Genomic DNA, 72,089 nt, shown 5'->3' with positions numbered 1-72,089 from the left:
TCGTCTGAATCCTTCTTCTCTCAGCTCGTCAAAGTCATTCTCCATCCAGCTTTGTTCCGTTGCTGGTGAGGAACTGTGTTCCTTTGGAGGAGGAGAGGCGCTCTGCTTTTTAGAGTTTCCAGTTTTTCTGTTCTGTTTTTTCCCCATCTTTGTGGTTTTATCTACTTTTGGTCTTTGATGATGGTGATGTACAGATGGGTTTTTGGTGTGGATGTCCTTTCTGTTTCTTAGTTTTCTTTCTAACGGACAGGACCCTCAGCTGCAGGTCTGTTGGAATACCCTGCCGTGTGAGGTGTCAGTGTGCCCCTGCTGGGGGGTGCCTCCCAGTTAGGCTGCTCAGGGGTCAGGGGTCAGGGACCCACTTGAGGAGGCAGTCTGCCCATTCTCAGATCTCCAGCTGCGTGCTGGGAGAACCACTGCTCTCTTCAAAGCTGTCAGACAGGGACATTTAAGTCTGCAGAGGTTACTGCTGTCTTTTTGTTTGTCTGTGCCCTGCCCCCAGAGGTGGAGCCTACAGAGACAGGCAGGCCTCCTTGAGCTGTGGTGGGCTCCACCCAGTTCCAGCTTCCAGGCTGCTTTGTTTACCTAATCAAGCCTGGGCAATGGCGGGCGCCCCTCCCCCAGCCTCGCTGCCGCCTTGCAGTTTGATCTCAGACTGCTGTGCTAGCAATCAGCGAGACTCCGTGGGTGTAGGACCCTCGGAGCCAGGTGCGAGATATAATCTCGTGGTGCGCCGTTTTTTAAGCCCGTCGGAAAAGCGCCGTATTCGGGTGGGAGTGACCCGATTTTCCAGGTGCGTCCTTCACCCCTTTCTTTGACTCGGAAAGGGAACTCCCTGACCCCTTGCGCTTCCCGAGTGAGGCAATGCCTTGCCCTGCCTCAGCTCGCGCACGGTGCGCGCACCCACTGACCCGTGGTCACTGTCTGGCACTCCCTAGTGAGATGAACCCGGTACCTCAGATGGAAATGCAGAAATCACCGTCTTCTGCGTCGCTCACGCTGGGAGCTGTAGACCGGAGCTGTTCCTATTCGGCCATCTTGGCTCAACATCGACAATTCGACTTTTATGAGGTATCTAGAGTAGTCAAATTCTTAGACACAGAATGTAAAATGGTGGTTGTCCCTGCCTGTAGTACCAGCTACTCCAGAGGCTAAGGCAGGAGAAGCACTTCAACCCAGGAGGCGGAGGTTGCAGTGAGCGGAGATCGCGGAGATCGCGCCACTGCCCTCCAGCCTGGGGGACAGAGCTAGACTCTGTCTCAAAAAAAAAAAAAAAAAAAAAGGTGTGTGTCAGCGGATGGAGCAGAGGGAAAGGGGAGTGTTTGTTTCACGAGTAAAATGTCAGGTTTGAAATATAAAAAGGGTTCTGGAGATTGGTTGTACAACAATGTGAATATACCTAACAGTAGTGAACTATACACTTAGAAATTGTTATGATGATAATTTTATCATGTTTTATGTAATTTATTCCAATCGAAACTTAAAAAATAAGTAAATAAGAATAGTTTGTTAGAAGGTGATGAGTGCCCTGGAGACAAAGTGTAGCTGAGGGGCAGGGAGTGGCTGTGCAGGGTAAGCCACTTTCAGACAGTGAAATTTGAACGAAGACTTGACATTGATGAAGGATTGAGCCATGTAGATGTGGAGTAAGAGCTTTCTAGGAAGAGGGCAAAACTAGGGCAAAGGTCTTAAAGTGACCTGGCGTGTTTGAGGGACAGGAGGCCAGGGAGGATCCAGCCAGGTGAGCCAGGGTTAGAGAAGCAGCAGATCGTGTTAGGCCTTGGATGCCACTGTAAGGATCTGGCTTTTATACTGAGTGAGGGCCAAACCACTGGAGGACTTTGAGTAGAAAAGAGCAATATTTTAACTGACTTATGTTTCTTTGGGATCGCTCCACTTGCTGTGCTGAGAAAGGACTGTAGGGGGCAAGAAAGGAAGTTGGAAGACCAGCGGAGGCTGCTGCTTCAATCCAAATGAAAGAAATTATGATCACTTGGACCCAGGTGAGAAGAGTAGAAGTCTTGAGAATTGGACAGATTCTGGATAAAATTAGAAGAGAAAGTCCATTGGATTTCTTGGTGAATTGGAAGTAAAGTGTGAAAGAAAAAAGCAAGAATGACCCTAAGACTTTTGTCATGAGCAATGGAAAGAATGGAGTTACTGTTAACTGAAATGTGCAGAGCAGCAAGTCCAGAGGTTTTGGGGAGAAGAGCAGGTGTTTGATTTAGGCATATTAAGTCAGAGATGATAATCACGTATTCAAGAGGGACTTCAGTGGATATATGGGTCTAGAATTCATGGGGGAGGTTGGGGAATTATTAGTATACATAAGTCACTTGGGGAATTATTAGTACACAAATGATATAGATTAAAAGCCACGGATCTGAAGACGGTCACCTTCAAAGTGAGTAGAGAGAGAAGGGAGGGGGCTATAAAACGCACCTAGGATGACCTAATATTAATAGGCCCAGAGAAAAGGAGGCATCAGAACAGGAGACTGAGACACACAGAGGCAGGTACCATTCAGAGTCCATAGTGGCTACAGAGAAACTGCAAGATGGAGCAGGAGAGGCTACCTTCTCAAGGTAAGGAAAAACTGAGTCCCAGAAGGAAGATGGGATTTACTAAAGTCACATAGCTAGTCAGTGGCAAACTGAAAGTAAGTACTTCTCATAGGAACGTGCCTATTCAGCAAGCAGAAACAGAATACCTAATTTTAATGGAGGTGGGGACCAAACCTTCAGTAAAGTACAAAAATTCTTTCTTTGAAGTTCATCTAGACTAGCATGTAATTAGACAGTATGTTACAAATGCTGTAAAACTGACAATACAATAAGCAAAGCCAAGGAAAAGAAAAGTTAACTGTACATCCTGGTGACTTCATGAGCTTGAACAGTTAATAGGCTAGCAGTGCTAGCACAATTATGAACTTAACTTTCAAATCTGCTTCTTCATAGAAATTCTCTGTTCAGCCCTATTCAAAGCTTGTCATTTTCTCAAAATTCTTTTTTAATCACCAGACCTATAATAATGCCTAGAAGTGTTTTGAATACTCATGTTGAAGAAATTATCAAAGCCCACCAGACATAAGAAACAGTGTTGTGCAACTCAGTGTTATTTGTAAAATGAAGCCCTAAGAGATGCAAATTGTGTATTTTGAGCCACAAGTTTTTCTTACATTGTCATTTCAGTGGCATTCTTAATGCATGGCATGTTTTACCTTGACCTAGTCTACTTCAAAAATATTTACACATTGATATTTTGAATATTTTCAATAACATCCCAATTGTATTTTTTCCATGTACCTTTATTTTGTTTCCCTTTTTTTCCCTGAAGCTGCTCCATATCTCACCTCTCATAGTTTCAGGCTTTCAGAAAAACTTGGAAGAGGGAAGAAAAAAAAAGTAAAGTCACCCATAAAATCATTATCCAGAAACCATGGCCATTACTAACATTTTAGCAAGTTTATTTGTAGTGGATTTTTCCCTCTATGCTTAACTCCTTTTTAATTATCAGTAATTTTACAGTCCTAGTATCTTAGGTTACTAGTACTTCCCAAACAGCTGGACTATTCTGGGCTCTCTGCTTCTGGAGAAATGTGACTGAGCAGAGAGCAGAGAAAACAAAACCCATTCCTTGGCTTTGGGGTTTGAAAGCCAATGTGTTTAAGCATAGGAAGATTATAGATCAGCATTGTGAGGACAGGATTTCCGAAGTATAGGAACTTGCTCTTACTCACTCCTCAATAAACACTCTCTCTCTCTCTCTCTCTCTCTCTGCTGGGAAAAAGAAAAAGATGACCCAGGGCAAATTTGGAAGGTTCCAGAGGAAGACATTAGGCTCTATTCTTCAGGTTAATCACCAGGAAAATGGCAACAACTGAAGACAGAATATCAGATTTGAGACCAAAGGAGTCTGTTCTCATCTTTCAGGTGGGACCTGGGGAAGTGGTAAGATATTAAAGAAAAAATGGCCCTGGGTTTGTTCAGAAAAGGAAGCCTAAACCAGTCTCACAGAGGGTCTTATACTGTGGTTTAGAAGCAACAAGATGATCCAAGATGGAAGGTTGATCTTGGCTGAAAATGAGGGCTACGGCAGATTGGAGGGTAGACTTTTCCACAGGAGCCCAAGTGCCCTGCTGATACTGAGGAGCACCTAGGAGAAAGGAAAAACTCTGGATTCTGTAGTAAAGTTTCTAGCACTCCAAGGAACATAGCTCAAAAGGGAAATTAACTTGTTCTACAATTTTTTTTTTTTACCCTTGGGTTTGTGAACTGAACTCTTACAGATATGTTTTATATCCTGATTTTTTTGCTATCTTCAAGATTTCCTAATGAAAATCATTTTTAATACTGGCTTAATATGTCGTTGATTTGATGCCGTAATTTTCCTAACCAATCCCTTATTTTTAAACATTTTTATTATTTCTATTTTTTGCCATTATAATTACTGCTATGTATTTCAAAGCATGAGCATCTAGGATGAGTGTTTAAAAAAATTCCTGAAGCGGAGCTATTGGTTAAAAGGCCAGAACAATTTTCTTTCCAATGGTGCATTGTTACCAAATTGCTTTCCAAAAGTTTTGTAGAAATGTAATCATGAGTCATCTATAGGAATTCATTGTTAGACATGATATCAGCATCAAATGACTTTACCATTTTATAGTTGAAGAAGGGATTTCACTGGTCTATAAATCACGTATATTTCCTTTTTCTGTGGTTAAAAGGGCAACATATATTCATTTTAGAAAATTTAAAATGTACAGGAAAGTGTGAAAATCACCAATAATCCCATTACTTGAGGATAGCTACTGTTGACATGCTAATGTACTTTTCCCAGTCTTTCTTTCTCTGAGTGTGCATATCTACTCACATACAGAATCACATGCACCTATATTTTGCTTCTTACAAAATTGGAATCATATAATATATATCATTATGCACATTTTTGATTTAAGAATGATATGAAAGTTTTCCAGTATCATAAAATATTCTCCTAAAACATTAATTTGCACAATTATTAACGTTTGAAACCTGCCTTAGACACAAAACACTCAATAATAGCTTGCTGTTGCTGTGATGTAATGGGGATAGTAAAACCATTAAGTGGAGGCTGAGGCGGAAGAATTGCTTGACGCCAGGAGTTTGAGACAAGCCTGGGCAACATAGCAAGACCCCATGTCTACAAAAAGAAACCAACAGTGGGAGGATGGGCTGGAGCATTAAAACATGACTTTAAATGACTCTATATAATGTATTATAATGTTTTGTTATATACCGCAATTTTTTAAATCATCTCCCCAGTTATTGGAGATTTAGATTATTTCCTATTTTTCACCATTGTAATAATTCCAAGAGGATCATCCCTGTATACATCTTTGTGCACATATCTAGCTCCAATTATTTTCTTCAGATAAATCGTTAAATGTCAAGATGTTTGAATAAAAAATTATGCATGTGTTAAGGCTTCTTGTTGTTACCAAATTGCCTTCTAGGAAGTTTATGCCATTTTCAACACTCATTAGTAGTAATTGTATGAGAATATCTATTTACTTGCACCTATGCCAGAACTGGGCATTATAATATTTAAATATCTCTGCCATTTCATTTGCAAAAAACAACATCTTGTGGTTTAAAAAATTTTGGTTAATAGTGATATTGACCAGTTCCCCAAGTATGCTAATTATTATATCTCACCGTTTGTAAATATTCTTTTTAATGTCTTCTTCAGGTGAATTCCATGACCTTGAGAGCAAATATACTGAGTAGTATCTAATAAACACTCGTTGATTACTTCGAGATGCATATGAATGCCAATTCTTTCAGTTTGACTACTTCTATTCTGAGGTTCTCTGGGGGGGATCCATTAAAACAATAATAGCGTTCTTCGGTTTTCTTTTTTTAGTGTTTCAAAAAGCTTAGTAAAAATTTGTACACATATACAATAAGATTGGACAGCTTACTAAAATATCTTTTTTTTTTGCATTGGCTCGGAATTTTACATCATTGTTACGTTGTACTGATTGAAATCTCAGATTAGTGGTTTGCAATGATAGATTGGTGAAAAAAAGTGTTGCAAAATACTGCTTTGCTTGGCGGTTGCCAGGGAATAATACAAATCCCTGTTATTGAAAAGGGTGAGAACCATTAGATTATGATATATCTAAGTGCTGAGTTTAGGTATTTCCTTTTTTTCCCTTTTCATCATAATTATTCTCATTTATAGATTTTTTGATTGGCTAATTTAAGCATTACATTTTGTTGTGGTGGTTTATATACTTTTATTCTTCCATAAAAATAATTTGTGTTCATTAAAAAACAATCAAGCAGCACAGAGAGCCCAGAGAAGAAATGTTGGGGGTGCAGATGGGGGTATTAACAGAGACCAGGCAAATCAAGGCCAAGCAGATTTCCCAAACAATTTCGATTAAATATGAACACCCCTTACGTTTCATGAGTAGTTGCTTACCTCTACTTCTCTTGGACTGGTTTTGGTAATACACACATAAAGATGCACTTACACAAACATCTATTTCACATAGATATTGGCACATGATTCTGGCCTTCAAAATGTATGATAAGGCTGGGTGCGGTGGCTCATACCTGTAATCCCAGTACTTTGGGAGGCAAAGGCAGGAGGATCGCTTGAACCCAGGAGTTTGAGACCAGCCTGGGCAACATAGGAAGACCCTACCTATAGAAAAAATAAACAAATTAGCTGGATGTAGTGGCACGCACCTGTGGTCCCAGCTACTTGGGAGGCTGAGGTTAGTGGATCATTGAGCCTGACAGGTTGAGGCTGCAGTGAGCTGTGATTGCACCACTGCCCTCCAGCCTGGGTGACAGGGAAAGACTCTGTCTCAAAAAAAAAAAGTATGGCAATTTGCAGTGTACAGTAAGCCCTCACTTAATGTCACCAATAGGTTCTTGGAAACCTTGATTTTAAGCGAAATGATTTACTGCATGATGTAGGAGCTTAAAGTTGTAATTTCCAAGAACCTATTGACAACCTCGAGGACTTACTGTAGTTTAGTGTAAAGGGTATTGACTTTGAAGTTGGAAAATAAGGGGTTTGAGTTTGATTCCATTATTTGGCAGTCATGAGGCTTTGGGTAAACTAATGAGTATCACTCTCCTTTGCATATCTTTATTTTAGGGGTTTATTGTGAGCGTGAATGGGAAAGAATTGGAAAATGTCATGTCTGACATCTTTGGTCCATGTATTGTATCTCCACTGGACTTTAGTATTCAATCACACCAAATCCAATGAATTAGTTGAGACCTGGAGCCCAAAGAATCATTTCTGGTTTGGCATCTCAGAACCTCTTTCTCCCTATCTAGCAACCGTAACAAAGTGCTTGTGAGTTGTAAGACTACTAGTATAGGGGGACTCTAGTTATCAATCTTTTATTTTTTTAAGAACTGGACCAGAATCACATTTTTAGCTTATCAGGTTATCTATGCTCAGTAATGAGTTGGCTGTCCACTGGCTTTCTTCAATTGACCCTACCTATAGGCAATTGCTAAATACCCAGTTCTTGGGAGTAATTGTTCTTCCCCTCACTTTTATATAGGGGTGGCCTGTTTAAAAAGCCATCCCATTAAGTGGAACAGCTAACTAGGCTGCCTTATATTCCGCAAAGCAATTATGACCAAACCTGCCTGGGATTTGCCTTGCAGTGTGCGGGCACTTTCAGCTGTGAGGCTGCACCATGTAATGTGTTCTGTCGGACCCAACTTGACACAACTTGCATGGTGCATTTACTTTCTTCATTCAAAGAGATTCTCTCTTTTAAGGCACTGGCTACTGAAAAATATGCAAGTGACCTGAGGGAAGAGACCCAGGGCCTCATCTTTATTCAGACATATCTCAGGTTAACCCCGAGACGGTTAACCCATCATGTTTATTGGTGGTATTTTAGCAGCAAGATGTTGATTTTACAAGTATGTTATTATTGGGTTTTATTATTAAGCTACCTATAAAATACCTGATTCATGTGGATATTTAACAGCAAGATTGAATTGTTTTTTAGTGTTTCTTTTTAATTACTTAGAAATATTTAGAAAATGTTATGATTTTACCTCCCAATCTTTCTATAGATGAATCAGAAAGACTCTCTGCAGCCAATTTCCTTAGTACCCTTGAGAAAATCAGTTTAGCTATGCTTAACTCTAGTTTCCTGGATGTAAAAACAAATGTTTGGGACTTGAGAATTTCCTGAAACCTTTAGAGAGAAGGGGCCTTTGAGAATATTCAGAGGAGGAGGGGTGAAGGGCAGGGAAGGAGGAAGTGATAAAAGTCATTTTGCTCCCTGAGGCTTGGGATATGTTCCCTAAATAAATTTCTTCTCTCCTTGGTTGTTGAAATATTTTGTCTCAATGAGAAAATTGTGGTTTCCTTTCTTGCTCAGGGGAATATTATTGTGGACATATCCCTGACTGCATGTGTGTGTAAACACACACACTCACATGTGCACACACAGACACACACACAAACAATTATGCAGGGGTGTTGGAGTAGAACAGATATGGCCAGGTGCAGTGGCTTACACCTGTAATCCCAACACTTTGAGGGGCCAAGACAGGAGGACTGCTTGGGCCCAGGAGTTCGAGACCAGCCTGGGTAGCACAGGGAGACCCTGTCCCTCCAAAAATAATTTAAAAATACAAAATTAGCTGGGCATGGTGGTGTGCGCCTGCAGTCCTAGCTACTTGAGAGGCTGAGGCAAGAGGATTGCTTGAGCCTAAGAGGTTGAGGCTGCAGTGAACTGTGATCACACCACTGCACTCCAGCCTGGGTGACAGAGTAAGACCCTTTAAAAAGAAAAAAAGAGCAGATATGATTAGAAAGACTCTTCAGCCAACAGTTAGAAGTAGCATTTATTGGATGCTTACTATGATCTGGGCACAGTGCAAGCACCCCATTTGTGTTATTTTATAGTCACTAAAAAAACTCTCACATGAGGGCAGTGCTCTTATCACCCCCTTTTACCTGAGAACACTAAGGCTCAAAGAGTTTAAATTGCTTGTTCAAGCCCACATAGCTGTTCTGAGAGGGAGCCAAAATCACATCCAGGCCTGGTCGACTCCAAAGTCAGATGCACGTGAGAATGGCGGAGGCCGTGAAGCTGTGGGCTGGAGGCTTCATGGAGCCCTGACTTGGAAGGGTTGCAGAATTGCCTTGGGACCCTCAGTCTCTAACCTAGTGTGGGTTCTGTGAGGACAAGAAGCGGGCGCTCTAGGCCCTGGAAATGCTGAGTGGGTCCATGCCCCTGACATGGACCATCTGTTCTCATTTCCTCGTGTGAACTTGTTATGGTTAATTTTATGTGTCTGCTTGACTGGGCCACGATGCCCAGATAGTTTGTCAAATGTTATGCTGGGTGTTTCTGTGAGGGTGTTTTTTCAGATGAGATTAGGATGTAAATTGGTAGCCATCAAGTTAAGCAAATGGTAAAGTAGTGGGCCTCATCCAATCAGTTGAAGGCCTTAATAGCACAAAGGTTGACCTCCTCTTACCCTGCCCCCAACCAGCAAGAAAGAACTGTGCCAGCAGGCAGCCTTCAAACTCTGAACTGCAACACCAGCTCTTCCCTGGGTCTCCAGTCTGCCCACCTGCCCCATTAAATGTGGGACCCACACGGCCACTATAATCTCATGAGCCAATCCCTTAAATCTCTCTCTCTCTCTCTGTCTCTGCATACAACTTCTTGATTCTGTCTCTCTGGAGATTGCTGATTCCTACAGAACCTGTTCAAACTGTTAGTGATCGTCTCACTTTTCCTCTAGGATCCCCCATAGCTTGCTATGTCCCGCCACACAACCACCACTGAGCATCTTAAAGGTGTTTGTTTTTTCTTTTTTCCAATTTTAAAAATTACAGTTACTCCCGTTCTTCATTTTTTCTCACCAATTTTTTTTCTAAGAGTGAACTTGACAGTGCTGGAAGTTCCTGGCCCCCTGGGGGGAGTCTCACCCCGCTCTCTCCCTCACTCCAGGCAGCCAGACCTTCTTCTTCCTTCAAGTCTCCTCCCGCGCTTAGCATTTGAGGTTCGCGGTGCTTGTAACAATTTCTCCCCAAAAAGGTTCCCGTCTGTTTCCTTCTCCACACTCAGGCCTTGGCTTACACATCTGCTTCTGATAGACCTTCTAACACCCACTTCAGAGTAGGCTCTCCAGTCTCATTCTAGCACATCCCTTTGTTTTATTTTCTTCAATGCATGTATCACTTCTGATGCATCTTCTTTCTTTACTTCCATAGTGTTTGCTTTCCCCGCCAGAATGTCAACTCTGTGGAGTTCTGTCTGTCCTTCTCTTGCCTGTCCTTTTCACAGTTATACTCCCATGCCTTGAACATTGCCTAGCACAGAGCTGGAGCTCAAGAAACAGTAGTTGAGTGAATGAATGAATGAATGAATGAATGGACAAATATATTTTATCAGCTGGGTAGGCAAGGGTGTGCAGGTGCATGATATCCTACTGGTGAGAAGAGAGTAAATTGCTCATTTTTGAAGGTGCATTAACTCTTTCAGGCCCCTAGGGTATCATTTAGTTCACTGGAATAGTAATTTACTAAACTGTACCTTAGGGGCCTGAAAATGTTAATGCACCTCCAAAAGTTTCTAATTTACACCAGGGAGCAGTTTATTTACCCAGCAGGGTTTGACCTAATAGGTCTCAACTCCATTTAAGAGAGTCATAAGGACTTTATCACTTTTCCACCTTCACATTTCCTACTTCTAGCATTTATCTGCTTGTGGAATACTGTTGCCAGTAGCTACTGTGTTTATGCACACCCATCATATTCATACCAATACCAAGACCTGAAACGTTGCTTTCTTATGGCACTGGCACACATCTTTCATGTATATTTTAATTTGTATAATTTAAAAAAACCTGTATATTGCAATCCATTCACATAATGTTATTTTAGTGGCTTCTTGATATATATTTTAAATAATTCCTTAAATAGCTCACATTTTGTTTTTAATCCAATAATTAAATCACAGTTTTAGAAAATATAAAAAATTCTACGCATTTGGGTTACCAACCCTTATCTACAATATGCAGGCCATTATTTTATTTCTTTTTGTTGTTTCAAATAGCAAAGCTGCTTCCACTCCTAATCTTGGACACTTTTGTCCTGAGGTTTTCCAGATTTAGTCTAATCTTTCCTCTTTTGCTAATTAGTGTCAATTCTGTACTGTTGTAGCATGTCAAAAAAATCTCCTCCCCTTCTGAGTTTATTTTTTTGAAGAATAATTCTTACAGATTCAACTGTGGAGATATCTTTTCTTTAATTCTTGTCACACTGATGTTACAGGACTTGGTAAAACGTTTCTCTTGACTTTGGGGTAAAATCAGGTATGATTGTTACCAGCAATAAGTAGCAGAGTTTTTCATAAAACTGATTGTGGAGTTTTCCAAATATGTGGGGTTTTCCAAATATGGCATAATCCCATTAATGAAGCATTCCCTCATTTAGTCTTTGTGATGATTCATCCTGGACTGGGTTTAAATATGCCCTTGCTGTAGAATGAGGGTTTGCTAAGTAAATAATAGTGTAAATCAGATTAGAGAGAACAATTGCTTTTGAGAATGTTAGTACTGTATGGTAAAATCTTGACAGGGTTACTTAATTTTTTGGTACCATGAAGTTTTTTGTTGTTTTTGTTTTTGGTTAAACACCTTAGAAACATGTTCTTTTTTTCTGTTTCAGCTAATAAGGTAATTAAATTTGATTTCTGAATATTTTAATTCCTCAGGGATATCATTCTGGACAACAATGACCGCTCAACATAGGTCAGTAGATGTGAATTAATTGGAGTATCAAGTCTCTGGAAGTTTTAGATGATATTTGTTGATGCAGAGTTATGGTCTTGTGAGTTGATTCATCCTTCTAAAGGTAGATTGCAGCAAAAACATGAGCAGGATCCAGGGTAATGGAGGTTTTGATTATGGTTCTTTACATTTACAGAGATCCTCCAATTTCAAATAATTTATTTAATCAGCAGTTTGTGTATTTGAAATAAGAAGATATCTTTTATTTCAAAAATTTTATCATTCAGACTTTTTGTTAATTCAGAATTTCTTCTGCCTTCTAACCTTCTAGGCCTTCAGGATTAAAGGGCAATCCTGAATTATTACTCTACTAGAAAAACATTTTTAGCAAGTAGATTTCAAAAGTGGGCTTTTTCTGCCTCACTTCTTTTGTGGGTTGTAAAAAAATTACAAAAGCTAGACTTTATACTGGAAACACAGTAGTGTTAGGAGAGGGTTTGGGTGAGCGCTGTTGCTATGGAGACCTTTGTTGGTATCCTCCTGCATAGACTGTCCCACCTCTGTGTTATCTACAGGTGGTAGCAATATTGGAAAGATCAAGGGTCTTACTTTACTGACTTGACCCAGGCATTCTGAAGAGCTACCCCTTAAATTCCTAGCTCCTTAATGGCCTTGTAGCAATAGCTGCTGCCCAGATTGCTTTCTAATTCTTGTTCATATTCTCAAGTTTGAAGCCTCTACCTAACTTCACATTTTTTTTTCTTGAGTCATACAATATATGACTGAACTTTCATCTGACAGCTGGGGATGAAAAACTATATCCTGAAAATGGTCTTGTCTTGCAAATGGAGAAGTCTGAGCCAGTTCATCACTGACTCTCAATCTGTGTTGCTTTTAACAGGATAATTGAGGTCTTGCCATTTTTAAAAAAACATTTATTTTGGTTCCCCATGGATGAAAGACATCCAGAAGGTATAGAAGTTACACAAGAGTCATGTCAGAAGATGGGAAGTGATTGTTAGGGGGAAATATCAAGCTGTGGATTCTTTAGTTAAATGTGATTGTTTTAGTCAAAATGACTTGTTTGGGGCTATCTTCATGTGTCTTAAAGTATTTGAATGGCACTTAATTTTGTATAACTCCCATAGATCTCCTTAACTGATTCTTCAGTTAGATAGTTTTACGTACTAGTGAAAGTTAATGCTGATTTAAGCATAATCAGATTGAAAATTCTTCCCTGTGGTCTACATGAAGGCAGATAAACTTCACATGAAGAATCCTAAATGTTATGGGACACACACAAAATCCTGAGTTTTAGAAGTAGTGAGGCACTGTGCTGCTGCTTTATTATTGGATACTATATGCTTTCAAGGAATTTGTTATATATTTATTGGTAATTTTCACAAGATTTTATTACACTGAAGAAATATGTAAATACATGTGAGAAAGCTGTATTTAGCCTCAAGAAAAAAATAGTAATCGTTATTTCAATCTCATATTTCAATTAACCTTAATCTTTTGTTTGTATAGCCTTGAAAAGCTGTAAAAATCAGTCATTATAGTTTAATTACTAACCACTATCCCAGGTGGTTAACTGCACTTCCTTCTAAACAAGTTCCTTCTTTCATTTAGTTTTTAAATGCTACGATTGGCATTCTCTAACAATGGTATTATGCCTTATAGCCAGGTGCTGTAAGTTACGCTGTAGAATATTTTAAGTCTTGTTGGTTCCTACTGGTACCAGAGATCTGCTGCTTCTTCTTTTCTTTCTTTTTGAACTGGCCTGTTTGCTGTTCCACTTCAGCATAGAATCACACTTGAGTTTTACATAATGACAGAAGTTGAATGTTTCCTGCACTAGTGTTTATTTAGTAAAACATTTTACATTCCTGGATAGATACCAGTCTGTCATTAATGGATTCTTGGCTTTGGGCCAATAGCTAATAGTTTTATTGGTCCTCATAACATAGCTATGTGATTTTTGTAACCACAAGGGGCTCTTTTTGGTGTTTGTATTTCTTTCTTTCTTTCTTTCTTTCTTTCTTTCTTTCTTTCTTTCTTTCTTTCTTTCTTTCTCTGCTTCCTTCCTTCCTTTTCTTCCTTCTTTCCTCCTTTTTTTTTCCTTTCTTCTTCATATTCTTTTTTTTTTTTTTTTAGAAAAATAACCTAACAACCCAGAGGTGCACCAAATTTAAGGACAGAGTATTTTCTTTAAACTGTTATCTTTTCCACCTCATTCATTCTCTTTGCTCTTAGGAAATTCTCACATATCCTGGAGTATTTTGAACAAGGCTTGGGACTCAGTTGCACCATTCCCAGCTCTCTTGTTGCCGTAAGGAGGCCGAGCAAAGCTCATATTCTCTGCCAGGTGCTATTTGCCTATCTCAATAGGGAAAGGACAAGAAGGGTTATTTACTGTAGGTGAACTTGTTAAGCTTTATTTGATTGCTATAAGCATTGAGTAAGGAGGGCCAGCTTTGGAAATCTTGGAGTCAGGTGCCCTAAAAGAGGAAGAAAATGTCTTTACAATTGGGTAAGTGTGAGCCAAGTCTGTGCAATTTATGTAGTTTTTTCTCAGACGTATAGGTGTTAATCTTGAATTCAAAACCTGCCATTTCAATCATTAAAAAGTCAGGAAACAACAGGTGCTGGAGAGGATGTGGAGAAATAGGAACACTTTTACACTGTTGGTGGGACTGTAAACTAGTTCAACCATTGTGGAAGACAGTGTGGCAATTCCTCGAGGATCTAGAACTAGAAATACCATTTGACCCAGCCATCCCATTACCGGGTATATATCCAAAGGATTATAAATCATGCTGCTATAAAGACACATGCACACGTATGTTTACTGTGGCACTATTCACAATAGCAAAGACTTGGAACCAACCCAGATGCCCATCAATGATAGACTGGATTAAGAAAATGTGGCACATATTCACCATGGAGTACTATGCAGCCATAAAAAAGGATGAGTTCATGTCCTTTGTAGGGACATGGATGAAGCTGGAAACCATCATTCTCAGCAAACTATCTCAAGGACAAAAAACCAAACACTGCCTGTTCTCACTCATAGGTGGGAATTGAACAATGAGAAAACTTGGACACAGGAAGGGGAACATCACACACCGGGGCCTGTCGTGGGGTGGGGGGACGGGGGAGGGATAGCATTAGGAGATATACCTAATGTAAATGACGAGTTAATGGGTGCAGCACATCAACATGGCACATGTATACGTATGTAACAAACCTGCACGTTGTGCACATGTACCCTAGAACTTACAGTATAATAAAAAAAAGTGGAAAAAAAACACCCGGATCATGAGACCCCTAAAACAACAAAAACAACAACAACAACAAACAAACCTGCCATTTTTGTCCTGACCTCACACAAGGCTATGCTGTGGGGTCATTAAACTTCCCTGCCTGTTTCCACTCTGTGACATTGCCTGTTTAGATCTTTCTTTCCCCATCCCCCCATGTATTTTAAAACAGAGGCTTAAAAGAAGTTAAAGTGCTTTGTGTCTCTAAATTCCCTACAAATTCAATCTTCTCCCTAGTGCATAAGTTACTATGCAATCTCACGATCACAAAACCATCTAAAAATAAACTATGAAATTGGGCTGAGTTCCAGGATGGCAGATTCTGCTTTTTGCTTCGCCTTAAAATCTACTAAACAATAACAAAAACATCAACAACAAAATATGAAGATCGTGCCTGCCAACTGTGGAAAATTCAGAAAATACAAAGAGGATAAAAACAGGATAATTATTCCCAATTCCCAGTCTCCATTTCCACCTCTGTCCCATCACAACGATACATAATTTAGCCTATTACCTTAAGGTAGTTGTTTTTCTCTATTTTTCACATAGTGGAGAGCATTCTTTACATAAGATTTTTGCATTCTTATTTTTTATTTGTTATATAATGCTTATTTCCACATGCCATTTAAATTCTCTATTAACACAATTAAAAAAAAAACATAACATGCCATGATAGTTGTACTATAATTTACTCAACCATCTCCCAGTATTGAGTATCTTGTTTTTCTTTTCTTTTCCTTTGCAGTTATGAAAAATATGGTCATTAACATACTTGTGCATAAATCTGTGTCTCATTGTCAAAATTCTTGGAGATTTTGCCTGATTTTAAACACAACCCCACAAGACATTAGGGAAGTCTAGTTCTATTGATGGACACTCACTTCCAGAGTGAGTGTCCATCACTCACTGGCTAATTCCAGAGAAAATACGTTGCCCAGGGACTAGTAAATAAAAATGCTCCATTTTTGTGTAAGAGATTTGCCTTCAAAAAGAGGTAAGATTCTGAAGGTTTGGCGGGTGAGGGGAGGGTCCTGATTGTTTTTCAGAAGGAGGTTTACTCTTGGAGCTCAGCTGGAGAAGTTATGGTATGACATATGTACAGATGCATTCTGTTGGCACGGCTCGCTGGAGAAGATTGAGCACTTTGGTGACGTAGGTCAAGTTTCCTTAACGCTGTGATGTTTTAAAACAGGATGGTGCCAGTTCAGCTAAATGTCCCAAAACAACAGCGTGCAAGGCCATTCTTTGAAAAACAAAACAAAATAAATGTTTCCTACTTTTGAAAACAGTGCCTACAAATAAATCAGATTCTACATAGAACAAACCAGCCACAAAATAAAATGTATTAGAAAAACTAAGAGAGAGGGCTCTACCTGAGGGCACCAATGATCACCCATCAATCCATCAGTCAGCTGTAACTGCCTACTGTAAAACTAATGTATTTTACTGTTATGGTAAAAATTACATCTGGATTTACTGAACTCATGAAAACAATAATAGCTAAAATAAAAGTCAATGTTCTTTTATGTAATAAGCCAGTATTTTTATTTGCTTGGCTGATGCCTTTAAAGAGCAGCATGTTCCTACTACTGAATCCAACCTCACGCCTCCTGTTACTATGACAGCCAGGTGTATTTGGAAGCTGAGAGGAGAAAAAGAAATAAATTATTGCTCCTGCTGTTTCTGATTATGAAATTAAGCCTGTCAGCGATCAGAGTTTAAGAGGAATGCTTTCTTCACACCAGTTGTCAGAGAGCTCCTTTTGTGTAAATTCTGTTCAGGTCACCAAGTCTGGTTATGAATTTTATTAACCAACTTGGTTGGTGGTTGAATAAAACCCCACTTAGTAGCTAGCAAGGGAAGAACTCCTTCTCTTTTGTGTCAGTTTTGTGTGAAAATCTGGAGTGACCAGATGAATTTAGCAGCCCAGTGAGCCAGTCTGATCTTCAGAGCAGTCTCTGGGTCTCTTGAAGGTCCCACATTAGCACCCTAAGTCTGACTGGAAGAAGAGAGAGTGGTAAGTTTAACCAGCACCAAAACTTCAGTGTGGTTTTTGACCAGGAAATAGCTAGTTGAGAGGCATAGTTCCAAAATCAGAGGATGTAGTTTAATTTCCTGCAGCACCAGTGAAAACTCTGATTTACCTGAACAACTATCTGAAGCAAGTCCTAGGCCCAGCCACAAAGTTAGTAGAAGAGAAAAGCCTGGCCTCTTAGAAGATAAGATCTACATCTTCATCTTCATGTCTCCCTTGGCACTTAGCACTATGTTATTTATTTTATTATATTTCATTTTATTTTTGAGACAGGGTTTGTCTCCTGTCTGTCACCCAGGCTGGAGTGCAGTGGTGAGATCACAGCTCACTGCAGCCTTGACCTCCCAGGGTCAAGCGATCCTCCCACCTCAGCCTCCTGAGTATCTGAGACCAAAGGTGTGCACCACTATGCCTGGCTTTTTTTTTTTTTTTTTTGTAGAGACAGAATTTGGCCATGTTGCCCAGGCTGGTCTCAAATTTCTGGGCTCAAGTGATCCCACCTTGGCCTCCCAAAGTGCTGGGATTACAGGCGTGAGCTCCTGTGCCTGGCCAGCACTGTTTTGAACATGGTAGTTCCTTATTGAACATTTGTGGAAAAAATGATCAAACAAATAAGTTAGGAGAAGATAATAGAAGCTAAAATGTATTAATAGAGCCAAGTCTCATGCCAAATCTAGGAGTATATATTTTTGCCCTGTGTTATGTGAGGCCCCAGGATGCTGAGATAAATGAATCAATCCTTAGGGCTCCCTGTGTACTGTGATTTGGGATCTGCCAAGCAGCAGTCACAGTGAATGACTTGTTTTGAAATAGGTTCTGAAGAGGGGACTGAGCAGGAGGTGGCCACCTGGTCTGCAATGAATTCTCACCAAGCCAGGCCTACTATAAACAGGAGTGTTTTAAAATAGCAGGATGATAACGTGAGGGATTCCACAAATGATCATTTCTCTCTAGTTAAATGGGTTATGAAGTAATGCTCTTGTCTATGCACTTTCCTTTCATTTTGAACTCTCCATCTCGGCCTGAGCAAGAATTTTGCAAGCTTTGAAATATGTCAACATAAAATAAGCTTTGAGACAGCTTGAAAAATGTAAGATTCATAATGGACTCCACTAAAAATATGGTTTGTTAAGAAAACAAACCAGGCTCGATCTTCCTCACTTGGAAAAACAATCAGATGGAACTTGAGCTATCACCACCCTTTTATAGATTCCTGCACCATGAGAAGTCAAGCATTTCCCAATTAAAGCAGGCATATTTGTGATGTTCTTTTCAACCACTTCCCTAATGACCTCCATGACCTCTTCAAGTTCTACTTGACATTCTTCAAGGCTCTTACAGAGGCTGCCTATTCCATGAAGCCTTCCAGACTACTCCACCATGACAATCTGTCCATCTAATTTCACACTCCGCTGTGCATTGGCATGTACTATCCACTGATTGATTCATCAGTGTTTTCTTCCAGCTTCCCAATAGACAAGGCCCTTGGTGGTAGGAATGAAGTCTTTTATTTAATGTCTTAGCACAACAAAAGTTTATTTCTTATTCATGCAGGCCCTGATGCTGTTTGCAGGGGCAGGTTGGAGTATGTTGGAGAGCTTTTCTCATGACTTAGGTTTCCTTCGTCTTGTGACAGCATTTTCTCAGCAGCGACCTTCTAAGATCACTGCAGCAAGGGAGAGTGTGGAGGTAGCTTCCAGCTTATAAATGTCTCAGCCTCAAAGTGATGTACATTACTTCTCATTTCAGCTGCAAGATGGCTGAGAAGTATAGCTGACACACGGGCTCAGGAAGATGAGGAAATTGTATGTGGGTGACCCTAATTCGTGTCTACTATGTGGCTAAAGCAACTCAAACTACTCTCTCTGGCTCTGGTCTTACTCATTCCAATCCATTCTGCATACTTATAAAAAAAGCAAAACAGATTATTATACTTTCTGAACCATCCATTACTTATATGGTAAAGTCCTAACTCTTTAAAAAGCATAGAGTTCCTCCAGAATCTGCTCTCTGTCCTTCACATTTCTCTTAGTTGCTCATAAATACTCTGCTTTTTCAAGCCTGAATGGCTTTGTACATGCGATTCCTTCGTTGAGCCTGAAATATTCTTCATCTCTGCACATCAGGTAAATTCCTGCTCAATAGTCCTTTTAGAAGTTTATTCCTATGAAAGGGCCTCTCCCACCAGAATTAAGGACCTCTTCTTTGAGGTCCCATGGAACCATCTTTCATGGCTGGGCCACTAACTAGCCATGTGACCTTAGCAACTAACTTCTAGGAGCTTCCATTTCTACATCATAATAATGTTAATGTCCTGTCCCCAGCTGAGAGTCATTTTGAATAAGAATACATGTAAAAGCATGCTGGAAACTCATATAATATACCAATGTGAAATATCTTTATTAAAATTCAGGATCTTTTCTCTTCTTTGCTATGATGCAAACAGACAAAACTAAGTCCACTTGAAAGTCCACTTTGGAAGAGAAGGTAAAATTTGAAAGGTTTGACTGTTTCTTATTTATTCACTCAAAAACATTTATTGAGCACCTGATATGTCCCAGGCATTGTGCTCAATTTTGGGGCTTCCACAACCAATAAGATAGACAAGATCCCTGCCCTCCAGCAAGTTTTGACAAATGGGCAGTGAAGGCAATTTCAAAAGGAGTCACTTCTGGCAGGTCTACTGAGGTAAGGGTGCCACTCAACATTAAAGAGCACATATTTAGGGGCTTAAGTTCCTAAAAGTTTGTTACTCTTCAGTCAACTCTACTGTTGTGGCTTCTTCCCTGTATTAGATGGTCATAGATTTGTAGTTCCAAGCAGTAATAGGAGGTAGTAGAACTGGGTTTACCTTTGTTCTGGGGAAAATCTCTTTGTGCCTCAGGTGGTCATAATGATGTACAATGTACTTCCAGGGGTCACCTTTCTGAAATGGGCTGTCATTGTGTCCACACTTTTCAATATATGGAATCATCTGAGATGCTGGATAGACAAAATAACATTAGCAGCAGCTTTCTCCTCCAGAGAAAAACCATGAAATTATGCATGCAGCAAGAATTAAATTAGCTACCCTGCCATTTTCCCCCCTGCTTTAGGTAACGGCACTCCAATTTCTTTTGGGGGACCCCATCCCCCTCTACTGTTATGTGATTCTGGTAGGAGTCCACTCTCCAACTCAGGAATAGACATGAGATCCAAGCTAACCAATCAGGGGACTAATGCTCTCAGTTTGCACAATTGGTAAAAAGTGGTGATGTGGCCATGTGGTGAACAAAATTCTCTTGGTCCCTGTGATTGGTGGAGGGATGAAAATAGGTTGTAAGTCTACTTAATTAGAGTGGATTCCAATGCTTTAGTGTAGTAATTTCTTCTTCTGAGATTGCAGAAAGAAGCACACATTCCTGGACTGCCTTTAACCATGGGCAGAGCTTGCTTGAAAACAGAAACATTCAGAGGAACCATGTCCTGATTGTATTGTTTGTGTTACCTCATTCACTGGGGCCTGAAATCAGACTAGCCCTGAAAGTTATTAGTTATCTAAGGAAATAAATCCTCACCTTTATCCTTTTTATTTTTATTGTTTTTAATAAGCCAGTTTGAGTTTTTTTAAAATCACTAGATACTGAGGAAGTTTGAACATTCCTAAACATTCATTCATTCATTTATTCCACAAATATTTATTGATGGGCAAAAGTTTAAAGCACAGCAATATGACTCAGATAAATGCGTGTGTAAACACAAATATATAAAATGGGTGACTATGACTTGCAGTTTTATTTAGTCTGTTTTTGTTTGGATCTTTAGAAGGTCCTTTCTGTACAGTGGTTTAACCTGGGAAGGCCTCCAATCTGTGGACATTTTGTGGGTCACAAAGCTTAGATTAGTTATATAGGTATGCAGGGAGATACTGTGTTAGCAGTGGTTTCAAATGTTTGTGCATCCGTTTGACTCTTGAGGTCTTGATTTTTAATAGACCATATCATATGAAAGTTTCATATTATCATTTGGAGGAAATTCAGATATTCTGCAATGAAGTGATATCCAAAGATATTCTCTGTTTCTGGGAAATTCGTATTATATATCCTGTGTTTGTTTGCAAGATATGTGCATAAAACCCTCTTCAGGGAAGGCCAACCATACTGCACAAAAATGGCTCACCATCACTAATTTTTAAAGAAATCCAAAATGACAGGCAAGGAGATCTACTCACATGACCATTATTCAAAGCTCGATAGGTATTTGAGTTCATGTCTGGTTCACTGATACTGCAGCGGAACTGATTTGTTTTTGGTGCATTCTCAGCTGGCTGGACTGAACCATGAATTCATATTGGATACCTGTTACTTAAATCAATTGCCAATATCTGATCCAAAAATAACTTAGTTCCTCCTGCAGTGTTCACTGGTGCTTCCTATTACATTCTATAGGATTTTTTTTTCCGAGTTACATTTGTCACATGGCATTACATTTTGCCACATTAGCTGATACTTCATAAAGTGAGGAAGCAGGGTACAGGACAATGTAGAAGATGAATAAAACAGAATATACATTAGCATTAGTATGCTTGGATATTTTAAAGCAAATTCTAAATTATTTTTTGACTTAATTCATAATATCAGCATCATACCTAACACAATTAACAATATTCCCTAATTATTATGTGATACACAGTCTTTTTCAAAATTTCTGTTTGTCTCAAAATGTCTTTTTACAGTTGGTTTATTCAAACAAGGATATAAACAAAGTCCATACATTGCATTTAGTTGCTGTGTCTCTTTCTTTATCCTCCTGTATCAGTCCACCCTCTTGTATCCCCTACCTAATGCTGTCTATTTGTTGAAGGAATGGACAGCTTGTTCTGTAGAATGTCTCACAGTCTAGGTTTGGCTGATTGCTTCCTTTTGGTGCCCTTTAACTTATTATTTTATTCCTTTTATTTTTCTGTAAGCTGATCATTAGGTCTAGGATTAATGAAATTCATATTTATTTTATTTAGACAAAAATATTTGCAAGGTAATATGCTTCCTAGTCTGTTACATCAGGAGACACATAACCTGTCGTTCTTCCTCTATTATTGGTGCTACGATTGAGCAATGGATGTGGCTGCTCTCTGCCTCATTTATTTATTATAAAAAGTTCACCCTCACCTACTTAGTTGTTTTAGTATTCATTGACTATTGTTACCTGCATCCATTCTTTTATTAGGCGCTGCAAAATGCTTTATTTCTCCTTGATGGTTAGCTGGAAATTTTCCATAAAGAATGTTCCTTCTGTCATTGATGTTGAAGCTATAGACTGGAAAAAGGGAAATAGGCAAACACTTCAAGGCCTGATTGACTTTATATCTGGGGACGCAAAGAATCATCACAGCCTCCACTTAACCTACCCCAGATCTGGTTTACGGTGGATCCACTGAGACCACGGCCACACCTGGACATACTTAGTAGTTGGCACAGCCTGTACATTCATTCTTTGGCTTCTGGGTTAAGAGCTCTTGTAGTGAAGAAAACCAGGTGGAAGCCTCTGAAACTGCCCACATATTCGGGCCAAGATAGTAAATAAAAAATGACATTGCCTCCCAGAGGAAGGAGAAGTTTACCACAACCTTTAAAGGTACAAAGTATAAAGGGTGGTGGTCTCTATTAAGTTTATATTTAATTTGTCATTCTGACACTTATGAAAATTAGTTGATCATGGAAGATGACAGTAAATCATCACAAACTCAAACAAGTAATAGTTCTTTGCAAGGCTGCTCTTCCCGATGCGGCATCTTTGCTAAAACAGATTGACATGGCCTCAGGTATATGGTATGCAGCCACTGATCTAGGAAATGTGTTACCCTGCACCAATATCAGAAAGGAGGATCAGAAGCAGTTGGTATTCACTTGGAGTAGACAATAAAAGTCAGGTAGAGTCTTGACCCAAGACTGTGTTAACTCTCCAATCCTCTGTCATTGTATAGTTAAAAGACACCTGGGCCATCTGGACAATCAGAACATAACACTGAACATCCAGTCTATGGATGACAACATTCTAACAGACTAAATGACTAAGAAGTGGCAAGTATATTAGAGCCTGATAAGATATGTGGGCTCCAGAGGGCAAGAGATAAACTCTGGATGGTTCTCAGGTCTGTCCTATTAGTAAAACATTTAGAAGTCTAATGGTCTAGAATGTGTCAAGACATCCTCTCCAAAATAGAGGATGCTTTATGCTGCATAAAGAGAGGATGCCTTTCTGCATCTAGCACTGGGAGGAAGAATATTTCACACCTGGGTATTTTACTCCCAAGATGCAAAGGACATTAGGGAATAGGGTTGAAAGGACTTGGCAATGGGTCAGACCTCTATTTGTACAAATAAGGGAGACAAAGATGATGCTGAGGTTTCAGGTCTGAGACATTGAGATGATGGTGATGCTAGGAACTCAACTTTTGCACAAAACATGAGGAGTTAAGTTTTAGACAAATTTTGTTTGAGATGCATACATAGTTTGAGATGCATGTAAATAGTCTAGCAAACAGTTGGACATGTAGGGCTAGAACTTGTAAGATATATCAGGACTAGAAATAACATGACTTCACTAGTCATTCAATAATTATTTACTGGAGATTCCTGATGTTCTTAGAGCTGAAGCTAGGTCTCAGCTCTGTGTCACAAGAAAATTACTAGATGCCCTCTTAAGATGCTAAATTTGCATTCAGGAAAAACTTGCAGTTTATTTGACATGAGTGTCATCAGGATAGGCATGATACTGAAGCCCTGATTTTCATTTGTTCCCTCATTTGTTAACTTATTCATTCATTTACTTGAGATTTCTCAGGAACATAGAGGGCAGAAATCACCTGGGGAGCTTGCAAAAAATGGAATGTCTGCTCTTTACCCTGGACAGAATGAATCAGAAACTCCAAGAGTAGGGCCTGGACGCATACATCTTTTCAAAGCTCTACGGGTAATTTGACATTCAGCCAGAATTGAAAACTACCAGTGGGTGAAAAAACACATGAAAACAGCTCATTTGTGAAAGAAGAAGAGCTAGAGAAAGACACAGAGCAGGAGGGTATCAGCAAAACAGAAGGTGACTCAAAAGAGGATCATATCATCGAAGCCAGGGGAATAATATTGTGCATGTGTGTGTGTGTCCATTTAGAAGGTGCATGGAGGATAAGGTGAACTTATAACCAACGTGAGGAGGGAGGCATTGTGGAGGAAGGGAAGAGCAACACTGATATGATTGCTACTGGAGGAATGGTGGCAAGGAGTTTCTGTGTAAAGAAGGCTCCATGTGCATGTGTATTGTTCTTACAGGATTGCAATGGCTCTTGAATCATATTAAATCATAATTTTGGCTCGGGCATGGAGTCTCACTGGAAAGATGTGATCATTTGGTGTACCATTGTCTGGGAAAGAGGAGTCCTTGTACCCAAAACCAGAACCCAGAAGCAATACCCTAGGTAAGTACAGGAGAGCATTCAGCCTCCCCTGATATTCCTGAACTCAAGGCAGCAAGATAGTGCTTTCACATGGACAACGCATATGAAACCAAGCTTGGTGAAAAGCTATGATAGGCTTAGTGCCCTGTGCTGTACCTCTGGTAGTGTATATTGCTTATGAGTTCTGTGTGTTTGTCATAAAGTCCCTTCTGATAGTTCTAGTCTCTCTCAGCTGTAGAAGGAAATGAAGGAAGAGCATTTTGTTCTCTGGAGTCAGAAAATGAAGCACAGAGAAGCCAGCATGGTGGTGCCATGCTTGGTGCAGCCACCTCCCCTTTCTAGGAGAGTCTTGTTCCAGACTTTACCCTGTGGGTTCTAGAGAGTGTGTTAAGCAGGAAGACCTAAATCAGGGTATGCAATGAGGGAACTTACACATTTAAGTATGATTTCTATGTGTATTTCTGGTTGTTTTCTCTTACAAAATCTTCTTCCATGGAGAGGTCAAAAGTAGGCCATTACCTTTTAATCTCCAACTTTTTGTTGCAAAACATTTTACAAAACTTTAAAGAACAGGATAATGATTGATCATATTATCGCTACCTAGACTCAATAATTGTTAACATTTGGCCAATAGTTGCATTATCTGTCAATCAATATTTTTTTTCCTGAAGCATTTGAAAGTAAGTTGCAGATATCATGATATCTCATCTTGAAAATACTTCATAATTCATCTCTCAAAAATATGGACAATCTCTTGCATAGTCACAATATTACTCTTATATCTAAGAAAATTAACATTGATTTCCTGTTTCATCTAATTTCATATAAATCCCTACTGCCTCTTAAATGTCTCCTTACCTGGATTTTTTTTAAAAACAGGGTCCTGGCCGGATGTGGTGGCTCACCGCTGTAATCTGAGCACTTTGGGAGACCGAGGCAGGTGGATCACTTTAGGTCAGGAGTTTGAGACCATCCTGGCCAACATAGGCAAACCCCCTCTCTATTCAAGAAAATTCAAAAATTAGCCATGTGTGGTGGCACATACCTGTAATCCCAGCTACTCAGGAGGCTGAGGCAGAAGAATTGCTTGAATTTGGGAGGCAGAGGTTGTGGTGAACCAAGATGGCACCACTGCACTTCAGGCACTCCAGCCTGGGTGATAGACTGAGACTCTGTCTCAAAAACAAAAAACCAACCAACCAACCAAACAAAAAAACCAAAAAAAAACAAAAACAAAAAAACAGGGTCCAATTAAGTTGTAGGCATTACTTTCAGTTATTATGTCTCTTCATTCTCTTTACTCTAAGACAGACTTTCACGATATGGGTGTAGCTTTTTTTTTTTTTTTTTTTTTTACTCTAACACAAACTTTCATGATATGGGTGTAGCAAGGACCGTATCTTAACACTTTTAGTCTCCAGTCTTGAAACTGACCAGGGATAGTGGTAGATTACTGCTTTTGTAACTGCCCTTCGGTAGACTCCTCTCCTTGAATCTGGGCTGGCCCTCCAACTTGCTTTGTCTAATAGAATGTGGTAGACATGATGTTCAGGAACTTAAGACCAAGCCTTAAGAAGGCTTGGCAGCTTCCAGGTTTACTCTTTCAGAGAAGCCAGCCCCTCTAAGAATTCTGACAACTAGATCTCTGTGCTGTGAGAAGCCTAACTTAGCCAACTGTAGAGTTCAGCTGGAGGAGAAATGAGGTTTCCAGTTGATGGACAGCACCATCTGGCCAGCCATGTGAGTGAGGCTATCTTGCAGGTGGGTCTTCCAACCCCAGCTGAGCTACCTCGGCTGATGCTGTGTGGAGCAGAGATGAGCTGTCCCCACTAACACCTGCCCAAATGGCAGAATTGTCAGCAAGTAAGTGCGTGTTGTTTTAAGTCACTAAGTTTTGGAGTAATTGGTACTCAATAATCAAGGACGATCCTGAAGAGTTGTTTGTTGAACTGGACTGGAAAAAAGCCTGAACAGAGGTAATTTAAGAAAAGCAGTCAGAAGCTGTAGGAAAAAGGCCTTCTGACTGAATCAGCAGATTCTTTATGGTCTTCTCCCAGATCACAGGAATCCAAACTTGGCCAAACCCTAAAGTCAATGCCTGTCTTCTTCCTTGCATCCTCCCAACCCCAGCCAAAGGGGATCCTGTCCCACCCCACTCTTCGCTATCTCTTTGCTCTCTTCACACCCAGACCCCAGTAGACTTTTGTAATCTTGCTTCTTATAGCTGCCTTCCATGCATGCTGTGTCCTGGCCTGTCCTGAACTTCCCAGGTTCTCCTCAGCATGAAATGCCATCCACCCATGTCTTCTCTGTGTCTATAGGCTTGTCAAATGCCACCTCCTCTATGAAGCCATTCCTAATGCCACACCAGAATTAATCTAAGCTCCTAAAGCAGTTGTCTATGTCCCTCCTATTCTATCTGTCACATTTTTCCTTGTTCTGTGGTGATTTTTATACATGTGTCTCTTTCCTCATAGCTCACAAAGCCCTGGAGAGTAGGAGCCATGTCCTTCCATTCTGCTGTTCCTCCCACTGCATGGCTTACAATGAGTGGCATGGGACATGCACCCAAGATTAGAAGGTGGCACGGCACAGTAGCTAAGCATGGGCTTAGAGTCAGGCTGTGGGTTTTGGTCTTCATCCTGTCACCTATCAACTGTATGATTCTGAGAAAGTTACCCAACCTCTCTGTTTCTGGATTTATCATCTGTGAAGTGGGGATCATAACAGTATATATCTCATAAAGATGCTGTCGGGATTAATGAGATGCACAGAATGCTTGGAATAATGCTTGTCACAGAGGAAGGACTGCATAAATGTTAGCTATTTTAATCTAAGCAGTTCACTGAATTGAATCAGTCATCTCTTTTTCATACTATAGTACTGCACTTCTTTTTCTGCGCAATCCTCCCGCCCACTTTAGACTACGTAATTTTTACAGAAAGTATTATTGCATTGGAATTAGAGGGAGAAATAAAGGTAGGGGGTATCATAATATGAATAATACGATACACAAACCTCAGGAAGAACTTATACCTTAAATGCCAAGAAATTTCTTTAATAATTTCTCGAAATAGATGGAATTTAGACTGGAGAAGTATATGAGAGTGAGTGGGGAGGAGGAGAAGTGTGGGACTAAGAAAGAAGAAAGTCCCCAGGTTTTTCTTTTCTTTTTTTTCTTTTTTTTTTTGAGATGGAGTTTCGCTCTTGTTGCCCAGGCTGGAGTGCAATGGCACAATCTTGGCTCACTGCAACCTCTGCCTCCCAGGTTCAAGCGATTCTCCTGCCTCAGTCTCCCAAGTAGCAGAGATTACAGGCATGCACCACCATACTCGGCTAATTTTTGTATTTTTAGTAGAGACAGGGTTTCACCATGTTGGCCGGGCTGGTCTCGAACTCCTAACCTCAGGTGATCTGCCCGCCTTGGCCTCCCAAAATGCTGGGATTAGAGGCATGAGCCACCAGGCCCGGTCCTTGGTTGGGTGGATTCAGCTGGACCCCACCCTCATGCCAGATGCAGTTGTTTACTTCCAGCTTTATTTAGGAACCACATTAGAGAGGACACACCCTTTGGGCCCTCTTGAAAGATCCTGTAAAAATGAAGGCACTTCCTTGTAAGTAAAATATCCCTGAATGCAACAATATTTGGATAATTATAGTCTCCCAGGAGCATAATCCTTAAATGGCTGAGATAATTATAGCATCCCAGGCCTGTGGCATTTCTCTTTTAAGAGCCTAATCCTATGGGCAGAGGGAAGTGGGGACCCCAGGATGCTTCTTATGCTGAGTCCCCCTTGCCCACACCCTAGGACAGATCATTCTCCTAGAAAGCAAGACTGGTGAGTCTTCAGACCAAGACTTCCTTATTCACACTGGATGTGTTCCCTAGGGTGCAACAACAACAAAATCTAGCACGAAACAGTGTGCATGAATGAGTACAGCTATTTCTGACAAGTAGAAGATGACTCTGCATATAAACAAATGAGATAAGAAATGATTCTTTGGAACGACACCTCTGATAGTTACTAGAACCCTGATAGTGCTTTCCGGCACAGGCTTGGGCAAGGAGAAAGCAAGTCAAAGTTCATGGTCGTTGGTGTGACCTTTATTGTTATCTTCTCATCTAGTCTGGGAAGTGAGTTGGGTGGGGTGTGATATTTTTGCCATGGCTATGTTTGATCTCTCAAAAAGACAAATGGAGTCAAAGAAAGAAAAGTGTTTCCTTGGCTTTGGGCTGTACCTCTACCACTGGCCAAAGAGCCTCTTTTAAATTTGTGAGCTGGTGTTCACAAGACAGAGATGAGAGAGTGATGATTGTTTGGTGTAGCCTACCACCTTTACTGGGAAAACAAGCCAAAGTGAGCCTTCAATTGATAGGCAGGCAAAAGCGTCCTGCCTGTCCATGAGTGACAGTCTCTCTATCTTTTATTCCTGGATGCCTTATCCCTCATCGCTTTCATCGCTTGCATTCTGTTAGTTTTCTCTTGATTGAAAGTGACTCTCTGAGTGACTTAAAGGCACTGTGAGGGATATATATATATATACGTGTGTATATATATATATATATATATACACACACACACACACACATATATATATACACACATACATATATATATATATTTTTGAGATGGAGTCTCACTCTGTCACACAGGCTGGAGTGCAGTGGCATGATCTCAGCTCACTGCAACCTCTGCCTCCTGGGTTCAAGCAATTCTTCTGCCTCAGCCTCTTGAGTAGCTGGGATTATGGGTGCATGCCAACATGCCTGGCTAATTTTTGTATTTTTAGTAGAGATGGGGTTTCCCCATGTTGACCAGGCTGGTCTCAAACTCCTGACCTCAGGTGATCCTCCCACCTCAGCCTCCCAATATTTTTTCTTATTAACTAGACTATGAACACCCATGGATAGGTACCATGATTGATAAGATAGAGGAGAATACTCTAAAGCCTGTTAACACTGTCTCCAGGACTTACCCTGTGGTTTATGGGAACATGCTGCATTTTCCTTTTATAACCTGCCACCGTTAGGTTCCCACAATCAGAAGAGGTTGTTATGATTCACTTTGCTTATAGAACTCTTTTCTTTTGAAGCTTGGCAAGTGTACTTTTTGTAGTTCAGCTGACTTCTATGGGCCCTGGGATGATTTTTTTTGTTTTTTTTTTGAGATGGAGTCTCACTCTGTTGCCTAGGCTGGAGTATAGTGGCGCAATCTCGGCTCACTGCAACCTCTGCCTCCTGGGTTCAAACGATTCTCCTGCCTCAGCCACCCAAGTAGCTGGGATTACAGGCGCACACCACCACACCCCACTAATTTTTGTATTTTTAGTAGAGATGAGGTTTCACCATGTTGGCTAGGCTGGTCTCTAAACCCTGACCTCAAGTGATCCGCCCACCTCAGCCTCCCAAAGTGCTAGGATTACAGGCGTGAGCCACCGCGCCCGGCCGATGACTTTTATAGATAAGAATAATAAAACCCTTTGTTGACCTCTATTTCCTAAGCTGGTGAAGAGGGGGCTGCACGAATTTATCTCTAAGATCCCTTTGGGTTTTACACAATTGTGTTTATTTATTTTTTTGTATCCACATTCTTTGCAATATTTGTTCATTCATTCATTCACTTGCTACTATTTGTTTTATTCTACTTTACAGACATGTACTAGACCCCAGGAAAAAATTAAGATATATGGCTTGTCCTTTCAGAACTCATTCTGTAAATATGGATGCTCAATAAGTGGTGCTCTGGTCTCATAAAGCACAGCCATGTAACTAGACTATGTTATCATAAGCTGTTTTGCAGCCATAGATACTTAACATCAACTTTCTTATGCTGCAGTTATTTTCCCCAGTGACATCTTTTTGACACTGTTACGTAAAGGTGATTCAGAAAAATTTCTTGCTGGGGCCTTGCCTTTTCTGATTCATTTTATTTCCAGCTATTTTCTCTTTGAAGAATGTAGGTATCAAACTGGGTATATTTCTTGGGACTCATGTTGCCTGGGTGCCTGTTAGGGTTTCTTTGGGGGCTGTACAAAGAGGCAAAGGTTGTAGCAACAAAAAGCAAAACTGAGAAGTGCTGGCAAGAGCCAGGACAACCCTCTACTCAAGCTTCTGACAGCAGCAAACACAAAAGATCAAGCATGAAGACTATTTCACAAAAGGGACATGCTGACTTGTGAACAGACCCCCAAATCAAGTTCTCCCTTAGGTTCCCTGCAAATTTGAAGGAGTCGGAAAGTATAAAGAATATAGTCCTTAGATTTCTCTATTTTTCCTTGGGGCGAGAACATTTGCCATGAGATCTAACTTCTAGAAGATGAAGGTTTCTTTATTTGATACATTGTATTCTGGTCAACACTGTGTTCACAATGCTTTAAAACCCCAGGAGAAGATGAAATATCCCTACCACAGGATATGATGTCCACCTAAATCTGACTTATATTTGCACCGCCAGCCATAGCTCCCACCTTTGTCTTTTCTCCCTGTAGGTGGCAGCTTCATTAAACTCCCCTGGGTTCCTTCCCACATCAAGTTGCTTCATGTCTTTTTGGCTCTACTTACCTTGCTCTCTCCCAGGAATTGCTTTTCCTCCCCTCAATCTCTGTACCTGAGTCCTATGTAGACTTGAAGACTCAGTTCGTGTGTCACCTCCTCCAGGAAGCCTCCTCTGAACTTTCTTCTCCCCGCATTCCTTGCACTTCCTCTCTGCTCCCACAATACCCTGTTCGTAGTTCTATCATTTAATTTCCTGTGATACATTTATCTGTTTCTGTGTCTGGAACTCTCACCAGACCTCAAGCAACTTGAGGGTGGTGGTGCTTTATCTCTGTATCCTGAGAGTCTGGCAAAATGCCTAGCAGAGTCATAAGTACTCGTGGACTGAATTAGTGAAAGTTATTTCAATTTTCTGAGCTTCAGCTTGCTCATCTGCAAAATGGGGGCAATAATACCTCTCTTTCAGGGTATTATTGTGGGGATAAGAGAACTTATACAAAGCACCTAGGCCAGTACCTGCAAATAAAAGGAACCCTGCGAGGGATAGCCCTTGTTATCATCAATGCAAGTGCAGTGGCTGCAGTGCAGAGAAGGCCATATTCTGACTGTGGGCCAGGAGTCCTGGCAGAAGAATGAAAGACAGCATTTTGTGTGCTTCTCAAGCCATATCAGTGGAATGACCCAGAGCCTGGGTCCCAGCTCATTCACACAAGTGACTGTCACTGAGAGGTGGCTGTGGGTGATTGTGGCTCATAGATTCTTGAGGAAACTACCTTCCACTCCTTTGATAGACACGTCAGGTGACCCATGAAAACCACACAATAAAACAGAATTAGGTTGAGCGTATTTACTTTCCACCTCCTGCAGGAACTGTGGTTCTCATGAAGGTGTAGCAAATGGCTAATTCTGCTTCAAATGCTCAGGCTGCCCAAGGCCCCATTTGCAAGCTGCTGATATTGTTTGCATGCAAAAAAGCTGTGCTATTCTGGATTTGTACAGTTAAATCCCAATTAATCAGAACTCCAATAACCACGACTTGGAGTTCACTTTCCAAATCAAGAGGTAAGTCTTACAGTGCACGAACTAAGATCAGGACTTAATGAAATAAACAAACAAGGAAAATGCCTGACAAAATCCCAATGAACAAGCAAATAAAGCTCAGAAAGGACCACTCGCAAATAACTTCCAGAACTTGATTATATGTAGTTCAGAGCTGGGTTCAAACTTCTTTGGTATGCACAGAATAGAAGACTTGAATTTTGAAGATAGGGGGACTTGGGTTTAATTCCCAGTGCTTCCATGTATTATTAGTTTTTGAGATATTGGGCAAGTCATTTTAACTGCCTAAGCCTTAGTGTCCTCATCTGTAAACTGTGGATAGCAATGGTAACTACAGATGGTCCCCAACTTATGATGGTTCAACGTAATGATTTCTTGACTTTATGATGGTGTGAAAGTAATAAGCATTCAGTAGAAACTGTACTTCGAGTACCCATATAACCATTCTGTTTTTCACTTTCAGTACAGTATCCAATAACTTACATGAGATATTTGACATTTTATTATAAAATAGGCTTTGTGTTAGATGGTGTTGCCTAACTGTAGGCCAATGCAGGTGTTCCGAGCATGTTTATGGCAGGCTAGGCTAAGGTATAGTGTTCAGTAAGTTACATGTATTAAATGCACTTTTGACTTATGATGTTTCAACTTATGTTGGGATTATCAGGATGTTTCCCCACAGTAAACTGAGGAGCATATGTACTTATTCAAACTCATAGAAGCAGAGAATAGAATGATGGTTACCAGAGGCTGTGGGGAGGGGAAAAAGGGAGCTGTTCAATTGGTATACAGTTTCATTTAAGCAAGGTGAGAAGTTCTAGAGAACTGCTATACAGTATAGCATCCATAGTTAACAATAGTGTAATGTGCACTAAAAAATTGTGAAGAGGGTAGACTAAGTGTTCTTACCACACACACACACACAAAAGGGTTTGCAGTGATACAGTCACTTTTTATTTTTGATTTTTTGAGACAGGGTCTCACTCTGTTGCCCAGGCTGGAGTTTAGTGGCATGATCTCAGCTCACTGCAGCCTCCACCTCCCTGGGCTCAAGTGATCCTCCCACCTCAGCCTCCCAAGTAGCTGGGACTATGGGCACCTGCCACCATGCCCAGCCAATTTTTGTATTTTTTTGTAGAGATGTGGTCTTACCATGTTGCCCAGGCTGATCTTGAACTCCTGGGCTCAGGAGATTCGCCCACCTCCACCTTACAATGTGCTGGGATTACAAGCCTGAGCCACTGTACCCAGCCTTATAATCATTTTTGTCATGATGAGGCAGCTCTACCTGAGAATTGAGGTACTACCTGATGGGGAGCAGAACCAGCAAAATCATGGCAAAACAGAGCTGGGACTATGATTACTAATCTACTTTTTAAAACTGACCTACTCTGCACATTTTCTAAGATAAAAATTTCCCCTTATTGTTTAAGCAGATTTGGGTTAGCTTCTCTGTCACAACAAAAAGTGTTTGCAGTCATATTACCAATCCCCTTGAAGTCTACATTTGGAAAGGCAACATTCAAATTAAATTTAATTTATTTTGTGTGTGGCAAAAGTGAGGGCAAGTATGGGGAAAAAACAGAACAGAAAAACAGGAAACTCTAAAATGCAGAGCGCCTCTCCTCCTCCAAAGGAACGCAGTTCCTCACCAGCAACGGAACAAAGCTGGATGGAGAATGATTTTGACGAGCTGAGAGAAGAAGGCTTCAGACGATCAAATTACTCTGAGCTACGGGAGGACATTCAAACCAAAGGCAAAGAAGTTGAAAACTTTGAAAAAAATTTAGAAGAATGTATAACTAGAATAACCAATACAGAGAAGTGCTTAAAGGAGCTGATGGAGCTGAAAACCAAGGCTCGAGAACTACGTGAAGAATGCAGAAGCCTCAGGAGCCGATGCGATCAACTGGAAGAAAGGGTATCAGCAATGGAAGATGAAATGAATGAAACTAAGCGAGAAGGGAAGTCTAGAGAAAAAAGAATAAAAAGAAATGAGCAAAGCCTCCAAGAAATATGGGACTATGTGAAAAGACCAAATCTACGTCTGATTGGTGTACCTGAAAGTGATGCGGAGAATGAAACCAAGTTGGAAAACACTCTGCAGGATATTATCCAGGAGAACTTCCCCAATCTAGCAAGGCAGGCCAACGTTCAGATTCAGGAAATACAGAGAACGCCACAAAGATACTCCTCGAGAAGAGCAACTCCAAGACACATAATTGTCAGATTCACCAAAGTTGAAATGAAGGAAAAAATGTTAAGGGCAGCCAGAGAGAAAGGTCGGGTTACCCTCAAAGGGAAGCCCATCAGACTAACAGTGGATCTCTCGGCAGAAACCCTACAAGCCAGAAGAGAGTGGGGGCCAATATTCAACATTCTTAAAGAAAAGAATTTTCAACCCAGAACTTCATATCCAGCCAAACTAAGCTTCATAAGTGAAGGAGAAATAAAATACTTTACAGACAAGCAAATGCTGACTGATTTTGTCACCACCAGGCCTGCCCTAAAAGAGCTCCTGAAGGAAGCGCTAAACATGGAAAGGAACAACCAGTACCAGCCGCTGCAAAATCATGCCAAAATGTAAAGACCATCAAGACTAGGAAGAAACTGCATCAACTAACGAGCAAAATCACCAGCTAACATCATAATGACAGGATCAAATTCACACATAACAATATTAACTTTAAATGTAAATGGACTAAATGCTCCAATTAAAAGACACAGACTGGCAAGTTGGATAAAGAGTCAAGACCCATCAGTGTGCTGTATTCAGGAAACCCATCTCACGTGCAGAGACACACATAGGCTCAAAATAAAAGGATGGAGGAAGATCTACCAAGCAAATGGAAAACAAAAAAAAGGCAGGGGTTGCAATCCTAGTCTCTGATAAAACAGACTTTAAACCAACAAAGATCAAAAGAGACAAAGAAGGCCATTACATAATGGTAAAGGGATCAATTCAACAAGAGGAGCTAACTATCCTAAATATTTATGCACCCAATAAAGGAGCACCCAGATCCATAAAGCAAGTCCTGAGTGACCTACAAAGAGACTTAGACTCCCACACATTAATAATGGGAGACTTTAACACCCCACTGTCAACATTAGACAGATCAACGAGACAGAAAGTCAACAAGGATACCCAGGAATTGAACTCAGCTCTGCACCAAGCGGACCTAATAGACATCTACAGAACTCTCCACCCCAAATCAACAGAATATACATTTTTTTCAGCACCACACCACACCTATTCCAAAATTGACCACATAGTTGGAAGTAAAGCTCTCCTCAGCAAATGTAAAAGAACAGAAATTATAACAAACTATCTCTCAGACCACAGTGCAATCAAACTAGAACTCAGGATTAAGAATCTCACTCAAAGCCACTCAACTACATGGAAACTGAACAACCTGCTCCTGAATGACTACTGGGTACATAATGAAATAAAGTCAGAAATAAAGATGTTCTTTGAAACCAACGAGAACAAAGACACAACATACCAGAATCTCTGGGACGCATTCAAAGCAGTGTGCAGAGGGAAATTTATAGCACTAAATGCCCACAAGAGAAAGCAGGAAAGATCCAAAATTGACACCCTAACATCACAATTAAAAGAACTAGAAAAGCAAGAGCAAACACATTCAAAAGCTAGCAGAAGGCAAGAAATAACTAAAATCAGAGCAGAACTGAAGGAAATAGAGACACAAAAAACCCTTCAAAAAATTAATGAATCCAGGAGCTGGTTTTTTGAAAGGATCAACAAAATTGATAGACCGCTAGCAAGACTAATAAAGAAAAAAAGAGAGAAGAATCAAACAGACGCAATAAAAAATGATAAAGGGGATATCACCACCGATCCCACAGAAATACAAACTACCATCAGAGAATACTACAAACACCTCTACGCAAATAAACTAGAAAATCTAGAAGAAATGGATAAATTCCTCGACACATACACTCTCCCAAGACTAAACCAGGAAGAAGTTGAATCTCTGAATAGACCAATAACAGGAGCTGAAATTGTGGCAATAATCAATAGTTTACCAACCAAAAAGAGTCCAGGACCAGATGGATTCACAGCCGAATTCTACCAGAGGTACAAGGAGGAACTGGTACCATTCCTTCTGAAACTATTCCAATCAATAGAAAAAGAGGGAATCCTCCCTAACTCATTTTATGAGGCCAGCATCATTCTGATACCAAAGCCTGGCAGAGACACAACCAAAAAAGAGAATTTTAGACCAATATCCTTGATGAACATTGATGCAAAAATCCTCAATAAAATACTGGCAAACCGAATCCAGCAGCACATCAAAAAGCTTATCCACCATGATCAAGTGGGCTTCATCCCTGGGATGCAAGGCTGGTTCAACATACGCAAATCAATAAATGTAATCCAGCATATAGACATTCCAAAACAGACGTGGAGAGGCTGAGCCGTGGCCCATGGTTGTGGAGTGAGTCACACAAATGAACTTGATCTCTTGATGACTTTCTGTATGCATGCATGCTCACACTTTCTCATACACAAACGTTTCTGATGTATGCTAATGTATAACCTTCATTCTTTCAATACAACCCCCTACTTCATGGATGTTCTAAAAATTCACGTAAAATATTTAGATATACTTCGCACAGCAACCAAGCAAATTACTTCCAAGGGAAGGGGAGAAATGACATCTTTATTCACTACAAGCCTACTAGGGCCATATGGTAGGCAGAATAATACCCCCAGTTACCCACCCACCATCATATCCACATCCTAATCCCCAGAACCTGTGAATGTTAGGTTACATTACAAAGCGGAATTGAGCATTGAGCTTGCCAATCACCTGCCTTGTTATTTCTTTTTTGAGACCAATTTTGCTCTGTTTCCCAGGCTGGAATGCAGTGGCGTGATCTCGGCCCACTGCAGCCTCCACTTTCCCAGTTCAAGCAATTATCCTGCCTCAGCCTCCCGAGTAGCTGGGATTACAGGCATCTGCCACCATGCCCAGCTTTTTTGTATTTTTAGTAGAGATGGGGTTTTGCCATGTTGGCCAGGCTGGTCTCAAACTCCTGACCTCAAGTGATCCGCCCATCTTGGCCTCCCAAAGTGCTGGGATTACAGGCGTGAGCCACCACCACGCCCTCCACGCCCAGCCACAAGAGTCTTTATAAATGGAAGATAGAAGCAGAAGCATGAGAACCAGAGAGATGGCCGCAGGAGAAGGACTCAGCCCAAGGTTGCTGGCTTTCAAGATGGAGGATAGGGCCACAGAGCACAGAATGTGGACAGCCTCTAGAAGCTGGAAAGGGCAAGGAAACAGATTTTTCCCTTGAGTGTCCAGAAAGAATGCAGCCCTGCCAACACTTTGGGTTTAGCCCAGTGAGACCCATTTTTCACTTCTGACTTCCAGGATTTAAGATAATAAATTTGGATTACTTTAAGCCACTAAGTTTGTTGTAATTTGTTACAGCAGCAAACAACTAATGCAGGCCACAACAATACGTTTTTACAATTGAGTTTTCTATTTACTAGTAGAAAATTTAGTCAATAGAAGGAAGGCAGGGAAGGGTAATAGGAAGTTTAAGGTTGTTTGAACTCCAGGCAAGTCATTTGAAATATCCTCTACATTGCTCTTGAACATAACTCAGCAAGAAGAACTGGAAGGTTTTTCTTTTTCTTTTTTTTTGTTTTTTAATGTATATCATCATAGAGACAACTTGGGTAAGATTGAATGTTCTCCCTCCATTATGCATAAGCAAAATGTCTGATCCTCTAGAAGAACCTGTTACTACATTATAATAATGCCTAAGTAAAAGTGAAGAGGTGACACAAATGAAAATCTTAGAGGGAAAACAAATCACTATAGCCATGAGGGAAGTATTATCTAAAAGATGGTGTGAGGCTGGGCGCAGTGGCTCATGCCTGTAATCCCAGCACTTTGGGATCACTTGAGGTCGGGAGACCAGCCTGGCCAACACGGTGAAACCCCGTCTCTACTAAAAATACAAAAATTAACCCGGTGTGGTGGCACGCACCTCTGGTCCCAGCTACTCGGGAGGCTGAGGTGGGAGAATCGCTTGAATCCAGGAAGCAGAAGTTGCCAAGATCAGAAGTGAGCCAGGGTGAAACCCCGTCTCAGCTAAAAATACAAAAATTATCCGGGTGTGGTGTTATGCACTTGTGGTCCCAGCTATTCGGGAGGCTGAGGTGGGAGAATTGCTTGAACTCAGGAAGCAGGAGTTGCCAAGCAGAAGTGAGCCAAGATCGCGCCCATGCACTCCAGCCTGGGTGACAGGCATGACTCAGTCTCAAAAAAAAAAAAAAAGACGGTGTGATTTTTTGAAGCCTGGTTGAATTAGGCCAATTTAGCCTCTTTAACCACATTTCCAAAACGTGGAAAACATCACAGTAGGTTTCTATAATGCCAAAATAATTGTGAAATAGATAATCATAAGCTTCATGAAATTATGTCATCTAAATAGAAGTTATTATTATCTCCTTTTGTTGAGGGATTATGTAGAAAGACTTGGCTTCCCAACAGTACCTTATGGTTTTAGAAAGAGATTGAGACTTTTTGCATCAGGTTCCAACAGATTAGTGGTTAATGTTTGAGTTATAAAATACTCACAAACCCAGGGCGGGTTCATAATGTGTACGGATCTCAAAACTTTAATCATACAATCTTCTGCCTAGCTCCATCTCAGCCCTTCCATTCTGTTTTAAAAATAAAGCTACCAGTTTATAAACAACTTTGAGACCAAAGGCGTGACCCCCTGGGTGGTAAGTGACAAAAGAGGAGTACTAATGGACATTTTAAGTGTTCCACATCCGCAGACTTAGCCTGCCTCAAACTGGCTTGGGGTTATCAGTGTAATCTTTTAAAAATTACTTTCTAAACAAACTTAACAACTAAAATGATTGGTATAAGGGAAGGAAAGTTAAAGCCAAAAATATTTCAAATGTAGCTTTGAAAAGAATAATGGCACATACATCACCGATCAATTTCTGAGCTCTGGACATTTTCCTGTTTTCTTTGTAAAGCAGAAGAGTTTTCCTCTGCTCTTGTGCCTTTGACCTCCTGCCACACATCATAAATTAAAAAAATTTGTGACTGTCATAAGCATTATTCAGAATTACTTCTGCACACGACACTGTGTTAGGTGTGATGGTAAACAAGTTAAACAGGCTCTCTCATGAAGCAGCTTTTATTTTAAATCAGTCTTAGCTGGTCTTCTAGTTAAATTGATATGTTGATTTCAAGTGTTTTTTTTTCTTCTCCCTTTACCTCTTGGGGCCCAAAAAAGAAGAAAGAAATATTAAAGGATAAAGATAAGAGATTTGAACCAATTTTTGGAAGATTGAAAACAGAACCAGGAGTTGTACCTGACACAGTAGAATACAGGAAGTTTTAACATAAATTACTTATTAAGAGGGATGCTAATGAGGGACCAAGAATGATATTGATGACAGGAAAATTCATTCCCTCCTGCAAACTTCCTTCTGTAGTACTTAAGAATTTAGAGTCACCAACAAACCCTGAAGGTGAGCATGAAATGTGGGACTGAATACAGGGAACTTATTGAACTGAAATTTTGCAAAAGGAACAATTGGATCCCAGGATGTCCTCCCTGATGCTGTGTGAGCAGGGGATTCTAGTCTATGAATAATACTGAAAATGTATTCTTTGGAATCATTCAAGGATTTCAGATAGAGAGGGGGGCAGGGAAGGTGTTGAGCTGAAGCAGAAGAGTAAGTCAAAACCACCCTAATGAAACGTAGGACCTGTAGGATGTGTCCCTCTTATCATCTCTGAAAACATAAAAGTCCAAGCATGCAAACCTTAGGTAAGAAACTAGAAAACTTCTCTTTGGAGAAACTCCAGAGAAAATACTTTCACCTACTGATAACTGGGAGTTCCCCAAATCTAGCTGGCATGCTGCTGACCCATTTCACTAGAGCAGAGACTACCAATACACAAGTCTTGCTTACTCACAAAATTTCTAAACAGTTTAATTAAAAGTCTTTTGTTATAGAAAAGTTCAAACATATGAAAGTAGAGAGAAGAGTATAATAAACCCTCACACACCCATTGCTCAGCATCAATGCTTAGCAATTCATGGCCAATCTCAAATCATCTCTACTTTTACCCAATTTCTCCCACCTGTATTATTTTGAAGAAAGTACCAGGCATTATATAATTTCACCGTTAGATATTTTAGGTTTTATTTCATGTTTTCCTAAAAAAGGCTGGCTCTTAGCCTGTACTCAGACAGCATCCCATCACCCTGCACCATCCCCGTTGCTTTTTCTGTACTGCTTTCCTGGAATGCAGACTGCAGGCCAGAGACTGGGGAAGGAAAAGCAGCAGAGACCCAGCCCGACCCATCTTGCCTTTCTGCCGTGGAACCTGAATGCGGCTGCTTCCCTCTTGCCTGCACACCAGAGCTGGAGGCTAGGTTGGAGGCCTAGGCTGAGGGCCTGGCAGATTTCCTGAGTGCTCTCTGCAACAGACCAGCCCCAACAGAGAGGAACAGGGATCTGGTGAATGACCACAGCCACCAGGAAGTGGACCGGAAGAATTTTTCACTTCTCCAGAGATATTCTTACTGGTAACTCCAGGGTCTATATATTAGACAAGTGAGGTAGGGGTGGAAGGGTGGTTGGCCAGAATAGAATCCCAACTTTGTCACTGACCACTAGCAGTCATGTGACCCAGACAGGTCGTTTCAATCTCTAACCCTCAGTTTCCATTTTATAGTGGGTGCAAAATAAGCAGCTCCTATGGTTGTCATGATGACTAAATGTAATCCTGCCGTGAACTTTCCAAATGTCAGGAATTGGCATGACATCATGACATCTACACAAATGTATGCCATACCTTCATGCCAGTTCTACTATTATTTCTCTGAGACTTCCCCCTAATTGTTTTGCTTTTTAAACACGGGCATCTCTCAAAGCAATGCTGCTTGAAAACCAGGGTTTATTTTACAGGTTATTGTTTCCTAATCTACTTAAAATAAATAGACAATTACTAAAGTAAGAAAAAAACAGACTGGCTCTTTAGAAAAATAACCACACTACTATTATCAGAACCAAAATAAATAACAATGATTTGTTAATATCATCCAATACACAGTGTTCAAATTTTCCCAAATTGTCTTATAAATATCATCATTTTGTTTTATAATTTGTTTGAAACAGGCTTCAACTTAGATTTGTCCCTTGAAATTAGTTGGAATGTCTTTTAAGCTCTTTTCATCTATAGGAGCGCTCTCCATCTTTTTCTCTTTTTTGTTTGCAATTTGTTAAAGAAACCAGGGTTTCCCTACAGGACAGCATGGTAAGATTTACTGGTTACATCTTTGTGGAATAGTTTAACATCTTTATTCTCTGCATTTCCTGTAAATTAGATCTAAAGGCAAGATCAGATTTAGGTTGAAATTTTGGGGAAGAAATATTTTCAGGTGGTGCTGTGTTCTTTTATTTGTTGACATATAATATCTGGCTGTCTCTTTTTGTCTGATGTTTGCAGTTGTTGATGCTCACCCATTATTAGGTGATGCAAAATATTGATATTCTAATTCTATTCATCTTCCATTTATTAGTTGGATGTTTCTATAAAAAGGAAATTCCTCTCATTTGACATTTGCTTACATATAGGAAAGGTATGATTAGTACTTGATTCTTCCTCTTTGCAATTTTCTAAATAATGAATTGGCTCACTAATATCCTCCAGTGATGACCAATTAGGTTTTGTTTTGCTTCACAGTTTTCATGAACCCATAGATTTAAAAATATTTACTTTGTTCTATCCAAGGCATTAGTATTATTATATTTACTGAAGCTTAAATTGTGCTTTTGGTCAGTGGGTTTGGCTACTGAACGCTTCTGACATGACATTAGTAATCATTGATAGCTTCTTTACTATTTGGAATTGCCACATGATTCAGGCTCGCTTAGACATTTCCTCATTCAAAACATAGTCATTGGAGAAAAGTGTCTAATATGAAAAAATAAATCAAAAGAGAAATCCAAAGAAAACAAAGATAATGTAGGAAATTATATAAACCTTGAAAAATCCCTCAGGGAGATCTTTTGGATGGGAGATAAAGTAAAGACAATTTCTGGAGAAAAAAAGGGTAAAAACAAAAACAAATGAAAAAATGACACATAGGTCCACCATTCAACTGATTATAAGATCAGAAGAAAAGATAGAAAAAATCAAAGGAAGAAAATTACTTAAAAAGACATAACCCTCAAAAATCTCAAAATTAAAACTACAAATCTTAAAACTGAGAAGGCTGACTGAGAACCACGTACAATGAAAAAAATAGACACACATCATGAAATTTCAAGAATTTCCAGAATACCAGTAATAAAAAGAAGAGCCCCTAAAACTGATTATATACGAAGAAACAAAAATGAGAAAAGCTTTGGATTTCTCAACATTAAATACTAAAAGACAATGGGGGAACTTCTGCCTCCATATAAGATGTCATAACAGGGACTGAATTTATCCTCTTACCCAAAACAACTGAAAACCAATGCTTTCAAGACATCAGATACTAGGCAACAAAAAATCAATGATCCCTGAGAGATGGGGAACAATTAAGTATGCCTCAGCTTACTGTGTTGAGAGAGTTTTCTGGCCATGGAACTGAATTTAGGGAGATTAAACTAAGGGTTAAGGAGATTAAGCTGACAGTCAGGTGAGGTCAAAACAACTGGAGCTCACAGGGCAGAATACTAGAGAGAAGAGAGAGATAACTCTAGAGAACTGCAGAAGGGCCCCCTCAAGTATTCAGTAAATTACTGACCAGTATCCCTGCAGAAGCTGGGGAAAGAAACATATAAAAGAATTAGAGGTAACAGTACCTTGAGCTCACATATGTCTGGGAGTAGTTTCTATTTCTACCATCCAGACTGGCAAATGTCACTAGGAAGAGTATCAGAAGGATCTCTCCTTATGAGTGGAAAATAATTATCCCTAAATCAAATGCTGTTCTGATCTTGCTTATCAAATATTAATAGCAACACCCCAAGAAATCAAACTATTTTTAGGTAATTTCTAGAATATAGTTTAAGAATATTTACAGAGATATAAAAATATCCAGCATCCAAAAAGGTAAAATTGATCATGTCTAGCATTTAAGCAAAAATGACTAGACATACAAAAAAGAAGGAAAATGCAACACATATTGAGGAGAAAAAAACACAATCAATTAAAATTGATGCAGAACTGACACAATAGTTAGAATTATCAGGCAAAGACATTAAAACAATGGCTACAACTGTATTCCACACAGTCTAGAGATCAAAACCATGATGTTTGGGATCAAAATCCCACTTGGTAGGATTACCAACATATTAGACATTGCAGAAGAAAAAAAAAATATATATATATTAATTATACTTTAAGTTCTAGGGTACATGTGCACAACGTGCAGGTTTGTTACATATGTATGCATGTGCCATGTTGTTGTGCTGCACCCATTAACTTGTCATTTACATTAGGTATGTCTCTTAATGCTTTCCCTCCCTCTTCCCCCTACCCCATGACAGGCCCCGGTGTGTGATGTTCCCCTTCCTGTGTGCAAGTGTTCTCATTGTTCAATTCCCACCTATGAGTGAGAACATGTGGTGTTTGGTTTTTTTGTCCTTGTGATAGTTTGCTGAGAATGATGGTTTCCAGCTTCATCCATGTCCCTACAAAGGACATGAACTCATCCTTTTTTATGGCTGCATAGTATTCCATAGTGTATATGTGCCACATTTTCTTTAATGCAGTCTATCATTGATGGACTGGATTTGGGTTGGTTCCAAGTCTTTGCTATTGTGAATAGTGCTGCAATAAATATATGTGTGCATGTGTCTTTATAGCAGCATGATTTATAATCTTTGGGTATATACCCAGTAATGCGATGGCTGGGTCAAATGGTATTTCTAGTTCTAGATCCTTAAGGAATTGCCACACTGTCTTCCACAATGGTTGAACTAGTTTACTGTCCCACCAACAGTGTAAAAGTGTTCCTATTTCTCCACATCCTCTCCAGCACCTGTTGTTTCCTGACTTTTTAATGATCACCATTCTAACTGGTGATTATTTGATTTGTATTTCTCTGATGGCCAGTGATGATGAGCAATTTTTCATGTGTCTCTTGGCTGCATAAATGTCTTCTTTTGAGAAGTGTCTGTTCATATCCTTTGCCCACTTTTTGATGTGGTTGTTTGTTTTTTTCTTGTAAATTTGTTTGAGTTCTTTGTAGATTCTGGATATTAGCCCTTTGTCAGACGAGTAGATTGCAAAAATTTTCTCCCATTCTGTAGGTTGTCTGTTCACTCTGATGGTAGTTTCTTTTGCTGTGCAGAAGCTCTTTAGTTTAATTAGATCCCATTTGTCAATTTTGGCTTTTGTTGCCATTGCTTTTGGTGTTTTAGACATGAAGTCCTTGCCCATGCCTATGTCCTGAATGGTATTGCTTAGGTTTTCTTCTAGGGTTTTTATGGTTTTAAGTCTAACATTTAAGTCTTTAATCCATCTTGAATTAATTTTTGTATAAGGTATAAGGAAGGGATCCATTTTCAGCTTTCTACATATGGCTAGCCAGTTTTCCCAGCACCATTTATTAAATAGGGAATCTTTCCTCATTTCTTGTTTTTGTCAGGTTTGTCAAAGATCAGATGGTTGTAGATGTGTGGTATTATTTCTGAGGGCTCTGTTCTGTTCCATTGGTCTATATCTCTGTTTTTGTACCAATACCATGCTGTTTTGGTTACTGTAGCCTTGTAGTATAGTTTGAAGTCAGGTAGTGTGATGCCTCCAGCTTTGTTCTTTTGGCTTAGGATTGTCTTGGCAATGCGGGCTCTTTTTTGGTTCCATATGAATTTTAAAGTAGTTTTTTCCAATTCTGTGAAGAAAGTCATTGGTAGCTTGATGGGGATGGCATTGAATCCATAAATTACCTGGGTAGTATGGCCATTTTCACAATATTGATTCTTCCTATCCATGAGCATGGAATGTTCTTCCATTTGTTTGTGTCCTCTTTTATTTCATTGAGCAGTGGTTTGTAGTCCTCCTTGAAGAGGTCCTTCACATCCCTTGTAAGTTGGATTCCTAGATATTTTATTCTCTTTGAAGCAATTGTGAATGGGAGTTCACTCATGATTTGGCTCTCTGTCTGTCTGTTATTGGTGTATAAGAATGCTTGTGATTTTTGCACACTGATTTTGTATCCTAAGACTTTGCTGAAGTTGCTTATCAGCTTAAGGAGATTTTGGGCTGAGACAATGGGGTTTTCTAAATATACAATCATGTCATCTGCAAACAGGGACAATTTCACTTCCTCTTTTCCTGATTGAATACCCTTTATTTCTTTCTCCTGTCTGATTGCCCTGGCCAGAACTTCCAACACTATGTTGAATAAGAGTGGTGAGAGAGGGCATCCCTGTCTTGTGCCAGTTTTCAAAGGGAAATCTTCCAGTTATTGCCCATTCGGTATGATATTGGCTGTGGGTTTGTCATAATAGCTCTTATTATTTTGAGATACGTCCCATCAATACCTAATTTACTGAGAGTTTTTAGCATGAAGGGCTGTTGAATTTTGTCAAAGGCCTTTTCTGCATCTATTGAGATAACCATGCGGTTTTTGTCTTTGGTTCTGTTTATATGCTGGATTACGTTTATTGATTTGCATATGTTGAACCAGCCTTGCATCCCGGGGATGAAGCCGACTTGATCATGGTGGATAAGCTTTTTTATGTGCTGCTGGATTCAGTTTGCCAGTATTTTATTGAGGATTTTTGCATTGATGTTCATTAGGGATATTGGTCTAAAATTCTCATTTTTTGTTGTGTCTCTTCCAGGCTTTGGTATCAGGATGATGCTGGCCTCATAAAATGAGTTAGGGAGGGTATCCTCTTTTTCTATTGATTGGAATAATTTCAGAAGGAATGGTACCAGCTCCTCCTTGTACCTCTGGTAGAATTCGACTGTGAATCTGTCTGGTCCTGGACTTTTTTTGATTGGTAGGCTATTAATTATTGCCTCAATTTTAGAGCCTGTTATTGGTCTATTCAGGGATTCAACTTCTTCCTGGTTTAGTCTTGGGAGGGTGTATGTGTCCAGGAATTTATCCATTTCTTCTAGATTTTCTAGTTTATTCGCGTAGAGCTGTTTATAGTATTCCTTGATGGTAGTTTGTATTTCTGTGGGATCGGTGGTGATATCCCCTTTATCATTTTTTATTGCATCTATTTGATTCTTCTCTCTTTTCTTCATTAGTCTTGCTAGCGGTCTATCAGTTTTGTTGATCTTTTCAAAAAAACAGCTCCTGGATTCATTGATATTTTGAAGGGTTTTTTGTGTCTCTGTCTCCTTCAGTTCTGCTCTGATCTTAGTTATTTCTTGTCTTCTGCTAGCTTTTGAATGTGTTTGCTCTTGCTTCTCTAGTTCTTTTAATTGTGATGTTAGGGTGTCAATTTTAGATATTCCTGCTTTCTCTTGTGGACATTTAGTACTATAAATTTCCCTCTACACACTGCTTTAAATGTGTCCCAGAGATTCTGGTATGTTGTGTCTTTGTTCTCATTGGTTTCAAAGAACATCTTTATTTCTGCCTTCATTTCTCGTTATGTACCCAGTAGTCATTCAGGAGCAGGTTGTTCAGTTTTCTTGTAGTTGAGCAGTTTTGAGTGAGTTTCTTAATCCTGATTTCTAGTTTGATTGCACTGTGGTCTGAGAGACAGTTTGTTATAATTTATGTTCTTTTACATTTGCTGAGGAGTGCTTTACTTCCAACTATGTGGTCCATTTTGGAATAAGTGTGATGTGGTGCTGCGAAGAATGTATATTCTGTTAATGTGGGGTGGAGAGTTCTGTAGATGTCTATTAGGTCCACTTGGTGCAGAGCTGGGTTCAATTCCTGGATATTCTTGTTAACTTTCTGCCTTGTTGATCTGTCTAATGTTGAGAGTGGGCTGTTAAAGTCTCCCATTATTATTGTGTGGGAGTCTAAGTCTCTTTGTAGGTCTCTAAGGACTTGCTTTATCAATCTGAGTGCTCCTGTATTGGGTGCATGTGTATTTAGGATAGTTAGCTCTTCTTGTTGAATTGATCCCTTTAAATGTGTAATGGCCTTCTTTGTCTCTTTTGATCTTTGTTGGTTTAAAGTCTGTTTTATCAGAGACTAGGATTGCAACCCCTGCCTTTTTTTGTTTTCCATTTGCTTGGTAGATCTTCCTCCATCCCTTTATTTTGAGCCTATATGTGTCTCTGCATGTGAGATTGGTCTCCTGAATACAGCACACTGATGGGTCTTAACTCTTTATCCATTTGGCCAGTCTGTGTCTTTTAATTGGAGCATCCAGCCCATTTACACTTAAGGTTAATATTGTTATGTGTGAATTTGATCCTGTCATTATTATGTTAGCTGGTTATTTTGCTTGTTAATTGATGCAGTTTCTTCCTAGCATCGATGGTCTTTATAATTTGGCATGTTTTTGCAGTGGCTGGTACCGGTTTTTCCTTTCCATGTTTACTGCTTCCTTCAGGAGCTCTTGTAGGGCAGGCCTGGTGGTGGCAAAATCTCTCAGCATTTGCTTGTCTGTAAAGGATTTTATTTCTCCTTCACTTATGAGGCTTAGTTTGGCTGGATATTAAATTCTGGGTTGAAAATTCTTTTCTTCAAGAATGTTGAATATTGGCCCCCACTCTCTTCTAGCTTGTAGGGTTTCTGCCGAGAAATGCACTGTTAGTCTGACGGGCTTCCCTTTGTGGGTTAGCCAACATTTCTGTCTGGCTGCCCTTAACATTTTTTCCTTCATTTCAGCTTTGGTGAATCTGACAATTATGCGTCTTGGAGTTGCTCTTCTTTAGGAGTATCTTTGTGGCGTTCTCTGTATTTCCTGAATTTGAATGTTGGCCTGCCTTGCTAGATTGGGGAAATTCTCCTGGATAATATCATGAAGAGTGTTTTCCAACTTGGTTCCATTCTCCCCGTCACTTTCAGGTACACCAATCAGACGTAGATTTGGTCTTTTCACATAGTCCCATATTTCTTGGAGGCTTTGTTCATTTCTTTTTACTCTTTTTTCTCTAAACTTCTCTTCTTGCTTCATTTCATTCATTTGATCTTCCATCACTGATACCCTTTCTTCCAGTTGATAGAATCTGCTACTGAAGCTTGTGAATTCATCACATAGTTCTCGTCCATGGTTTTCACCTCCATCAGGTCCTTTAAGGACTTCTCTACACTGGTTATTGTACTTAGCCATTCATCTAATCTTTTTTAAAGGTTTTAGCTTCTTTGTGATGTTTTTTTCCTCCTTTAGCTCGGAAAAGTTTGATCATCTGAAGCCTTCTTCTCTCAACTTGTCAAAGTTATTCTCCTTCCAGCTTTCTTCCGTTGCTGGCGAGGAGCTGCGTTCCCTTGGAGGGGGAGAGGTGCTCTGATTTTTGGAATTTTCAGCTTTTCTGCTCTGTTTTTTCCCCATCTTTGTGGTTTTATCTACCTTTGGTCTTTGATGATGGTGACATACAGATGGGTTTTTGGTGTGGATGTCCTTTCTGTTTGTTAGTTTTCCTTCTAACAGTCAGGACCCCCAGCTGCAGGTCTGTTGGCATTTGCTGGAGGTCCACTCCAGACCTTGTTTGCCTGAGTATCAGCAGTGGAGACTGCAGAACAGCGAATATTGCTGAATGGCAAATGTTGCTGCCTGATCGTTCCTCTGGAAGCTTTGTCTCAGAGGGGTACTTGGTCGTGTGAGGTGTCAGTCTGCCCCTACTGGGGGGTGCCTCCCAGTTAGGCTACTCGGGGTTCAGGGACCCACTTGAAGAGGCAGTCTGTCCGTTCTCAGATCTCAAACTCTGTGCTGGGGGAACCACTACTCTCTTCAAAGCTGTCAGACAGGGACATTTAAGTCTGCAGAGGTTTCTGCTGCCTTTTGTTTGGCTCTGCCCTGCCCCCAGAGGTGGAGTCTACAGAGGCAGGTAGGCCCCCTTGAGCTGCGGTGGGCTCCACCCAGTTCTAGCTTCCTGGCTGCTTTGTTTACCTACTGAAGCCTCAGCAATGGTGGGTATCCCTCCCCTAGCCTCACTGCAGCCTTGCAGTTTGATCTCAGACTGCTGTGCTAGCAATGAGCGAGGCTCCGTGGGCATGGGACCCTCCAAGCCAGGCACGGGATATAATCTCCTGGTGTGCGGTTTGCTAAGACCATTGGAAAAGCACAGTATTAGGGTAGGAGTGAGCCAATTTTCCAGGTGCCGTCTGTCACAGCTTCCCTTGGCTAGGAAAGGGAATTCCCTGACCCCTTGAGCTTCCCAGGGAAGGCGATGCCACGCCTTGCTTCAGTTCACACTCAGTGGGCTGCACCCACTATCCTGCACCCACTGTCTGACAAGTCCTAGTGAGAAGAACCTGGTACCTCAGTTGGAAATGCAGAAATCACCCATCTTCTGTGTCGCTCATGCTGGGTGCTGTAGATTGGAGCTGTTCCTATTCGGCCATCTTGGAACCACCCTCCAGAAGAAAATATTAATGAATTTGATAATGTAGCAATAGAAATGATAAAAATGAAACAGAAATAAGACTCAAAAGAAATGAACAGAACAGCAGTGAGTGGTGGGACAATTTCAAGGGGCCTAATATTATGGGTAATTGGGGCACCAAAAGAGGATGGAGGGAAAGACGTTTGAAGAACAATGGCCCTAAATTTTCCAAATTTGATGAAAACTACCACAGATCCAAGAAGCTCAACAAACCCAAATCCAAGCAAAGAAAAAGAAAAAAGAAAAAACCTACACCCAGGTATGTCATAATCAAATTGTTCAAAACCAGCAAAAAGTAAATATGTTAAAAGCAGCCAGAGGAAAAAAGATACCTTTCAGACAGAGGAAGAAAGATTAGGATTAGATTTCTGATTAGAAACAATGACAATGTAAGCAAGAAGATAGTCGAGCAACATTTTTAATAGTATTGAAAGAGAGAATTTCAAACTAGACTCCAATAACCAGAGAAAATATCTTTCAAAACAGAAACTGAAGTTGAATTACATAAATTTTCAGAAATACAAATTTAAAAGATTCTATCACCCACAGGCTATAAGAAATGTTAAAGGAAGCCTTTCAGGCAGACAGGAAATGATACCAGATAGAAATATGGACCTATGCAAAGGAATGATGAGCATCAGAAATGGCAACTAGTCTCTGCTCCTCCTGTTTGATATACAGCTGCAGCTTCTCATGCAGCACCAGCTTTTAACTCTGGCAAAGTAAATATTGTCACCATCAATGACTCCTTCATTGATCTCAACTACATAGTCTACATGTTCCAGTATAATTCCACCCATGGCAAGTTCCATGGCACTGTCAAGGCTGTGAACAGGAAGTGTGTCACCAATGGCAATACTGTCACCATCTTCCAGGAGCAAGATCCCACCAAAATCAAATGGGTTGATGCTGGCATTGATTATGCTATGGAATCCTCCAGTATCTTCAGTATCTTGGAGATGGCTGGGGCTCACTGAGAGTGGGTAGCCAAAAGGATCATCATCTCTTACCTCTCTGCTAATGCCCCCATGTTTTTGGTGGGCATTAACCATGAGAAGTGGAAAAAAAAAACCCTCGTGATCCCTAGCAATGCCTCCTGAACCAACAACTGCTTAGCCTCCCTGGCCAAGGTCATCCATGACAACTTTGGCATTGTAGAGGAGGACTTATGACCATAGTCCATGCCATCATTGCTACCCAGAAGACTGTAGATGTCCCCTCTGGGAAACTGTGGTGTGAGGGCAGGGCTCTCCAGAACATCATTCCTGCATCTACTGGTGCTGCCAAGGGTGTGGGTGAGGCCATGCCTGAGCTGAATGGGAAGCTCACTGGCATGGTCTTCCATATCCTCACTGCCAATGTATCAGTCATGCACTTGATGTGCCATATGGAGAAACTTACCAGATATGATGATATCAATAAGGTGGTAAAGTACACATTGGAGAGCTCCCCTGAAGGGCATCCTGGGCCACACTGAGTACTAGGTTGTTTCCTCTGTCTTTAACAGTGACACCTGCTCTTCCTCCCTTCAATGCTGGTGAAATGCCCTCAATTACCACTTACTTTGTCAAGCTCATTTCCTGGTATGACAATGAATTTGGCTACATCAACAGGGTGTTAGACCTTATAGTCCACATGGCCTTCAAGGAGTAAGAACTCCCTGGACCACCAGCCCCAGTGACAGCATGTGTGGAGGAGAGGGGCCTTCAGTGGCAGGGAAGTCCCTGCCACAGTCATTCACCTCCACACTGAGAATCTCCCCTTGACACAGTTTTCATGCCAGAAACCCTGAAGAATGAGAGGGGCCTAGGGATCCCCACCTTGCCATGTACTGTACCATCATAAAGTCCCCGTACTCAGCCAAAAATAAAATAAAACAAAATAAAAAAGTAACCACAATGGTTAGTACATGACTTAAAAAAGTTACTTACATCTCTTTATAAGATAATTTACTGCTTAAACAAAAATAATAACAATGTCGTGTAGGGTACATAATATATGTAGAAGTAAAATAAACTACAACATTAGCACAAAGGCTAGAAAGAGAGAAATAGAAGTAAATATTGTAAGGTTCTTAGACCATACAAGAAGTGGCATAATATTACTAGAAGGGAGATTGTTATAACTTAAAGATTATACTGTAAACCACAAAGTAACCACTAAAATAATAAAATAAAGAATTGCAGCTAATTAGTTTACAAAGGACATATAATGGAATAATAAAAAATACTCAATACAAAACAAAAGGGCACAAAAAAGAGGATGAAAAAGTAAACAACAGTTAGGACAAATAGAAAACAAATATTATGACGGTCATGTCAATAAACATACTAAATGGAAATGTTCTAAACACCCTAATTATAATGTAGATATAATCAGATTGGATAAAAAAGCAAGACCCCAATTATATGTGGCCCACAAGAAACCCCATGTAAATATAAAGACACAAATAGATTAAAACTAAAAGGATGGAAGCACATACACTATCCTAGTATGAATGAATAGAAATCTGCACTGGCTATGTTAGTATCGGACAAAGTGAACTTCAGAGCAAAAAATATGACCAGGGATAAAGAAAGTCATTTCTTAATGATAAAGGAGTCAGTAAATCAAGAAGACACAGCAATCCTAAGTATTTCTGCACCTAATAATATAGCTTCAAAATATTTGAAGCAAAAACCAATAGAACTGCAAGGAGAAATAGACAAATCCACAGTTTTAGTCACAGATTTTAATGCCCTTTTCTCAGTTTATGAAACAACAAGACAGAAACTCAGGAAGGATATAGAAAACTTGAACAATGCTATCAACCAATTTTACCTAGTTGACACTTATAGACTGCTCCTCCCAGCAACAGCAGAATACACATTCTTTTCAAGTACACAGGGAAGAAGTTTATCAAGGACCAAGTACACATCAAACAAATCAACACACAGTTTAGCAAGATGGACCATGTTCTAGGCCATAAAATATGTTTCAATAAATTTGAAAGAATTCGAGTCATACAAAGTATATGTTTAGAAATGGAACTAATTAGAAATCAATGACATAAGGAAATCTGGAAAATTCTCAAATATATGGGAATTAAATAATATGCTAAAAAACTTGGCTTTCACTCACCTTTACTGAGGAAGCAAAAACTATGTGTTCCAGCACAATTAGAGAGTAAAATAAGGTAGGGAAAAACTTGAGCTTCAGAATATAGGAAATTCTAGACAAGATCTTGTAAAATCGAAGTTCAGAATAACAGCCATCCTTAAGAGAGCAACCGGTTTAGAATTGGGAAATTGGAGGGAGAATTTCATGAGGAAGGTATCCAGGAACAACATAAAATTGATACATCATCTGGTATGTTTAAACATAGGCATATGATGGAGAGGTTTGAAACATCCAAGGATATTGTTTATAGATATGGTATCTTTTATCTCATAAAAGATATAGATGATTATGATAAAAGGGAGGTAATTAAGTAATACCAGTAAAAATCAAAAAGTACAAGAAGCATAATTATATTGTAGCATTTGCTATGTAGAGAACAATATTTTATGTTGTTATGATGATGGAAACAACAGTTACTGATTTTACTAAAAACTCTGATAACTGTATTGGGAAGGTGAAGGAAAGGAAAAGGTATATTGGGGTTAGAGAATTTGATATCTATCATAACAGCAGTAAATAATGCATCTATTTGATAAATCAAGAGGTAAATTCTTATTTAAAATAATGGCAGAAATATACGAAATGGTTTTTAAAAGTTAAAAAATATTGCTCTTGGAAATTACATTAGGAAAAAGTGACAGGGAAGACATTCTTCGTTATAAACTCTGCTTAGTTTTGATTAAGATAAAACTCTGTGTAAGTATTTTTTGGTGAAATATTTTTAAACAAGAAATGAAACCAACTAAACAGAAATCAGTCATGTCGCCTATTACTCTCTACTTCAACTAAGAACAGAATAAGAAAAAATAGTCAATTCCTTGGGGATGGTTCACTGTCATCTGAGCTGTAGTAGGTAAAGCAAAATATGTCCTAGGTGTAAAATTTTGACACACTTCTATAGTATTTAACAAAATTTACTAACTCATAATGTTGGGTTGTAAGGGTAATGACATTTAAAAATAATATTTAAAAGGGACATTCTAATAGACAATTAATGGAGAGGGTGGGGACCATCAAAAAACTCAGTAATCAAAGTAAATAATATGTTAATGCAATATTTTAAAATTAAAATCTGCAAAATAAATGCAAAACATTCATAATGAATACAATATCAAAATTTTAAATAAAAATAGGATCAGTATTGCTGAATTTTTTCTTTTGTCTTAAGCTCCAGTATGGCCCTGTATGGCACGGGTTTAACTTATAAATATTAAGGGTTCTGGGTACTGGGAGAATAATAATCATCCTCTTTCACATCTCATAACTCTGCATGAAGATGAACTATTGTCATGAGGGAAAGTTTTTTGAAGACTTTAACATGCTGTATAAATATGAGTTGTTTCAAATAATCTCCATAGTGCTTTATTACCTACTAAATCATTCATTCTGATCAAAGGTGTATGGTTTCTGGTGTCTTCTAGCAAACTCATCAATCCTGTATTTTCTTCAATGACCTTAGCAAAATGAATAATTCTTCTAGATACCATTTTCTTTGCAGGTGACTAGTGTTTAGTGTTATTAACCATCTGTTCCATTTACTTTACTCGCCACAAGTAAAGGGCAATTTGTCCAAATTCCAGTGTTGATTTTTTTCTGTGCTCACAGCATGGACTGTAACAATGGGGTGAGACTCAGTGCATTTTCTGTCGTGGAGAAAGCGCACCTGTGAGAGAGTGAGCCATAGACCTCCAACATTTTGAAAGCAATTGGGGAATTTGGAAGCCAATAGGTAACTAGTGGAAGAAATAGAGTCATACTTCTGAGTAGGCACCTTCCTCAAAGACCTGTTTCTCTCAAGGTCCATCTTTCTAATTGCTGACTTTGCACAGACTCCACAACAACCTGCATACCATAATCTGAAAGGAAAGGTCAATCTAAAGGTCACAGGTTTTAAGGGTGCTACTTCAAAGACATTTATCTCCTTTACAACACCATTAGGCTTGGGTAATGGTCTATTGTCTTTCATCATCCCAACCTCTTCACCTGCTTGTTTACTCTGAGTCTAACCTCAGAATTTAAGCCCCAGCATAAATGGATGCTTTCCTGCTACTTAACATGGGCCCAATGGAAGCTTGTTCATAGTCTAACTTCCAATTGTCAGTTGTTTAAAGGAAATACAGTTACTAAGAGAGGGATATGGTTTAGTCTTTTGGATAAACGATGAAAAGGAAAAGAACTTTTTAGATAAATGATTAACAATGAAGAAAATAGCTTTATGCATTAAATTGCTTATTGTAGTTTTATTGGTATTTCTAAAAAAATCAGGAACATAAATATCCCACGATAAAAATTGCTATATTTTCATAGTACTGATCTAAATATTTTATATCTGATATCTTACTGAATCCTCATTGTAACTCTGTGAAGCAGGTATTATTGTTAGTCCCATTTTGCTGATGAAGAAAACTATTTTACGAAGAGGTCATGTTATTTTTCAAGGTCCTAGTAAGTGGCAGAGATGGCATTTGAACCCAGGCAGTGTGGCTGTGAAGCAAGGTCTTTAGCCTCTATGCTAGGCTGCCTTGCACACAAAGGAATAATATACCAACTTGGTGCTTCATTTTTCAACCTTTACAATGGTAGAAAGTCTATGTAGCAACATAAAAAATATAAATTAAATATAAATTTCATGACCTTGTTATTTAAACTATATAAAATATATAACAGTGTAGATAAAGACTGAGAGGTAATAGGAAGAACTGACTTAGGTCAAGGACCCCAAGTGGTCAAAAGAAAAAAAAATTACAAAACCGAAATATGACAGGAAAGGCCCTTGGTAGAATCTAAGTATTACTAAGAACTGCTCCTGACTAAATTCCATTTTCCAAACTCAGCTTTGTCCCTAGATTATGTCATTCTGGAAACTTCTGGAAAGGTTCTTAGGGAAGTCTTTTACTGAAGCATGTTATCCAACTCTCTTTGACTGCTTGAATCACAGACTCATTTACCCTCGTATGGCTGATACTCAACATCTATTTCCAGTCTTTCCTTCTACATAGTCCTCCCTGTAACACAAACAACAATAATGAAAATAGTTCTGGTAGTGTGCTATTGGGATTGTGTTGATCATTTTCTCTTATTAGAAATGTTTTTCTGTTGTAAACATAAATAAGGTAAAATTGGACATGAGCCTGCAAATTAAAAAAAAAAAGATGCTCCCATAATGATGAATGAGGTGATATTTGAAAGAACATGTAGTATTGGGAAAAAAAGGAAATGATGAATTCCAGACAGAGTCAGTGATCAATTTACATCAATCCATTCATCTATTCAGCAAATATTTATTGAGCACCCACCATGTGCCAGGCACTGTGCATGTGCTGGATATTCAGAGGTGACCACAATGGATAAGATCCTGACAGTCTCAGAATTTACTGTATAATCGGTGGACTTTAAGCAGGTAAATATAAATATGTAATTACTAACTGTGAAGTGATATGAAGGAAAAAGCAGAGTGTCAAGACTAAGAATAATCTGGGGACCTGCTTTAGACTGAGCACTCAAAACTGGTCTTCTTGATGAAGTGAGGCTTAAGATAAGACTGAAAGATGAAAGGAGATTGGCCATACCATAAGTCACTGTAAGCACTCTTCAGGGGAGGGAACAATAGGATGCGTAAGGACTCTGAGGTGGTAAAGAAAAAGTCAAAAAGGCTGAAGTGTAGTGAATGAAGAGGGGAATGAGGTAGGCAAGGGGTGAGATACAGGTCATGTGAGAGTAGAGGATTTAATTATAAGTGTACAAGAAACTATTGAATATCATTCTGGATGTTTAGAGAATAAACGTGAGGGTTACAAGAATGAAAATAAAAAGGCTATTGCAGATGTCCAAGTAAGACTTGGTTGACCCTTGACTAGACTGTTGGCAATGAAGATGAAGAAGAGAGGAAGAATTGAAGAAATATTGTGTTGAGAGAATTCTCAGAATTTAGATGAGGGGTTGCACTTGGGAGGAAAATGAAAGTAACAAAAGCATGTATTAGGCAGGGCAGGAGCTGCTGTAACAAGCATCCCTTTCCAAATCTCAATGACTTAACCCACTATTTTCTCGCTCATTTCACAGTCCAATATGGGTCTACAGGAGAGTGAGGGAGATCTGCTCCACAACTTGTGGCACCTCCATTTTCAACAGGTGGCCTCTAAAGAATATAAAGAGAAAGCATAGAGGATCATAAAGGACATTTTAGGAGCCAGGCCAGATGTGGAGTTCATTACTTTCACCTACAATCCCACTGGCCAGAGCTCAATAACATAACTATGTTACTTTAGGGGGTGCTGGGAAATGTAATCTGGCTGTATGTTCAGGTAAAAAAAAAGTGAAATAGGTTTGTGAACACACAGCATTATCTATGCTCCAAATGACTGCCTGGTTTTGGCTTGAATAACTGGCTGGATGGTGTCAGCTCTATCTACATACTCAGCTGGGGAAGACTAGAGGAGGAATACGTTTGTGGGAAGAGATTGCTATGGTCTAAACACTTGTATTCCGCCCAAATTCATATGTTGAAATCTTAACCCTGTTGGCCATTTGTATGTCTTCTTTTGAGAAATGTCTATTCTTATCCTTTGCCCACTTTTAAATGAAATTATTTATTTTTTGTTCTTTTACTGTTGAATTATTAGAATTCCTTGTATATTCTGGCTATTAGTCTCCTGTAGGATGAATAGTTTGCAAATAGTCAAATATTTACTCCCGTTCAACAGGTGGTCTCTTCACTCTTGATTAGTTCTTTTGCATTGCAAAAGCATTTTAGTTTAATTAAGTCCCATTTGTCTATTTTTGTTTCTGTTGCCTGTGCTTTTGAGGTCTTTGTTATAAATTCTTTGCCTACATCAATGTCCAGGAGAGTTTTCCCTATGTTTTCTTCAAGTATTTTTAGAGTTTCAGGTCTTATATTTAAGTTTTTAATCCATCTTGAGTTGATTTTTTATGTATAGTGAGATATAGGGGCATAGGGGTTCCATTTCATTCTTTTGCATGTGGCTAATCCAACTTTCCCAGCACCATTTATTGAAGAGGGCATCCTTTTCCCCATGTAAGTTTTTGTCAGTTTTGTCAAAGATCAGTTGGCTGTAAGTATATGGCTTTATTTCTGAGTTCTCCCTTCTGTTAAATTGGTCTACGTATTGATTTTTATACCAATACCATGCTGTTTTGGTTACGATAGCCTTGTGATATCTGCTGGTACCTTGATCTTAGATTTCCCAGCCTCCAAAACCATAAGAAATACATTTCTGTTGTCTATAAGCTACTCAGTCTATGGTATTTTGTTATGGAGGCCCAAATGGACTAAGACAAAGATCAAGCAATCGGTTTTAGACGTGCTAAGCTTGAGTTGCATAGTAGCCATTCAGGTAGAGATGTCAGGTAGGCAGTTTGATACTCATGTACTGAGTTCAGTTTTTGGTTAGATACATAAGCCACTAGGAAATATGTAGGTAATTTGATCAAGGTCATGCACATTGACTGTGTATTTGCTTAGCTATTAATTATTTACTGAGCACTTATTGTGTTCCAGGCATTGTGCTAGGCACAGGGTAAATAGGGTTATACACAATAGTTAATACGTTTAGAGCTTTGATTCTACTGGAGACAGACAAACAATAAAGCAAGACAAATAAGTAAAATACATAGTATGTTGAATGTTGATAAAATCTAGAGAAAAATAGAGAAGGGGACTAAGGAGTGAAGTGGATTGGCTATTGCAATTTTAAACAGGGTGGTCAGGGAAGACTTCACTAGGAAGGTGACTTCTGACCAAAGACCTAAAAGGAGATGAAGATCAAGACATGTGGTTAACCAGAGAGTGGAGATTTAGGCCAGAAAATACTAAATGTAAATGCCCCAAGGCTGGATGTGACTGGCTTTGGCTGGACTAGACTAGGAGAGGAGGGGTGAGAATGAAGTGGCTGAGGTCACAGAGGTAGTGGGTAGGGATTGAGCCAGACTGTGTAGGTCTTATAAACCCTTATAGGACTTTATCTTTTACTTTGGCCATGCAATTTATGTTTATTTAAAGTTTTCTTCTAAAAGTTGAATAATCACTCACTTTTTGAATTTTCCTTTAGTCCTCTGTCCTGCTTTAGAATACAATATAAAACAGGGTAGAATCACCTCATTTTATAGTAACACACTGGTTAGAGTACCTGTTTCTGTGAGGCTAGGCACTGTATTCACAGATACATTAAACAAGAGAAACTAAATATGTATTTTTTCAATGGCTTATTATTTAGTAGTCATTAGGCCAGGCACTGCAGATACAAAGATAAAAGAGATATGATTCCACTTACAGAACTTCCTGAAACAGATCATTTTTAATATATCATGTTAAGTACAGATAGATACATGCAGAGGGTGTTGCAGAAAGCTGTTTTAGCAAATGGAATATGTGCCAGGAGAGGTCAATGCTTGAGGCAAGACTTAACAAGTGAGTAGGCTTCATACAAGCAAAGATGGTGGAAGTACAAGTGAGTGAAACAGAAGTAAGTGTTCAGAAAGACAGTTTGGGCAGAGTAGACAGTGTCAAATCAATGAATATCATATTTAATGGAAGGTAAGAGAATTAAGGTCAGAGAATATTTTGGAAAAAAGTTTGCATGACAAAATCCTTATTCCACACATTTCTATTAAAAATAATTATGAGAACTTCCAATCTAAAAAAAAAGCACATACGCTCCAAGAACTCAAAAAAATTATCTAGACTCTCACTTTACAGATGAGGGAACTGAGAAGAGAAGAGGCTAAATGACTTGTTTAACACCAAACAGCAAATAAGTGGCTGCTGTAGGACTCAAAGCCGTGGGTAATGGTTAAGCTGATGCTGTCCCAAGTGCTTCCTCAAAAATAAACACACTTTTTGTTCTGGTTTCTTTATCACTTGGAATATGCATCTTTTTGAGCCCAAGTGTACTTCCAAGTATTTTTGGAGACTTCAGGATGGTTCCTAAACTCTCTGTGAATTTGTTTTCAAACACCTGTTAGAATTGGTCTTACTCATTGGTTTCTGCTTGGAGGATTGCTCTCAGCCCAGTACAACTGTTCTTCTACTGAGACTTTCTCCAAAAAATATAGAATTTGTTGGTTCTACTTAGTTTTCAGTTTTGCTCTGTTAATTTTTCGCCTTCAGTCTTGGAGAACACAGAGAACTTATGAGGCTAATTTAGGGCAGATATGCTAAAAGTCAAAAGTAATGTTTTCTCTTTGCAGAAAACACCCCAGGGGGCAGAGAATGCAGGAAATTGTGTGTCACTGTGATGAAAAGCAAATGAAAGGCTTTACAGCAGAAATGTTGGTCTCTGATCATCTAACACGTCCATCACAACTTGCAGATGTGTTGTGTAGACACCAGCCAACTGAGCATCCAAAAACAGATTCTTCTCATTCTCTTGTTCACCACGTCCTTCACTGGAACTCTCAGAGATCAGTAGGAAGCAGTAGATGTTGTGAGAAAAATGTGAGAGCATGTGTAACTTTTACGATAATTAGATTAGAATGTAACATGTGACCTTGTATAAGGAAAGAACTCCCTTGAAACTATAGTTGCTTTCCTCTTATTGAATAAATGTCATGGTTATTTTATTTTATTAATATATGGTTATCCAAATGAGATAATTCCTGTTTCAGTTACCTGGGGAAGAGAAATATCCCAGATAGGAAGTGAGACAGAAGATCTGGGAATGTCAGCGGAGAAAGAACTCGTGATCTAGTCTTTAAGGGCTTCATGTGTCCGGGAAGATTTTCCTTTAAGAAAGACTTAAAGTTGGCATCTATCTAGAGGAGGCAAAGCAGGAGGTAGGAAGAAATCTCAAAATATCATTCATTTCTCTGTGCTTCAGTCAGCCGTAGCTTGTAAATAACATTAGTTAGATTCATAATCCTTTCTGAATTTATTTCCCCTTTGTTGTATCCCAGAAGCAATGAATCTTGGGCACACTTGAGCAAGCAGTTTTTTTGTTTTGTTTTGTTTACATTTCTATCATTCTGTTTAATGATTATATATTACCGATTACTTTTGCCACTGAGAGTCAAGGTTTATATCTTTCACATGCCAGTTTTTAACCCCCTTAAAAAATGCAGGGATGTTATCCCTTCTATCCTGCTCCGCGCACATTCTAAAGAAGCCAAGAATCGTTTACCATGGCCCGTACATTCTTTGACATGGCATTTCCCTAGCTCTTCTATTTGTCACTTGGGCCAGTTTTAAAGGAGTGAATGTCCTGAGGCCAGAGATAATCAAGGAGAGACTCTAAAATAGTAGTTCCATCTGGGGGCAATTTTGCCTCCCGGGGGACATTTGGCAATGTCTGGAGACATTTTTGGTTGTCTTAACTGGTGGAGAGGATGCTATGGTCATCTAGTGGATAGACAAGGGATGATGCTAAACTGAGTCCTGCAATGCACAGAATATCCCCACAATAGAGGACGATACAGCTTACAATGTCCATAATGCTAATATTGAGAAACTCTGCCCAGAAAGGGAAGATGAATCTCAAGAGAACAGAATTGGCATCATGTGGCCCAGCTGTTTCCAAATTCCAGAAGATTTTCCTTTCAATGCTACCTCTGGAGGTTCTGGGTTTTCATTGTGACTGGGATAAGCAACATTTCCTTATTCCCATCTTAAGTAATATGCTTTTCCTATTGCCAAATCTGAGAAACCTCCTTGACTTCTCCCACTCTCCAAGTCGTTAATACCAAATATTGATTGATATTATACTAGTCTTATAAACTAAACTGTGCACTGGGGATAGAAAGAAATTTGAGACGTTATCCCTTCCCAGAGATGACTAAAGCCTTACTTGAGATCCCTGACATGTCACTGTCTTTATAAAATTTCTTTTATGAAATAACTTGGTTATTTGGAAAAATGGGCCTTAGCTCCCACTGTGAGCAGGTAGGTTTGACTCTTCTTCTAGGTACTCCCAGAGTCAAGAAGTCATTCCTGAAGTTTATAACAAACACCTGTGACAGTAAGATATTTGCAATCCTTTTAACCTAACCAATCATGAAATATAAAAAGTGTTTGGGCCGGGGGTGGTGGCTCATGCCTGTAATCCCAGCACTTTGGGAGGCCAAGGCGGGCGGATCACAAGGTCAGGAGATCGAGACCATCCTGGCTAACACGGTGAAACCCCGTCTCTACTAAAAAAATACAAAAAAATTAGCCAGGCGCTGTGGTGGGCACCTGTAGTCCCAGCTGCTCGGGAGGCTGAGGCAGGAGAACGGCATGAACCCGGGAGGCGGAGCTTGCAGTGAGCTGAGATTGCGCCACTGCGCTCCAGCCTGGGTCACAGAGCTAGACTGCATCTCAAAAAAAAAAAAAAAAAAAAAAAGTGTTTGGTATTAACTGTTCAAGGTTCTTAAATTGTGTTATGCTTTGACTTCTTAGTGGGTTCTAATGTCTCAACTACATATTGCTCATTGCATTTTCCCTTGATAGAATGAGGATTGATTTCTCTCTCCCTTCCTTCCTTCCTTCCTTCCTTCCTTCCTTCCTTCCTTCCTTCCTTCCTTCCTTCCTCTCTTCCTCTCTCCCTCTCTCCCTCTCTCCCTCTCTTTCTCTCTTCCTCTCTCCCTCTTTCCTCTCTTTCTCTCTCTCTCTTTCTTTCTTGTTTTTTTGTTTTTCTTTTCGGGGTCTTGTGTTCTGTTGCCCAGGCTGGAGTGCAGTGGCGCTATCTTGGTTCATTGCAACCTCTGCCTCCGGGGTTCAAGCGATTCTCTCACCTCAGCCTCCTGAGTAGCTGGGATTATAGGCTCACGCCACCACACCTGGCTAATTTTTGTATTTTTTGTAGATACGGAATTTGGCCATGTTGCCCAAGCTAGTCTCCAACCCCTGAGCTCAGGTGATCCACCTGCCTTGGCCTCCCAAAGTGTTGGGATTACAAGCATGAGCCACGGCGCCTGGCCAGGATTGATTTATTTTTTAAAGAAGACCTGCTTTAAGAGAGTTATTCTTGAATCTCGTTTTTTTAACAAAAGAAAGGCAGGATTGGAGACTGTCAAATATTGTTGGGGACTATTAGTTGCCAATTCTGAACAGACCTAGAGTTTTTGGTATGTGTATATATTATAGCCCCCTCCACAGGCAAACAAAAGAGTAGAAACCACTGGGCATCCTAGCTTGGGGGGTGGGTTTGAGGGGGTGAGGACAGACAAATCAATAATCCTACAATTTTTATAAATTATAAAAGAAATAGGAAGAAAATGTAATTGTTGTGAAAATGCAATAGCAATCGACATCTTAATAATTTAAAACTGTAGGTAGTTTTCCCTAGAAGTACAACACTTATCTCTTATTTCTATATATATATATTTCCTTTTTTTTTTATGTTTACACAGTGGGCCTCTTCCTTTTATATTATCAGCTGTGTGTGAGGTCTGCAGTTTAAGCTTTGATTCTGACTTATTGACTCAAGAATGCCAAGGGCTATTATTTCTACAAGGTAAAATGGAATATATTAAAGCTCCTGTTCAGCCAAAATCTCATTACTAAAGAAATAAATTAGATTAAAGGTGTTATCGTCCCACAGAAGGATTTTAAAGGTGGGAAATATGTAAACATGCAGTAGAGAATGAGATACTTTATAGAATTCAGAGAGTTAGTTGGAAAACCTGACCACAAGATAATTCAATTGAGGTGACTTCCAAAACACTTATTGAATGCCTGTTGCATATACTAGAATTAAAATAAAATGCGATTTTAAAACTGAGAAATTGGTGCAATGCTTTGTCTTAATTTAAAAATTATTATTATTATTTCAATTCAAATGTATTAATCCTACCATGAAGATACCTGATAACATTTTCTGGCATCTATACATCTTGACAAATTAAAATCAAAGTTACAAACATTTAATTAACAAATCAAAATTAGCAAATATTTACTGAGTACCTACTACATAAAAGCAACTGTTTTAAACATAAGTGAGGTAGAGCAGAGTTAGGAGGAGGTATAAACACAGGTAACAGCAGGCTCCTAACCTCAAGTATCTTACAGATTAAGCCATTTGTACTTAGTTCAGTCCCAGTCTCGGAGAGAAATATATGTGGTGTGTGGGTGGTGGCGGCGGTGTGTGTGTGTGTGGTGTGTGTGCATGTTTACAATGCCATTGGCATATTAACCACTGAGAAGTGTCCAACTCAGAAAGAGTTGGACAAGGAGCTAATACCAACCTTCCTTGTAAAATTCTTCATTAAACTACTGATAGGATGTACAGAGAAAGCTAAAGATCTCTTATAAACAATTGAGATTTGTTTAGAAGCTGTGAACAATTACGGATTTCTGGAGAGCTGTTGAAACAAAAACCAAAGCAAGAAATAAACGAGTGTATCATGTGATACTAAAGTGTAGCAGAGGATTGCTCCCCCTTCCCCCAGAACTATGAATACAAAGAGAGGGAGGGAAGGTATCTGGCTATTTACATGAAAAATGACTCTCCCCTATAATCACCTTCTGTCAATAAAATGCTTATTTTCTGACATGTCAATTAGGTGATTCATAATCCAGATGACCATCCCCTTCCATTTAGTACTGTTGGGCTGGGTTAAATGTCTTAAGTGTTTACCCTTTATGACCAGTGGCCTGGATCTGTTCTCAGTCAAACTGGGCCACTCATGACATGTTTGCCTGTAGGATTTCTCTTGAGGTAAAGTAACCATTATTATCAGATTTTAAACTGAACGGCAGATTAGGACAGTGGTTTTGCCATCAGCGGTGAAGAATGCTTGTTTTATAGTACCGTGTATCCAAAATACGAAGTTTGTGGGAAGAGTATGATGCAAAATAAATAGCCTGTAATTTACAGAATTATGGAGAATGAGGCTTATGGGGCTGAGCTTGGTACTTCAAAGGAATCGTCTGTTGTTCAAAAGCCCATTATTAGGGAGGGATGATTTGTCCTCAGCATCTTTAGCTAATTTTAAAAGATTTGACTGATAATGAGGTAAATTTTAAAATAAAAATGGAGATAAAATTCACGCGACGTAAAGCCTGCCATTTTAACCATTTAAAAGTGTACAGTTCACTGACTTCCAGTACATGAAATAGTTATTTTTCAAAAGATTAGTGAACAGCATTCTAAGGTATGGAAAATAAAATTAAGCATTTTGAAATTTTCATGCATAAATACATCCAATTCTACCTAACAAATATTAAATAAGTACAGTATTAATATATCAGAATGCTCTTTTGTAATTCTATGATGAAATCTTCAAATAAATGATATATTTTATTGCTACTGAAGGTACAAATTGTCAATCAGTTTTACAATCAAAGTTAGAAGGGTGTTTGCAGCTTTAACTCTGAGGAAAGGCAGATGGAGTTTTAAATATCCACATTGTCAACTTACTTTGCAAAAATGATATTTGGAGAATGTTTGAATGGAAACTTTGAAAATAGTTCTGGAAACTAGAAAACATAATTTTTGATAGCTAAGAATTAGATTTTTGTAAAGACATGTTTGCAGATAGGCTATATTTCGGATAAGACTGCTTTTTACTACTTTGGAGTAGACGTATGAGGACTACAGAAATCGCAAGTTTAAAACTTCAGATTGCCATGTAAATGACATAGTAAGCTAGTGAGAGACTTTGGGTTAGTAAGTAGAAAATAGAAGACAAAAATTTGTTTTGGCTGAAAGTAGATCCTTTTAACCAGTGATTCTTCGCTAGCGATGGAGGTATGTTCCCATAAAGATAAGTACAACTTCCTAGAGGCTCTTTTAAATTACAAGTCTTCTGAGGCACCCTGCTACCCTTTCCCTGCCAAATTTTGATTTGTCCTACTGGTACATGGTGAGTAGTAATAACCTCCTCCTCAGCTGAGACCCAAGAAGGGAAGATAACCACTGGTCTTAACCAACAAGACTTTCGTTAGTAGATATATAGAAATACTTTTTTATTTGAATCACACGTAGTTGGAATTTATAATAATTTTTTGAAGAGTTAGGGTTTATCTCTGAGTTATTTGTGAAGGAAAAGACTTATTAAGTAGCTGACCAGAGTAAAAATATTAAAGCCTCAATCATTTACAAGTGTATTGGTAAATACAGAGAAAGAATTCTATTTCGTTAAGATAGAACTACTATGGACCTCTGCGTGACCATCTTTTTTACACTACAGCTGTATTTCCTAAACAGTTGTGGCGAGGGAGAATTTGATAAATAAATTTGAGACATATTGAGTTAAATTGAAGTTAGCTTACAGATTTCTCAGCCACTTTAAATTACCATTGATATTCCAAGAGGGCCTTGTCTGATAAGCAAATTTTGCCACTTGATTAGTGTTTTAATTTGTATTTTTCTTTACATTGGTGAAGTTGCAGAACATCTTTTCATCTTTTTATTTTTCTGTACATTGCCTGTTCATATCATTTACCTGTGTTCCTATTGGGCTGTTGGTCTTTTTCTCACATTCCTTTTGTATTACACATGTTGCAAATATTTTCATTCTGTTACTTGTCCTATAACCTTATGGTATCTTTCTTGAAACAGAAGTTTTTAGTTTTGATGAACTGAATTGGCAGTCTTCCCTCTTATTACTTCTGGGGTTTGTTTGTGTTTTAGAAAAGCCTTCCCTACTCCAAGATTATAAAGATATTGTTCTCTTTTTTTCTAACAAGGATATAGTGTTTAAAATATTTCAGTGCCAGTAGAGCCTTCTGCAGTGATAGAAATACTCTGCATCTGTGTTGCTCGATGTGGTGCTACTAGCAACATGTGGCTATTGAACTCCTAGGATGTGGCTGATACACCTGAAAAACTGAAGTTTTAAATCACTTTATTTATTTATTTGAGACACAGTCCCGCTCTGTCGCCCAGGCTGGAGTGCAGTGGCATGATCTTGGTTAACTGCAACCTCCGTCTCCTGGGTTCAAGTGATTCTTGTGCCTCAGCCTCCTGAGTAGCTGGGATTACAGGTGCCTGCCACCATGCCTGACTAATTTTTGTATTTTTAGTAGAGATGGGGTCTCACCATGTTGGCCAGGCTGGTCTCGAACTCCTGACCTCAAACCACCCTCTTGTCTTGGCCTCCTAAAGTGCTAGGATTACAGGCATAATCCTTAGCACTGTGCCCGGCCTAATTCACTTTAATTTAATTTTATTGTTAATAAATTTTATAGTTCACACTCAAGGTTTACAACATGATGTTATGGGGTAAATATAGATAGTAAAATGGATACCATACTGAAGCAAATCTCATATAGTTACTATTTTTATGACAAGAACAGCTAATATCTACTTAGTAAACAAAAATCCCAAATATAATATGATTTTATTAACTATAGTCCTTATGTTGTGCTTTAGATCCCTAGACTTGTTTATGCTACATATCTACTACTGTGAGAAAATAAGCTTATTTGCTACTTTGTATCCTTTGGCCTGCATCTTTTCATTTCCTCCACCTGCCTCCCCCATTCCCTGTGACCACAGTTTTATTTTCTATCTATATATTTGACCCTTCTTTTTAAAAAAAATTCCACATGTAAGTGAGATCATGTGATATTTTTCTTTCTGTGCCTGGCTTATTTCACTTAGCATAATGTCCTCCAGGTCCATCCATGTTGTAGCAAATAGCAGGATCTCCTTTTTTTTTAGAAGGCTTAATAATATTTCATGTGTGTGTTATTTATATATTTTATCCATTGGTGGATACTTATGTTGTTTCCATATCTTCTCTATTGTGCATAATGTTGCAACGAACATAGAAGTGCAGGTATCTTTACAAGGTGGTGATTTCATCTCCGATACCAGAAGAGGGATTGCTGGGTGATATGGTTTGGCTCTGTGTCCCCACCCAAATCTCATCATGAATTGTACTCCCATAATTCCTATGTGTTGTGGGAGGGACCTGGTGGGAGACACTTTGAATCATGGGGGCAGTTTCCCCCATACTGTTCTCGTGGTAGTGAATAAGTCTCATGAGATCTGATGGTTTTATCAGGGGTTTCCACGTTTGCATCCTTCCCATTTTCTCTTGCTGCCACCAAGTAAGAAGTGCTTTTTGCCTCCAGCCATGATTCTGAGGCCTCCCCAGCCATGGGGAACTGTAAGTCCAATTAAACCCCTTTTTCTTTCCAGTCTCCAGTATGTGTTTATCAGCAGCATGAGAATGGACTAATACACTGGGTCACATGAGATTTCCATTTTTAAATTCTTTAGGAACCTCCATACTATTTTTCATAATGGCTAAACCAGTCTACCTTCCCACCAACAGCATATAAGGGTTCTCTTTTCTCCACATCCTGGCCAACATTTGTTATCTCTCATCTTTTTGATAATAGCCACCTTAATGGGTGTGAGGTGATATCTTACAGTGTTTTTAATTTGCTTTACCCTGATAATTAGTGATGTTGAGCACATTTTCATACGCTTGTTGACTATTTTTATATCTTCTTTACAGAAAGTCTTTTCAGGTCCTTCATTCATTCTTTTATTTTATTTATTTATTTATTGCTATTTAATTTTGAGAGTTTTTTAAAAAATAAATTTTAATCATTAATTCTTTTTCAGGTATGTGGCTTGCAAATATGTTTTCCCAGTCCACAGATTGCCTTTTCATTTTGTTGTCTCCTTTGCTTTGCAGAAGCTTTTTAGTTTGATGTAGTCTTATTTATTTATTTATTTTTGCTTCTGTAGAGTGAGATTTTGGTATGGGATCCAAAAAAATCACTGCCAAGGAGTTTTTCCCTATGTTGTTTTTCCAAGAGTTTTATGGTTTTAGTCTTACATTTTGGTCTTTTATACATTTTGAGTTGATTTTTTGGTCTGGTGTAAGATAAGGATCTGATCTCATTGTTTTGCATGTGGAAATCTAATTTTCTCTGTACTATTTATTGAAGAAATGATTCTTTTCCCCATTAACATTTTAATTTTATTAATTTTAAGTTTTATTAGTCACTTTTGGATAGTGGCTACATATTTGAACAACAAAGATATATCTTTGACCTGTCTGAAATTTGTTTTTATGTTCATTGTGGATTAGAGATTTTTCCTATACGAATGTCCAATTATCCTGACATTATTTCTTGACCAGTCTTTATTATTCCTCATAATTTGAAAAGTTACTTATGTCATATTACAAATTCCCATGTATATATAAATCTGTTCTGGACCATAATTTCTTTCATTGATCCATTCGTCCGTCCTTGAGCCAATACAGCATGTTTTAAATTACTCTTTATCAAGTTGATAAGACATTTCCGGTTATTTTTCTTCTTTTTCAGAATTTTGTTGCCTCTTTTTGCATATTTTCTTTTCTAGGTGAAGTTTAGAATTGGCTTGCCAAGTTTCATGAAGTCGTTCTGTTAAGTTTTTTTTGCTATTATTATTATTATCACACAATTTGATGTGATCTAAGTAATACTTAAATTTTTTTATACTTATATTTGTACATATTTATGGGGTACATGTGTATCTTATTACATGCATAGAATATGTGATGATAAAGTCAGAGTTTTAGGGTATCCATCACCCAAGTATTTATCATTTCTATGTATTGGGTACATTTTGAGTCCTCTTTTCTAGCTATTTTAAAAGTACAATACATTGCTCTTAACTATACTCACCCTACTCTGCTATCAAACATTAGAACATTTATTTATTTATTTATTTATTTATTTATTTATTTATTTATTTATTGAGACAGAGTCTCACTCTGTCACCCAGTCTGGAGTGAAGTGGCACGATCTTGGCTTACTTCAATCTCTGCCTCCTGCGTTCAAACGATTCTTCTGCCTCAGCCCCAAGTAGCTGGGATCACAGTCACATGCCATCATGCTCAGCTAATGTTTGTATTTTTAGTAGAGATGGGTTTTGCCATGATGGCCAGGCTGGTCTTGAACTCCTGACCTCAAGTGATCCACCTGCCTCAGCCTCCCAAAGTGCTGGGGTTATAGGCGTGAGCCACCATGCCCAGCTTGTATTTCTTTTATCTAACTATATGTTTGTACCCATTCACCAATCTCTCTTTATCTCCCCACCCCCACCCATATGTCCTTCCCAGTTTCTAGTATTTATCATTCTCTTTAGTATTATCATACTCTCATGTGATCAACTTTTTTCACTCCCACATATGACTGAGAACATGCAATATTTGTCTTTCTGTGCCTGGCTTATTTCACTGAACACAATGACCTCTAATTCTATCTATGTTGCTGCAAATGACATAATTTCATTCTTTTTCATGGCTGAATAGTATTACAATGTGTATAAATACATTTTCTTTATCCATTCATTCACTGATGGACTTGTAGGTTGATTTTACATGTTTGCTATTGTGAATAGTGCTGCAATAAACATGGGAGTATATGTTTTCCCTTGATATATTGATTCATTTTCCTTTGGGTAAATACCCAGTAATAGGAGTGCTGGATCCCTTGGCAGTTTTATTTTTAATTTTTTGAGAAATCTCCATACTGTTCCATAATGGCTTTACTAATTCACATTCACTCCAACAGTGTATAATAGTTTCCTTTTCTCCACATCCTTGCCAATATGTTTTTTTTTGTCTTTTTGATATTAGCCATTCTGCCTGGGGTAAGATGATATCTCATGGTGGTTTTCATTTGCATTTCCGTGATCCTGATGATTAATGATGCTAAGCATTTTTTTTCTGTTGTCCATCTTATTTTGAGAAATGTCTATTCATCGTCTTTGCCCACTTTTAATGGGATTATTTGTTTTTGTTTTGTTTTTGTTTTTGTTTTGTTTTGTTTTGTTTTACCGTTGAGTTGTCTGAGTTATTATTCTGGCTGTTAGTACCCTGCTGGATAAGTAGTTTGCAAATATTTACTCCCATTCAACAGATTGTCTCTTCACTCTGTTGATTGTTACTTTTGCTGTGCAGAAGATTTTTAGTTTAATAGTCCCATTTGTCTATTTTTGCTTTTGTTGTCTATGCTCTTAAGGCCTTAGCCATAATATCTTTGCCTAGACCAATGTCCTGAAAAGTTTTCCCTAAGATTTCTTCTAGTAGTTTTTACAGTTTTGGGTTTTAGGTTTAAGTCTTTTTCCATCTTGAGTTGATTTTTGCATCTGGTGAGAGATATGGAGTCCCGTTTCATTCTTCTGTGTATAGTTACCCAGTTTTCCCAGCACCGTTTATTGAAGGTGGTGTCCTTTCCCCAGTGTATGTTCTCGTCAGCTTTGTTGAAGATCAGTTGGCTATAAAAATGTGGATTTATTTCTGGGTTCTCTATTCTGTTTCACTGGTAGGATTTTGAAGGGGGATTTCAATGAATTTATAGATCCACATGGAAAATAATTGACTTTTTTGATATTAAGTTTTCTCTCTAGCTATTCTTTAATATTTTTTAGACTGTATGGGCTTTGTTTACTTTTTGTTAGATTATTCTTAGATATTTTACAGTTTTTGATGCTATTACAAATAGTCTTTTTTGTTTGTTTATTTATTTTTTTTTTTGAGACAGGGTCTCACTCTGTTGCCCAGGCTGGAGTACAGTGGCACGATAAGGGCTCACTGCAGCCTCAACCTCCTGGGCGTAGGCGATCCTCCTTCCTTAGCACCCCCCTGCCCACCGAGTAGCTGGGCTTACAGGTGTGCACCACCACACCTGGCTAATTTTTTGTAGAGATGGGATTTCGCCATGTTGCCCAGGTTGGTCTTGAACTCCTGAGCTCAAGCAATCCACCCACCTCAGCCTCCCAAAGTGCTGGGGTTACAGTCGTGAGCCACCGTACCTGGCCTACAAAGAGTATCTTTTTTCAATTAAATATTATAATTGATTATTGTTGGAGTATAAGAAAGCTATTGATATTTTCATGTTGATCTAATATCCATTTACCTTGCTGAACTTTCTAAATCATTGTCTTTATTATTTCTGATTTTCTGGATAGTTACAATCTCTTCAAATAATGCCAATAATATCTTTGTTTTCAAAATGAAGAAAATTTTCATAGTCCATGTATATGTATGTGTGTGTATATATATGTATACACACACGCACACATAGTATCCACACAGTAGTTAGGAGATTGAGAGCAATGTTGAATTAACTACCACAATTAGGAGTATTCTTTTCTTCTCCTTTACTGTTGGGGCTGCTTCACACATTTGATTGCGATATGTATAGCTTGTTGTGCACATCCCACAGCCCTCCTCTCCAACATGCTCCTCTTGCAACTTTCCCCATCATAGAAATGACACCTCTAAACTGCTAGTTCTTTTGGATAAAAGTCATGGGCATCATTCATGACACTAGACTTGCTCTCAAATTTTATCATACAAATGAAAATCCTGTTGGCTGT

The 72,089-nt window shown here is 39.2% G+C and overlaps 1 pseudogene; it reads left to right on the top strand.

Annotated features, from left to right (window-relative positions):
• Nucleotides 1-22,838: 22,838 nt before the first annotated feature.
• On the top strand, nucleotides 22,839-52,372 carry LOC100974470 (glyceraldehyde-3-phosphate dehydrogenase-like; annotated as a pseudogene).
• The last annotated feature ends 19,717 nt before the right edge of the window (nucleotides 52,373-72,089 follow it).

The sequence above is a fragment of the Pan paniscus genome, chromosome 7, assembly GCF_029289425.2.
Source record: "Pan paniscus chromosome 7, NHGRI_mPanPan1-v2.0_pri, whole genome shotgun sequence".
Classification (NCBI taxonomy): domain Eukaryota; kingdom Metazoa; phylum Chordata; class Mammalia; order Primates; family Hominidae; genus Pan; species Pan paniscus.
Note: the sequence above shows the minus strand (reverse complement) of the source record. Positions and strands in the feature narration are given on the sequence as shown.